This window comes from Cherax quadricarinatus, chromosome 39 (assembly GCF_038502225.1).
Source record: "Cherax quadricarinatus isolate ZL_2023a chromosome 39, ASM3850222v1, whole genome shotgun sequence".
NCBI classification, from domain to species: Eukaryota; Metazoa; Arthropoda; class Malacostraca; order Decapoda; family Parastacidae; genus Cherax; species Cherax quadricarinatus.
In genome coordinates, this window is record NC_091330.1 from 7,211,148 (window position 1) to 7,274,854 (window position 63,707).

Genomic DNA, 63,707 nt, shown 5'->3' on the forward strand with positions numbered 1-63,707 from the left:
AGTTTAATATAGACAAATGCAAAGTTCTAAATGTTGGACAGGACAATAACCATGCCACATATAAACTAAATAATGTAGATCTTAATATTACGGATTGCGAAAAAGATTTAGGAGTTCTGGTTAGCAGTAATCTGAAACCAAGACAACAGTGCATAAGTGTTCGCAATAAAGCTAATAGAATCCTTGGCTTCATATCAAGAAGCATAAATAATAGGAGTCCTCAGGTTGTTCTTCAACTCTATACATCCTTGGTTAGGCCTCATTTAGATTATGCTGCACAGTTTTGGTCACCGTATTACAGAATGGATATAAATTCTCTGGAAAATGTACAAAGGAGGATGACAAAGATGATCCCATGTATCAGAAACCTTCCCTATGAGGATAGACTAAGGGCCCTGAATCTGCACTCTCTAGAAAGACGTAGAATTAGGGGGGATATGATTGAGGTTTATAAGTGGAAGACAGGAATAAATAAAGGGGATGTAAATAGTGTGCTGAAAATATCTAGCCTAGACAGGACTCGCAGCAATGGTTTTAAGTTGGAAAAATTCAGATTCAGGAGGGATATAGGAAAGTACTGGTTTGGTAATAGAGTTGTGGATGAGTGGAACAAACTCCCAAGTACCGTTATAGAGGCCAGAACGTTGTGTAGCTTTAAAAATAGGTTGGATAAATACATGAGTAGATGTGGGTGGGTGTGAGTTGGACCTGATAGCTTGTGCTAACAGGTCGGTTGCCGTGTTCCTCCCTTAAGTCAATGTGACCTGACCTGACTAGGTTGGGTGCATTGGCTTAAGCCGGTAGGGACTTGGACCTGCCTCGCATGGGCCAGTAGGTCTTCTGCAGTGTTCCTTCGTTCTTATGTTCTTATGTTCTTAATTGGGACACCAGGTGTCTTAATGAATACGCCCCCCCCCTCCCCTCCCCATGTTTTCACCCTTACTGGGGATCGAACCACAGATCTCAGTGTAAGTGTAGTAATAAAATTATTATACTTACTCTTATTGAAATGACCACTGATTGATCTTAGTCATATTTGTATATATGTTATACAGTAGTGTTATTACGTAATCTGATCTTTAATGGGTTCGGCACACTCCTTAAACAACAATGCTTATTTTTGCTAAAGCTAAATTGTATTTATTTATACTTGCAAACATATTTTAAACTGCAGTTTACAAAACAAATAATCTTTTAAACGGCGAGAACATGGGTTTACATCAATATGAATGATGATCAAAGTCACTCTGTCTGATTTTTTGGGGGTTATCCTAGGTTCTCTACACATATGCTGCTATGTATGATAATTCTATGTAACTGTATTTGTGTATACCTGAATAAACTTACTTATATTCTCACTCTCAGGATGGGCAATCATTTTCATGAAACAGATGGCCAGTTTCGCTTCGCTTCTTATGACCAGATTATTATTATTATTATAATCAAGGGGGAAGCGCTAAACCCGTAGGATTATACAGCGCCCAGGGGGGGATGTGGAAGGCATTCAGGCTTAATTTGGGGAACTGGAGCACAGATTCAATTCCCTAAATCAAGAGCCCCTCACCAACATCAAGGAACCTTCCATGAGGGGCTTATGACCAGAGCTTTGGTAAGATGGGTAAGGATAGAAATATTGGAAAAGGGTGGGAGGGGGTGAGAGGTAGGATATAAAGGTAAGTGGCCCAACCACTTTGGTGTAAGTTAAAAGTGTACGTGAAATGATAAGATATTATTTAAGGGGTATAAGACTAACCCATCAGAGTCACATAGATATAACAGATATATAAGTACATGACTCTGAATTGGTAGTAATTATACAAGTTGCAATTGCCTTTTTTTTTTTTTTTTTTTTGCGATTGCACAACGGATATTTATGCGACAATGAAGGCAATAATTTTCTGGCCAGTTTATAGAAGTTCGAAACAATGGCTTCTTACAGGTGGTGTCCAGCCATAGTAAAGAGCATAATTTTTACATTAGAAAGTTATATAAGATGTCTCCCTAATTGGGGGCGATAATGTTCTCAGTATACATAGAAGGGTTCTGGTGCTACCCAATCTTCTTCATCAGGGAGGTTGCTCAATATCATGGGTCGAGGGTAATCATCTTTATGAATAAAACGACGGACCCTCTGTGGGAGAGTCATTCTTTGAGTCCTGTGAGGAAGAGTATTGATGGTATAATCCGTGGTATTTACCACTTGTATAGGATGTTCTCTATCTGGCATGTATAGTTCTTGCATTGTATAAAGTTGTTTCTTTTTTAGGGTGTCAAGGCGTACATTTATGGCAGTAATATCTTGTTGTATGTGTAAATCTGTCATTTTAACTCTGTCTCTCCTCCTGGTATCGGTAATAAAGCGAAGAGCTCTATTCTGGACCCTTTGTAGCCGTAGCATGTTGGTCTTTGTTGTTAATGACAATGGGACACAAGGGTATTCGAGTACAGGTCTTATTAACATTTTGTACAGATGTTTTTTGACATGTTGAGGGGCTTGATTGAATCGAAAGAGACTGCTAAGACCGGCTTTGGCTATGTTGATCTTTTTAGTTACATGAGCTGTTGAGTGGAGCAGCCTGTCTATTTCGTAACCCAAAATCTTGTTAGGGTTTCTAATGGCTACAGGTGTACCTCTGCTGGAGATACCTCCTTTATCTTCAATTGTTGATGCAAAACATCCTATCGTGCTAACAAGGACCTTGTCAGGATTAGTCGTAATTCTCCACTTCTTTTCCCAATTAGATGTTCGACGAAGTTCAATATTCATTTTTTCTGACTCTCTCATACTTGTATTTTCCTGTTACCGGAGTTGATGAGACGACATGAATAACATCATCTGCAAACTGTGTCACAATCGTATCTCTAAACTCTGGTTGAGGAAGGTCATTCACATAAATGTTGAACAGAAGTGGACTGAGACAAGAACCTTGTGGGACACCAGCCGTCGGTATAAAAGGCTCTGTCGACCTGAGCTGGCCAGTAGGAATTTGGCAGCAAGTATATTAAGTTACTACAGCGTTCTTTCCTACCACCATAATGTTATAATTAGAGAAACAACACAAGTTGAATTATACAAGGTAAACAAAAACTTGTTCAGCCGAGGTAGCCTTCAGCAGGGCTGATAGAGAGTTGTCAGCCTGAAGGTGAACTCGGGGGAGGGGAAAAAAAGAAACAAAGTGAGAATGAAACCAGTAAGTTATCATTCCTCTATAATTTCTTCTCCTTAGGAAAAGCTTGTTGAAGTTGGTGAAGGACTACTGATCCAAAGCATTGGGCCCGCCATCTCCCAGGCGATGTATGACCCCTAAGGGTTTAGCGCTTCCACCAGGCCACCGGGGCCACCAAGCCCCGGTGGCCTGGTGGCTAAAGCTTCCGCTTCACACACGGAGGGCCCGGGTTCGATTCCCACCGGGTGGAAACATTTCGACACATTTCCTTACACCTGTTGTCCTGTTCACCTAGCAGCAAATAGGTACCTGGGTGTTAGTCGACTGGTGTGGGTCGCATCCTGGGGGACAAGATTAAGGACCCCAATGGAAATAAGTTAGACAGTCCTCGATGACGCACTGACTTTCTTGGGTTATCCTGGGTGGCTAACCCTCCGGGGTTAAAAATCCGAACGAAATCTTATCTTATCTTATCTCTCTTGGCTTCTAGGTTTATTTACTACGAGTAGTAAACCTAAATAAAAGTTAAAATAAAAACCAAAAACTATTCGGCGATATCTATGCATCCAGAACCCCCTCCAGGAAGGTGCCTTGATGCCGGTGAGGGGCTCTTGATAAAGGAAGTGGAAGTATCTTCTTGAATTTAACCCGCTTGTTTTTCATTCCCCATACAACATATAACCCCTATTGGTTTAGCGCTTCTCATTGTCCCAAAACTGAGGCAAGAAGTGGGCAGCGCTGTATGACCCTTATGGGTTTAGCGCTTAGTTTTGATAATAATAATTAGGAGGAAGTGTTACACCCGCAGGGGTCACGCAGCGCTCAGGGAATAGGAGGCAATCATGTTCGATCCACGGAAGGGGAGGTCAAATCCAATTTCTTGGATCAAATGGCCTTCACCAGCATCAAGGAGCCACCCTTGAAAGATCTCCCTCGACAAGCTGTGCTTAAAATCCCATACATAATGTACCTGGAATGAGAGGAAGTTGTAGCACTTATTAAGGAGTTGATGTTTTCATAACGGACAACAGACGGGTGGGATGCTGCTCTCCCAGCACCTGGATGCGCGAGAGAAGTTGATTTACTGTCTGGAAGTATGCTAAACTGGTTAATATTGTAAAACATACGTTTCCCTTTGTTTTCATATAATGTATATTATATATATATTATATATATATATATATATATATATATATATATATATATATATATATATATATATATATATATATATATATATATATATGTATGTGTGTGTGTGTGTGTGTGTGTGTGTGTGTGTGTGTACTCACCTATTTGTGGTTGCAGGGGTCGAGTCACAGCTCCTGGCCCCGCCTCTTCGCTGATTGCTACTAGGTCCTCTCTCTCCATGCCCCATGAGCTCTATCATACCTCGCCTTAAAACTATGTATGGTTCCCGCCTCCACTACGTCACTTTCTAGGCTATTCCACGGCCTGACTACTCTATGACTGAAGAAATACTTCCTAACATCCCTTTGATTCATCTGAGTCTTCAACTTCCAATTGTGACCTCTTGTGTCCGTGTCCCTTCTCTGGAACATCCCGTCTTTGTCCACCTTGTCCATTCCGCGCAGTGTTTTATATGTCGTTATCATGTCTCCCCTGACCCTCCTGTCCTCCAGTGTCGTCAGGCCGATTTCATAAGAACATAAGAACATAAGAACGATGGAACACTGCAGAAGGCCTACTGGCCCATGCGAGGCAGGTCCAAGTCTCCTACCGGCTTAAGCCAATGCACCCAACCTAGTCAGGTCAGGTCACATTGACTTAAGGGAGGAACACGGCAACCGACCTGGTAGCACAAGCTATCAGGTCTAACTCACACCCACCCACATCCACTCATGTATTTATCCAACCTATTTTTAAAGCTACACAACGTTCTGGCCTCTATAACTGTACTTGGGAGTTTGTTCCACTCATCCACAACTCTATTACCAAACCAGTACTTTCCTATATCCTTCCTGAATCTGAATTTTTCCAACTTAAAACCATTGCTGCGAGTCCTGTCTAGGCTAGATATTTTCAGCACACTATTTACATCCCCTTTATTTATTCCTGTCTTCCATTTATACACCTCAATCATATCCCCCCTAATTCTACGTCTTTCTAGAGAGTGCAGATTCAGGGCCCTTAGTCTATCCTCATAGGGAAGGTTACTGATACATGGGATCAACTTTGTCATCCTCCTTTGTACATTTTCCAGAGAATTTATATCCATTCTGTAATAAGGTGACCAAAACTGTGCAGCATAATCTAAATGAGGCCTAACCAAGGATGTATAGAGTTGAAGAACAACCTGAGGACTCCTATTATTTATGCTTCTTGATATGAAGCCAAGGATTCTATTAGCTTTATTGCGAACACTTATGCACTGTTGTCTTGGTTTCAGATTACTGCTAACCAGAACTCCTAAATCTTTTTCGCAATCCGTAATATTAAGATCTACATTATTTAGTTTATATGTGGCATGGTTATTGTCCTGTCCAACATTTAGAACTTTGCATTTGTCTATATTAAACTGCATCTGCCACTTCTCCGACCACTGCATCAGTCTATTCAAATCTTCCTGGAGTGCTCGAATGTCCTCGTCAGAATGAATTCGACGGCCTATTTTGGTGTCATCGGCAAACTTGCCGATGTCGCTCTTTATGCCCTCATCTATGTCGTTTATGTAGATTGTGAACAGCAGGGGGCCCAACACTGACCCCTGTGGAACACCGCTCGTGACACTTCCCCACTCTGATTTCTCCCCATTTATGCAAACTCTCTGCTGCCTATTTGTCAACCATGCCTCTATCCAGGAAAAAATTTCTCCTCCTATTCCATGTGCTTTAATTTTCCTCAATAGTCTCTGATGTGGGACCCTGTCAAAAGCCTTACTGAAGTCCATATACACAATATCATATTCATTACCATGATCTACCTCCTCAAATACCTTAGTGAAAAAAGTTAATAAATTCGTAAGGCAGGAACGCCCCTTTGTAAAACCATGCTGAGATTCGTTGATTAATTTATGCTTTTCAAGGTGGCTACGAACTGCCTCGGCAATTATTGATTCCATAAATTTTCCCACTATGGAGGTTAGGCTTATTGGTCTATAGTTCGAAGCTAAGGACCTGTCACCTGTTTTGAAAATAGGTATCACATTTGCCATTTTCCACTTATCTGGCACCATGCCAGTTTGTAGTGATATGTTGAAAAGATTAGCCCAAGGTGTGCTAAGCTCCTCTTTACATTCCTTTAGAACCCTTGCATACAGTTCATCAGGGCCTGGGGATTTGTTAGGTTTTAATTTATCTATTTGCCTAAGGACCATGTCACTTGTGACCCTAATAGTGCACAGTTTATTATCGTCCTGTTCTACATAATTTATCATTACTGGAATATCGCTGGTATCCTCCTGTGTAAAAACTGAGAGGAAGTATGTGTTAAAAATCCTACACATTTCCTTATCACTGTCAGTGAGCTAACCCGAGGAACTTTTGAGTGGGCCTATCTTGTCCCTGATCTTACTTCTGTATACCTGAAAGAATCCTTTTGGGTTAGTCTTCGATTCTCTTGCAACTTTAACCTCATAATCTCTTTTTGCTTTTCTAATTCCCTTTTTTATTTCTCTCTTTAACTGAATATATCGATTTCTCAATTGCCCCTCTCCTCTTTTGATTTGCCTATATATGCCTCTCTTTTGACCAATCAGATATTTTAATCTATTGTTCATCCATTTAGGATCATTTTTGTTTGATCTGATTTCCCTATTTGGAACATAATTTGACTGAGCAGCTAGAACTATGCCCTGGAAAGCATCATATCGGCAACCATCACCACCTACCTGACCCTTAGTCAGGTCATTCCAGTTCAGCCCACCTAAGTAATTTTTCAGTCCTATGAAATCAGCCAAGCGAAAGTCAGGGACGGAGACTTGATTGCCATTATTAGGGGAATTCCATGATATATTAAAACTGAGTGATTTGTGATCACTTTCCCCAAGCTCATCATTGACCTCAAGATTATTAATTAGTGTTTCCCTACTGGCAAGAACCAAGTCAAGGAGGTTATTTCCCCTAGTTGGCTCTGCCACAAACTGTTTTAAAAAACAATCCTGGATCGTATCAAGAAAGTCACCTGACTCTAAATTTCCTGTCAAATTGCTCCAGTCAATCTGTCTATAGTTGAAATCTCCCATTAGCACAACATTTTCGTATGTAGATGCCTTACGAATTTCGACCCATAGAAGTTTACTGCACTCCCTATCAAGATTTGGGGCCCTGTAAATCACACCCAAAATTAGTTTTTCTCGGCCCTCGAGAAGCTGTAACCAAACAGATTCAGTGGCTGACGCTTCTAATTTAATATCTTGTCTAACACAACAATTTAAATTGTCTCTGACATACATCATTACTCCACCACCTTTCCTGTTGACCCTGTCAGTGTGGAATAATTTATAGCCTTGTATGTGACATTCAGAGGGCATCTCTCTATCTTTCAGATTGAGCCAGGTCTCTGTTATAGCAATAATATCTATGTTTCCTGCACTTGCAATTAATCTTAGCTCATCTATCTTATTTCTTACACTCCTGCTATTAGTATAGTAAACCTTAAGGGAGCTAGTCCCTTGCTGCCCTCTGCTGTCCCCCTTTGTTTGCTGACCTGATCTATTGTCTTTATTTATAACTTCATGCTGAATGCCTTTTATATATTTACTGTTTCCAACCCAAGTGTTGCAACCTGCTTGTTTCCCACACACACCCATACCTCTATCTTCCATCAGTTTAAAATTATAGGCATTTCACCAATGGCCTTCTCAATCGAGTCTGCAAGTGCTACCACCCCAGCCCCAGAGAGATGTACCCCATCCCTTGCATACATATCATGTTTGCCATAAAAGTTGTTCCAGTTGTCAATGAATGGGATTGCAAGTTCCTTGCAGTATCTGTCTAGCCAGCAATTTACACCAATTGCCCTAGACAACCATTCATTTCCTACTCCCCTTCTAGGCAAGATGCTACATATGATTGGGATCCCTCCCTTAGACTTAATGAAATCTATAGCTGACCTGTACTTATCTAGCAGCTCTTCTCTCCTACCCTTCCCAATATCATTTCCACCAGCACTGAGACAGATAATGGGCTTGCTCCCATTACCTGACATGATATTATCCAGCCTGTTGACAATGTCCCCAACACCAGCTCCAGGGAAGCACACTCTATCTCTCATCTTCTTATTCCTATTACAAAAAGCACGGTCAATGTATCTTACCTGAGAGTCACCAACCACAAGAATGCGCTTACCTCCATTAGCAGGGGCAGTAGTACTCTTACCTTCACTGGCCACTGAAGTACATTCATCCTGAAGAACAGAGAAGCGATTTCCTACCTTCAGATCTTCATTCTTAACTTTCCTTACTCTGATGCGCCTTCCATTACTGTGAACTACTCGCCACTTGTAGCAGGTGCTGGGCTGCACCTCACTGCTGGTAGCCGTTGCTGCCTCCCCAACTACAGCCTCCTCACAGCGAGAGACAGACTGCACCTCGCTGATTTCCCTAAACCTTTCTTCGTAGGATAATCCCCGTAGCTCTGGGACTAGTCTTGTTGCAAACCTTTGCACTTTCTCTAATTTCTTGACGTGCTTGACTAGGTGTGGATTCCAAACTGGTGCTGCATACTCCAGTATGGGCCTGACGTAAATGGTATACAGAGTCTTAAACGAATCCTTACTGAGGTATGGGAACGCTATCCGTAGGTTTGCCAGGCGCCCGTATGCTGCAGCAGTTATCTGATTGATGTGCGCCTCAGGAGATATGCTCGGTGTTATACTCACCCCTAGATCTTTTTCCTTGAGTGAGGTTTGCAGTCTTTGGCCATCTAAACTATATTGTGTCTGCGGTCTTCTTTGCCCTTCCCCAATCTTCATGACTTTGCATTTGGCAGGGTTAAATTCAAGGAGCCAGTTGCTGGACCAGGCTTGTAGCCTGTCCAGGTCTCTTTGTAGTCCTGCCTGATCCCCATCCGATTTGATTCTTCTCATTAACTTCGCATCATCTGCAAACAAGGACACTTGTGAGTCTATCCCTTCCGTGTGTGTGTATTTTGTCTTTAAATAAAGCATACTTGAAATATAGGGGGTGGTAAGAGAAAATTCTCAAACAGCTTCAGGGAGAACCTTGAGTTTTCCCTGAAGCAAGTTTATTCTTTACTCTGAGGATGAGGGTCCCTAGGACAGTTCTAGAGGTGGTACCTCCCTATATTATATATATATTATTTTTATTTTTTTATTATCACACTGGCCGATTCCCACCAAGGCAGGGTGGCCCGAAAAAGAAAAACTTTCACCATCATTCACTCCATCACAGTCTTGCCAGAAGGGTGCTTTACACTACAGTTTAAACTGCAACATTAACACCCCTCCTTCAGAGTGCAGGCACTGTACTTCCCATCTCCAGGACTCAAGTCCGGCCTGCCGGTTTCCCTGAACCCCTTCATAAATGTTACTTTGCTCACACTCCAACAGCACGTCAAGTATTAAAAACCATTTGTCTCCATTCACTCCTATCAAACACGCTCACGCATGCCTGCTGGAAGTCCAAGCCCCTCGCACACAAAACCTCCTTTACCCCCTCCCTCCAACCTTTCCTAGGCCGACCAATACCCCGCCTTCCTTCCACTACAGACTGATACACTCTTGAAGTCACTCTGTTTCGCTCCATTCTCTCTACATGTCCGAACCATCTCAACAACCCTTCCTCAGCCCTCTGGACAACAGTTTTGGTAATCCCGCACCTCCTCCTAACTTCCAAACTACGAATTCTCTGCATTATATTCACACCACACATTGCCCTCAGACATGACATCTCCACTGCCTCCAGCCTTCTCCTCGCTGCAACATTCATCACCCATGCTTCACACCCATATAAGAGCGTTGGTAAAACTATACTCTCATACATTCCCCTCTTTGCCTCCAAGGACAAAGTTCTTTGTCTCCACAGACTCCTAAGTGCACCACTCACCATTTTCCCCTCATCAATTCTATGATTCACCTCATCTTTCATAGACCCATCCGCTGACACATCCACTCCCAAATATCTGAATACATTCACCTCCTCCATACTCTCTCCCTCCAATCTGATATCCAATCTTTCATCACCTAATCTTTTTGTTATCCTCATAACCTTACTCTTTCCTGTATTCACTTTTAATTTTCTTCTTTTGCACACCCTACCAAATTCATCCACCAATCTCTGCAACTTCTCTTTAGAATATATATATATATATATATATATATACATATACATATATATATATATATATACATATATATATATATATATATATATATATATACATATACATATATATATATACATATGTATATATATATATATGTATATGTATATATATAAATATATATATATACATATACATATATATATATATACATATGTATATATATATATATATATATATATATATCAGTGTCAGTGTCAGTGTTTTTGGTTAAGAAAAATGAAGTGGTTCATTGTAGGATATTTTATATTAGTTCAAATAGCCACCTTACAACTGAGTTGTATCTAAGTCAAGAACAGTGGCAGTGAGAGGGAGGTAAGATGTCATGAATGAGTCAACAAGGTCAAATGAGGCTCAGAGGTCTCTCCGCCTCTCACTCCATCACTATCCACAACTCTCGCCACACCATCACATTACCTGTCGAGACGCTTGTTGCTGCAGAGGTGCCCAGATCAACACCTACCTTTCTCACCTGTCAAGTTTTACTTTTGGCGTAGAGAAACTAACTTTCATTGTTAAATAGTAAATTTGGAATTAAACTTTTGGTACATAATTAATTGGCGTGTATAACATCAAAAGGCCTAAGTGATTCGAATCAGGTGTCAAAGAGGAGGAATTCGAACCAGACGTCAAGCAAGATTCGGATCAAGTGTCAAGCAAGTGGAATTCAAATCAAGTATCAACTTTTAAGATTAATTGTAAGCCTTCTGGTGTACGATATCTGAAAATATCTCGCTGAGTAGCGCAGTTACGCAGTGGAACACTCATGACAAGAGAGGCGTTGAGGTTTATGATGGTGACTGTGATGTTAGTGATCGCAACTATAACTGGGGTAGTCCCACTGCCCCTTTCCAACATGGAACACATCACACTTCATCTCCAGCCCGAGATGCTGAAAGGTCACCGACTCGTTCTGTCTCTCGAGGCTCTTACTGACTCCAGTACCCGATCAACTGCCTCAAAATCCATCGGCAGCGTCCAGGAACCTTCAAGCATAACAAGTGAACAAAACGAGGAGACGACGTTGTCTCCAACTACCACAGAAAGTACTGAACTCCCGCCCACTACTACTCTACCACCAACCACAACAGAAACACAAACAGAAATTATCACCACATCCCCTATGGATCCTCATATTTCTAATTCTCCGTCATTTCACGATGCTGATATCCGTACTCTTCTCATAACGTTCCCAGACATAAATTGCCCACAGGGGTTTCGACCCGACCCTAACGGCAAGTGTCGCCAAGCCTTCAGACGGCCATTGAGTCTAGGACTGGGCAATAGTTTCGGTGATGAGCAATCCCATTCTCATCGGGTAATTTTTGGTGCATCGAGGACCCAGTCGAATTCACTCTAACAGATATCATAAGTTAACACTGAAAGTGGAAACAAAAAAAGAAAAATTAAGAAAACATTTTCGTCCATTATCTGTAAGGATTGTAACAATGTTATTCTTCGTGCATGAAAGTTGAAGTCTGAAAAAAAGCTGAACTTTACTGGTGAAGTTGAAAGCGTTTATCACCTTTCGCACTGAACACGACTTACACATTCACATAGACTGTATTCAAACCTAATGTATTTCTGAAATCTTTCTCAAGTTTCTGAAGGTTTGGATATTGCACCAGACTCGACGCTATCACCTGTACAGCGGCGAAAATCTATTAATGCAAAACATCAGTTGGGCTCACAAAGAATGTCCTAGAATATTCAGCCCCGTGACCAGCTTATGCGTAACATCCTGAAACCTTTACTGATATCACAACCTTGGCAGTGATTTTCTGAAACCCTCGTAGTAACGAGAATCTTCTACGATTTTCACTGTATCACGTAGTTCGAGATTTAGTTCACCATAAAGGGGGGAAAGGGATAGAAATTCTGACCTTCTGACGAAGGCTGTTGTGCAGTCGTGTCGTGGGACCTACAATAATAATCCGGCAAGACGCAGGGGATGTGTCTAAATGTAGGGATGCGTTATTGGTAACTTGCAGGCAGATGTGATTTAATGGTGAAACTCCTACGCACATCCCCCCCCCCCAAAAAAAAATAAGTTCCGGTGAGGCCATCTTGATTTTAGAACGGCCCAAGAGTCAGAGCAGCTCCTGGTTAGACCACACCTCGGGCTCACGCGGCAGACGAAGGCGGAGTGCTTCCACACCCCTCACCCTGAAAAAAAGCCTATATTGGCACACAGGAGCTCTTGATGAAATCTGAAGCTAAATTTCTCAAAATATTTTACTCATCTCGAGTTTTCTTTCTGCATATTAATGTAATTCTAGTTAATGGAAGCTTTTTATTATCAAGGCGAAGAATTAATACTACTGGTTACCTAATTTTAGGATTGGATACCTGGAGAGGGTTTCGGGGGTCAACGCCCCCGCGGCCCGGTCTGTGACCAGGCCTCATGGGCAGTATAGCTAGATAATACATAGAAATACAGAGTAACACTTTCAAGGCACTGCTTCAGTGCTTTTTTCCTGGAATATTTCAAATTAATTTCCAGCGGATGTTGGAGACTATAATTAGTGCGTTTAATTTCAGACATATAATGTGAGTTTTAAGTCGAACTTGCCGACTTGTCTTATTCCGCAAACAAATCGCTTTACAATATACACACACACAAATATATATATATATATATATATATATATATATATATATATATATATATATATATATATATATATATATATATATATATATATATATATGGTCCACTTCTGGTGTAAATTGTGGGACCCATAGCCTCGGAGAAGTGGATAAAAAGGCTTCAAGGAAGAATATTTGGATTTCTTCCTGAAGCCGTTTGAATATTCCACTTCCCCTACCACTCCATCTTTTCATTCTTTTTTACCAATAGGTATATTTTATTGCATAATATATATATATATATATATATATATATATATATATATATATATATATATATATATATATATATACATATATATATATATATATATATATATATATATATATATATATATATATATATATATATATATATATATATATATATATATATATATATATATATATATATATGTCGTGCCGAATATGTAAAATTGGTCAATTAGCAAGAACTCATTTAAAACTAAGTCCTTTCTAAAATTTTCTCTTATACGTTTAAAGATATATTTTTTTCATTAATGTTAGTGTAAAAATTTTTAATTTTGCTCCAAAAGAATCTTTGAACACTTACCTAACCTTATTATAACAAGAACAATTTATTTTAGCCTAACCCAACTAAATATATTTTAGATTTGTTTACAATAATTTAATACTAAACAAACACAGTGAAATACATTTTTTCCGTTAGGTTCAGAATGATTTTGGCGAAATTGCATACACAAATTTACGCTTGTCCTATAAGGCAAGATGAGCGTTGCTATTTAAGCTAAGATCGCAAGTTCTGCCTATTAGGCACGACATATATATATATATATATATATATATATATATATATATATATATATATATATTATATATATATATATATATATATATATATATATATATATATATATATATATATATGGTTGCAGGGGTCGATTCACTGCTCCTGGCTCCTGTGTGTACACTTATTTGTACTCACCTCTTTGAGGGTGCAGGGGTCGATCCACAGCTCCTAGCCTCGCCTCTTCGCTGGTCGTGTGTATGTACGAGTAACCTTCATAATGTTGACATAGAGTGTTAATGTTGATATTTTTAAGCACACGTGTAATATTAATATTTTAAAGAGTATCAGCTGGTATCGGCCCTTTTTTTTCACCGATACCATAAAAATGGCCGATACCCGTCGATACCGATATTTTGGTGTTATATATATATATATATATATATATATATATATATATATATATATATATATATATATATCTTCATGAATGTGAGTTTGTAAGTAAGCCAGGCTATTATACTTATGCTGGCCATAATATGACTGTGCTTTTGAGAGTATGATACATCATTCATTGATATTACACAATACATATTTAACACGTCACTGTTATTTCATTAACACCGTTTCCTAACTTGATTCCAAGAACAATTAAATCCATGCTAATCAGGCGATATGTTGCTTGGACGTGGGAGGAAAGGCGTTGCAGACAACATGCAAACAGGAAAAAACTGGGAGTCAACACTGTACCAAGCATATCACCAAAAGTTACATATATATTACATAGCCTCAGTGGTATATGCAACAGGATTGGCCGATTTAAAACAAAGGTTTAAACCTGATGGATTAAACTATGGTTTAAACCGAACTAAAACTTTTTTTAAGCTATACCTTTTTCTTGGTTATTAAATATTTAATTTAAATATTAATTTAAATTTGAAATCTTGACTATCCATTTACATGGATAAAAACCTATTTCAATATATGGTTAATTTCGTAAAATTACATCTTGAGACCATGTACTCAGATGTAAAATTAATTCTCCTGTATTTTAAATTTATATACTCCATCCCTGTAAGTATGGTCTGCCACCGTTCTTTTAACTTAAAGTAACTGTTACTTATTGTTTATGAACAAAAAAGCAATCTCGCATTATCACTAGTGACAATAAAAAGGAATGCAGTTAGAAGCCTGAGTAGATCTATAACCCACTATAACATGAACATTGATAAGTATGTTAATGGAGCAACTTGCAATGTGAACAGACTGACTGATGTTGTAGTGGCCAGGTTTAGGCTTGGTTACAAGTACTTTTGGCAGTTTGGGAGACACACACATGATGATCAAACTAAATGTAAATTATGTGATCAGGCATATGGTCACTGTCTTGAACACTATGTGGAAAATACTGTATATATTTTCCAGAAATACAGTAGTTATATGTAAATAGATGGCCATACTGTATTTAATAAAAATTATGTTATCGACAATGGGAAGCTGCGCCTGCGCAGAAGACACTCGCCATTTTGTTTGAATTGGACACTAACGGTAGTGTATAATGGGAAGAATTTTTCGTGCTCTAAAGGTTAAAATTGGGTTGACATCTCTCAAATAGGAGGCGAAATTGTTGGATGTGCATTCCTGCATAACTTGAGATATCAGGCGACTGGACAAGACAGCTCCAGGAACCTCAGATAAGTCTGTTATGTTTAACTCTGGTCAGTGTTATTTCATGTATAGACAGTGAGGTTTTCTGAGTATGATACACATTAATCTCCAGTCAAATTGGTGAGTGATATTAAGATATATTCTTCTGTTATGTATATGTGTATATATATAATCATTTATTATTTTTAATATACAGTCCACAAATTTATATATTTACCAGCATTCCTGGTGTATGTACATTTCATTTGTAATTAATAGGTCTAGAGCAACTTGTGGATATGACAGTGGTAGGTATCGAAGGGGGACATTTTTTGTGACCTAGGTGTCCCAAATTCCTACTTGTCTATGTAACTTTGATAAATAATAATTATCTTTGTTATCATTTACTGTTATGTACATGAGTTACATTCAGATAAATGCAATTTTCCACACACTATGTGCTTAATTGTCAACTTATTGAGGAATACAGAGATAGACAGTATAATAACCTATGTGACATGTCAAGATATTTTATTAATGAAAATAAGATACCAGATATACTAAGCAAATTTCTTAAATTTGCTTGTAACAGATAAGTGAACTATAGATATGTAGATATAAATCCATATGTACTCATGTTAACCCTTTTGGGGCCTAGTTCCTGGGCCTTTTGTGTATCCATATGCTCTTGCGCTACCGTCCACAGGATGGATATGGGGTGCACAGTAAACTAGCCACTTCGGTGGCAAAATCTAAATCTAGTGACAATAAGAATTGTCATCTAATAGAAATAACTAAATCTTCATAAATGCAATGTTTATGCTTACTAGCGTATTAAAAAGTTATAAAAAAGGGGACTATTGTAACTTATTCAAATTAACATATATTAGCATTAAAACAGGATTTTTTAAACCCATGTTTTTAAACAATGGTTTTTGCAAACCCTGTTATACAAAACTAGCTAACCTAAGAACCGTTTTCAGAAACCTGAACAAAGATTCATTTACGACTAACTTATATTAGTCCCATCTTGGAGCATGTAACCAACAACTAATGAAATACATAAAGAAAAGACTTAAAGTTTGCAACAAGACTGACATTAGATTTGAGGGAAATGAACTACGAGGAAAGACTTAAGGAACTCAAACTAGCAGAGGATTGATATAATCATGAGATACAAACTAACTGGAGAATCGATTAGATGTGGTAGACAGGGACAGGCTGTTTGCAATACGATGGGGAGCCTTGGGACATAAATGGACACTACAGGACAGGTATTTGAAATACGAGAGAGAGCCATGAGATATCAGGACTATATTTTTCAGTATTAGGGTGAGAGGTAAGACGAACGCAAGAGGTGGTTCTAATGCGTTATCACAAACATGATAGTACGTCTCTCAACGAGTGGCTTCTTCAGCCCAAATACAGAGTAGCCAGAATAAGCAGTATATATGGTACAAGACGTCAAGTAAACAGGTTAAAAGTGGGGTAATAGCGACATCACCATTAGATAATACAAAGTTACAACAAGAGTCATGAAACCATACTAACACGATTACAAACAAATCACAGAATGGCTGCCATGGGGTTGAGTCCCTCCCGGTCTGTGACATACATCAAGGAAGAACTGCACGAGGCCTACCGACCCAACCCGGACAGATGGTAGCAACTCCGCTTTTAATATGTTATCTTACTTTAAGCCTATATTCACATGACGCCTTGTATTATATATATGTCGTGCTGAATAGGTAAAACTGGTCACTTAGCAAGAACTCGTTTAAAATTAAGTCCTTTCTAAAATTTTCTCTTATACGTTTATACATACTTTTTTCATTTATGTTAATATAAAAATTAATAATTTGGTACCAAAAGAACCTTAGAAAACTTACCTAACCTTATAACAAATGCAATTTAATTTAGCCTTATCCAACTAAATATATTTTAGATAAGTTTACAATATTTTAATAATAAATAAACACAATGAAATGTATTTTTTTTCGTTAGGTTCAGAATTATTTTTTTGTGAAATTATTGCATACGCTAATTTTCGCTGTCTTATTCAGCAAACAGAGCTTTGTTATTTAAACCAAAATAGCAAGTTTTACCTATTCGACACGACACACATACACACATATTTATATACTTATATTGCTTATTTTAACTACTTCGTATAAAGACTGGAGAAGCTACTCGTGGCGAAACGTTCCCTAATATGACTGACTCCACTGGCCTGGAGTTTTAGGGCTTTGTTTCCTTAATATCTTAATCACTGCATGCGTGTATTTTACCAAAAACTTAGTCGGTATTACCATATTAGTTTTCCAATAATAATAATAATAATAATAATAATATCCGCTCACATCTTTTATTGGTTGCTGATAATTGAAAGTAACATTGAAAAAAATTAAAGTTGAAAAGTGTTTTAATATTTATTCCAAAATATCCAATGGACTTAGATTTAAAATACTACTAAAATTATTATAATTATGATCATAATTTTTAAAGGGGTTGACCGGTAAGCCAGTGGAAGGCCTCGGTCAGATGACCAAAAGCTCCAACGGAAGGTCATCATATGACTAAGACCCGCGACAGGAAACACTTGTCCTGTTTCCTAACGAACCTTACCTAACAACCTTAGATTTAAAGGAATTCTTTTGAAAGTGCACCCATAGTTTCCTGTCGCGTGACGGGACTACGGGTGCTTCCGGAAATGCGTCATCTTTTTTTTACACCTCCATTGTTCACGTAAAGACTGTGTTGTAACTCTGTGCCGTCACACAGCTGACATCCTCTACACTACGGTCGTTTATTCTTTCTAAGATTATCTTCCCGATTGTCTTCATTACAGCGGCAAGACGTGAGGAGGCGTTTCCTCTTCCTCGTCTTCAAAGTGTTGTGAAATGTTTTCTGGCGCTATATACGTAACTCTTATGGTTTAGCTTTCATCCATAATGCGAGTAGTGTATAATAATAATAATAATAATAATAATAATAATAATAATAATAATTTAATTTTAAAAAACACGATGGGTGACCTCATAACAATAACAAAGATAAAGAATAAATCAAGATTACATAGGAGAAAAAATATAATGTTAAAGCAAGGTTTTGTTATTATTTATTATTATATTCACCGGAAGCGCTAAACCCATAGAGGTTATACAGCACCGAGGAAATGGGAGCCAATCAGGTGAGATCCGAGGAAGAAGGAAGCTCTGATTTCTCGGATAAAGTCCATTTCAGTGGCATCAATGATTCTCCCTTGAATGCCAGCATATTAAGTCAGAACAAGTACACGCCATCTGGTACTAGTGTCACCAAGTATCACTAGACTCAGTGCAAGTGCCATCAAGTATCACTACCTACCTGAGTGTCAACATCCCGCAGCCCGGTCCCCGACCAAGCCTCCCGATGAATCATGGCCTGATCAACCAGGCTGTTACTGCTGGCAGCAGGCAATCCAACGTACGAACCACAGCCTGGCTGCTCGGGCACTGACTGTCAAGGATACTTAAAGAATGCAAGTGGGAATTTAGCCGCTAATTAGCCTGTCTCAGCACTAATGTCATCAAGTGCTCCTAGACTTAGTGCCAGTATCAAGTACAACTAGAATCAACACTAGTATAATCAAGAACCACTAGATTCAATACTATCATCATGAAGTACCCCAAGATTCAGTAATAGTGTCAACAAGTACCAATTGACTCAGTGATAGTGCCATCACACACCACTTGACTCAATACTGGTTTCAACAACTACTACTAGGCTCAGTATTAGTGTCATCACATATCACTAGACTTACTAGTATCATCAAGTACCACTAGACTCAGTACCAGTGTCACCAATTACTACTAGACTTAATTTTAGTGTCAACAAGTACAACTAGACTCAGTACTAGTGTCATAAATTATCATTAGGCTCATTACTAGTGTCAAATTATCACTAGGCTCATTACTAGTGTCAACAATTACTACTACCCTCGGTACTAGTGTCATCAAGTACCACTTATCTAGATATTAGTGTCACCAAGTACTACTACTACTACTCAGTACTAGTGTCCAGTACCAGTACATTCAGTACCAGTGTCAACAAGCTCCACCACTCAATACTAGAATTAAGCACCTCTAGAATCAATACTAGTAACATCAAGTACTACTAGACAGTACTAGTGTCAAGTTCCACTAGGCAGTACTAGCGTCAAGTACCACTAGACTCACCACTAGCATCAAGGACCTCCAGAATCAGCACTAGCATCAAGGACCATTAGACTCAAAGCTAGTCATCAAATACTACTAGACGCAATATTAGTCAAGTACCACTTGATCTAGTAACACACTCATACTACTTGACTTCAGTCAAGCGCCACCGTACTCAATGAAAGTCATGAAGAACCCCTATAAACTCGGCAACATCGTAGGAAATTAGGAAAGTAAATTTACTTACGTGTCAATAAGAAATAACTGGAGAGTGACTGACGTAAGTGTCAAATTTTAATCATTTATTTGCAAATAATTTCTTGAGGATAAATTTTAGAGAATCTCTCTAAAGGAAAGCTTCGTAACATTGATTTTTTTGTAATCACGAATAATTAAAATAGTACGTTAAGTTCACAAGCGTACTTAAATTTAGCTACAGATGTCATAGTGGGAAAATCCAGGAGAACACGTAGGCTTCCTGGAGGAGAACAGTTGTTTAGATCATTTTAAGACTTGACTCTCCCTTAGTAACATCACTCGAATCAAGTGCTTCCAAAATCCTCAGTTACGTATCAAAAGTAGAATACAAAAATTTTAATAGAAAGTTCACTATTATATAACTTTTTATAACTAGTTTCACTAAGAGTAGCACAAGCTTATTGTATCGTAGTCGGGAAAATTATTATTTTTATAATAAAAAAGAAGCGCTAAGCCACAAGGGCTATACAGCGCTGATAGTCGGGAAAAGCTTCGCTAAAACCTTGGCAAAAATGGCGGAAGAATACTTAGATTTCGACGATGTTTTGACCTACGCCGGAGAGTTTGGAAAGTACCAGTGGTTGTTATTCCTGGGCCTGGCTCCATTCTGTCTCAATTTGGTGTTCATCTACTTCGTGCAGTTCTTCATCACCCTCCCACCTGAACACTGGTGTGCCGTGTCGGAGCTCATGCACGCCAACATCAGCCTCGAACTCAGGTAATAGTGTGAATATTCATATTGATCGGAACAAAGGAGTGATGTTATACTTGTACTTTGTATGAAGAGCTAAAATCTGTGTCGTTTAGGGCATGGATTGTTGAAGGCTCGATCCTTAACAAGCTAACTGTGAGACACGCTACCTCTACTAACGTAATTAAGGGGGTAGGTGAAGTATAGATAATAGGTAGTCCATATATTCGATTACATATTCATTCGTTGTGAGTGGGTGGGAGAGGTTTCTACTTATTCGTCAGTGTTTATAATATATAAAAAAAAATTGTAAGCCTATGTTAATTAAATACTTGGATCCATAGTGCCTCTTTATGCGAAATAATCATCATATTTTGATTCCTTTCACTTTTCTGAAACAGGTATTCCCAGATTTTTCAACATAGATGCATTTTCATGGGTGAATTTTCATACGGGTTTAACTTTTTTTTATTGTTTTGGTTAATATAATTCCGAAACGTGACACCCACGGCTATAACAGCATGGTTAGAATAGGAAAAAAAAGAAAGGCTGTACTGAACAAGAGAATGCCAGACAAGTTGCAAGACTTAGTAAATAAAGAGAATAAATGCAAGCCGGGCTATAATTACGCCAGTACTGACGCATTCTTACATGCAACCACTCGATAAAATGCGAAGAAAAATATCTTACAACAGAACTGTAATAATTCTATTTTTAAGTAATTAACATATTGCATTGGCATGCTCTCCAAACAAATGAATTTGAAAATAACGCAGAGTATAGGTGTCAAAATTCGTTTCTTTTACTTTGTAATTTGTTCATGACTGTAACCATGTATAGGAGTGAGGCTGATTCATTACCTTTGTAACTTGCCATGATTGTGACCAGATCTACCTGGGGTTCATTACCTTTGTAACTAGTTCAGCTATCATAACTTTGGGGTCCAGTCCCTGGACCCATTATGTACCTTTGTAATCTTTTGACTACCGCCCACAGGATGGGTATGGGGTGTATAATAAAGATATTAAACTAATAAACAGCATCTCAGATTTTAAACCTAATTTGTGATTAACATTTGAAGACAACAGTAATACACAAATATTAATTCTGTCTCGGATGCGGAACATGGCAGAAGTGAGGAGAATTCCCGTGTTTACGCTTTGATCATTGTTGGCACTTCCCTGATCCTCTCTGTCCGTTTATCACACGCACACAAAGCTAAATACTCGAGACAGGACACCACAATCACAATCTTACTATACATGGATTCGACAGGCAATTGAACAAAGGCGAAGCTCAAGAGCTATGATCATTCCCTTTGGACACAACTAAATGAGTACACTCAAGTACGGGGAAGGACTGCCAACGGAAACACTGGTCTTAGCAACACATTCTAGCCTTTAACGCTGACGTACAACTTTTTTTGTTTATTGCATAAAAATTTTAGTTTTGACTGCAACTTTTGCATGTTAATAATTCTTTTAGCTTGCGTAGCACAGGTTATTTGTACAGTTTGGCATATTTGAATATTTTTTCTCCTTCACTGAAATCAGTTAATACAAATAATTTACAAAATTTGTTTCGCTCGCTGCGCGTTTTGAGATTATCCCTTGTATCACAACCATAGCCTACTGAACGCGAGAGGCCTAATAGTTGTACGTCAAACTCAATAGGCACAGAAGCTGCAGTTCAACTCCCTTAACACACCTAGGAGTTCTAATTCAACCCTTCCAAGTGCTCAGGGAGCTGTAAATCAACAATTTCAAGAGGCCCACGAATACACAAGCGTAGTTCCTGCATTTTAAAACCATCAAAAGGTCCAAGAACTGTAGAGCAACATGCGCGAAAGGCAGAGGAGCTGTAGATGAACACTAGCAAGAGGCGCAGGAGCTAGAATTCAATCCTGTCGAACTGTAAAACTATTATAGGAATCACTCTGAAAAAAGGCAACGAGACCTGGTTTCAGACCGGGCCGAGGGGGCGTTGACCTCCGAAACCCTCTCCAGGTATACTGAAAGTATAGAGACTTTTTTTTAGGGTGAAAGAGGTTGGTCTCCCTGTTATATCATGGAAACCAATCTACTATTTATTTTATGAAACATCATTTAGTCTGCTATACCAGGGAATGGTACGACATACTAGCATTGAAAGTTTGAAGCCGATACGAAGAGATATTATCGAGTATTTTCACGGAAAATGGAATCCAATTTATAAAAATATATTGGAACCTACACATTCCAACATCAATCCAAACATTTTCTGTGTATGGTACACTAGTGTTCAGAGTTATAAACTGATCAGAAGCATCATTCTCCGGTTATTGCATGTTAACCAGTATCTCAATTTATTAAAATTGGCAAACTGAAACTTGCGCAGCCCAAACAATGCGAACCTTCCGAGCAAAAACGCCAGCACTGAAAATTTGAAGCCGATCAAAAAAGAGGCATTCTCCAGTAATCCATTTTTTAATTATTGTTTTATTATGTGAGTAAATTACCTGCCGGCTGGCCCAGTGGCTAGCGCGTCGGGCTGGAGTTTTACGACTCTGTGATCGCGGGTTCTATCCCCACCCGTGGTATGGTTTGTTTGCCTGTATGAGGTTTACAGGGTATTACCTGAATTATTACATGCAAGTAATTTGGGTGAGATAAGTGGGACCTAAGTCATGGCAGGTCACTGAACTATAACTTCATCGATACCCACTTCTTCACTCACAAAAAGCTAGACCTGGCATTAAATTAATAATTACAGTATTAAAACCAACTACTCTGGTAAATTAAAGTCGTGGACTGCATATGATTAGGTTTACTGGGTACACAAAAGATATTCGTATTACCACTTACCATTTAATTACTGCAGATGGATCACACGGGCCTGACACCTAAACCCTACACTGACCAGTTAGAGATCTAAATGCAAGGACTAATGGCACACTTCCCTGTGAGTAATGATCGTATCTTCCGCTATCCACATGTAATTCTTGAGGTTTCCTGTCCCAATTCTTCAGCAGGGAACATTAACACTGGTTCCTAATTACAAATTCAGGCCGAACCCCCCAATTTGGCTCAGAAGACGTCGGATAATTAGCAGAATTTTCCACGACAACCAGTGCCCACAAATTACCAATGGCGTCCCCGTCTGTGTCACTCGGCAGCTGTTTCCCCCCCCCCTCACTCGAAATTTCTCGGAAGGGTCAAATCAGCATCACATTTTATTATACAATTATTGTATTATTCAAATTTACACATACTGAATTTAGGAAAATTCAAAAATTTCCACAATTATGTTAGTAAAGTACCTGAATTCGATATACAAATCTTAAAACTAAAGATAACTGTTTTCTGCCTTAAATACATCATCGTTCAAATCTGCACGTGCAACACTCGTGGTACGAGAGTGGTTTTCAGTTTTCCACTGCTCATACACCTCACCAGCCTACTGAAAACGGGTACCACCTAACTGATTAACATATATTTTGACTTAAGAAAACAGGCTTTCCATGTAATGTGAAAATGCAGTGTTCCAGGATGGACCTGAACAGGTTTGTGGCACTATAGGAAAGTTTTGTGAGAGCTGCTCTCAGGTCTATGATCCAGCTATAAGAAAAGGCCATAAAACATTTTTACAAAAAGTGAAATTCCTAATTGGTAACATTTTGATTTGTTGAGTTACCCTAGATTAAATATTCATAATTTATAATCACTGTATGCTTATCGTAATTATATGCTTAATGCATTCTTTAAAAAAAATACCTGCAGTTAACCTAAACAAAGCTAGTCTTGAAACTTGAACATTTTCTCTTTCTTCCCACCTAGGATTATTATTATTATAATCAAGGGGGAAGCGCTAAACCCGGAGGATTTTACAGCGCCTGGGGGGGGGGGGATGTGGAAGGCATTCAGGCTTAATTCGGGGAACTGGAGCACAGATCCAATTCCCTAAATCAAGAGCCCCTCACCAACATCAAGGAACCTTCCTTGAGGGGTTCCCACCTAGGAAAACAGTTAACAAAATTCTTTGATAGATTAAATGTTTCGAAACTAATCCTGAAACATAACTTATTCTTGTTAAAAATGTTCATAACATAAAATAACTTAATTTATGTTTCAGGATTAGTTTCGAAAGAGAATTATGAAATCGGCTAATCAAAAACATTGGCAGCACGAGAATTTCTGTACTGGAGGGCTTAGGGAAGGGGGGCTAGGAGACTTATTTTGATGCAAGGTTATTATTATTACTATTTAAGTGTTCTCCAGTAGTTGAAGGATTGATTACATCATCTTTATTTCATTACTACTGCTCCCTCTGTATTTAACGGATGTCTTATCTGATCTTATCCCCTGACAGACGTAACTTAAGTATCCCCATTACTGTTGACGCACTCGGCACAGCCACGCGGAGCCGCTGCCAGGCGTACGATGTACCCTACGAGAAGTTGTTGCTGGATGGCGTGACGTCACCGAACACCTCATGGCCGGTGAAGAGCTGCTGGGTGTGGGAGTACGATATCTCCACCACAGGAAACTATCACACCATTGTCTCAGAGGTAAAAGTTCCTCCGGTACTCTTCTTTTGCTTTTTATTTGACCATTGTATGTGACTATTGTAGTAAAATTTTGCAATCACTGTAAACTTTATTTACATGTAGCGAAAGTATACAAAGAATGGCATATCTCAGCAAGTCTACATTGTCTAAAAAGAAAAAGCTTCAGTTAGGTTAAGGTTCATGAGAATGTGAAAGTAAGAGACAAGGCTGTATATATACGGTATAAATAAATACTGTATTAGCCAGTCTTATGCTTGTTATGCGGTATAAGTACTGTATTAGCCAGTGTAAATTTTACATATGTGCTTATCCTGTTTATATATTCTTGCCAGAGTTCAGTTAGTAATGCTCAGATTGCTGATAGCTTTATTACAGAAAACATTTATGCTCAACTTATTCTACGTTAATTTTCTTACTAAGTAAGAATCCTCCCGTAAACTATTACAGAAAACATTTATGTTCAACTTATTCTACGTTAATTTTCTTACTAATTAAGAATCCTCCCGTAAACTATTACAGAAAACATTTATGCTCAACTTATTCTACGTTAATTTTCTTACTAAGTAAGAATCCTCCCGTAAACTTATAGAAACTATTCCTTATATTTATATTATATTGAGTTTGAGTGCATAAGCCTATAAAAACATGTTTATCCCTAGATAAGCAAATTAAAAACAAGCAGGAATTCCTCTGGCAATAAAATGGCCGAGCTTATCCAGAAACGTTCAAAAAAGCACGAGTATCACTCATAAAGCGGGGATTGGTTGTACCACTATATAACGTTTATGTTGCCGCCGCCACCGGGAAAGCTATTCAGGCAGCCATTCTCATAATCAACGTCAGCATATCACTTTGACTAAGAACGTCAAATACGTGACCGTGACACTAATAAAAAAGTGATATTTTGAGTCGGTGTATTAACGTATTTATTGGCGGTAGGATATGTAATAGTTACATTTCTATTATAGATGACAATGTAATTAAACTTAAGGTATACAGATCACTTTAAATCATATATTATTATTATTATTATTATCAAAGCTAAGATCACTTTGTTTAAATCATATATTGTTATTATTATTATTATTATTATTATTATTATCATCATCAAAGCTAAGCGCTAAACTCGCTTAAATCATATGTAAGACAGCAACATTAATCTTATGACGGCCTGCTCCACGGCCCCAATAACCCTAGTACCTTATCGTGGCATATCTCACGTAAGAAGCATCATCCATTGTGAAGAAGAGAACATGAAGAGAGAATGCCGGTGCTTGTGTGCTAGAGAAGTGTGGCCAACTTTTATGAATTAAAATAATACAAATGGGTTAGACGAATACGAGATTAAGAAGGGTGAAAGTAAGGTGCAGGCGAGTTTGAGTTGTAGAAGGGTAGCGAGTTGCAGCAGTGTGAAAATAAGTTGTAAAGGGTATGGGAGCGAGTTTGTGTAGAACTCCAGCCGCGTACAATGAAACTCAGGTCACTGAAAGAGGTTAGTAGGCCTAGCACATGCAGATGCACACTCGAGCAGATACACACACTGCTAGCAGACCACGGCAGTGGTCTGCTAGCAGTGTGTGCATCTGCAAGTACCAAGCAACAGATTCGCACTCCTACCATTACATTTCTTTACACTAAAATTTACAAGCTATGAATTGTTATTCTTCTTTAGCTTATTTTAAAACTAGCTCACTGTAAGGTATATAACCACTCCCAAGGTGCACCCCACTACATACGACAATGCACAGGTGCCTATTTACTACTTAGGTTAGCAGGAGTAAGAAGACTTCCTCATGCGTCTCGATCAGCTTGAAAATCGAACGCTCTACCACAGCTGCTACTGAGACCGAACTTTCGGCTCACAACCGAAAGAACTTAGGTTTGATATTTGGGCCGGATAAGACATGGCAAAGCTCATTCTCTCAATAATAATAATAATAATAATAATAATAATAATAATAAGGCAAAGATCATTAAACCTGCTGTCCCTGTTCACCTAGCAGTAAACTGGGTCTTAATCGACTATTATAAGTAGCATCCTAATGAGAGATTCCAATAGAAATAAATCAGTTTATGTGGCTTTAACAGGTTCAAAATAAAAATAGAAAAACATTAAAAAAATCGTTTACACCGGCAGCTGTCGTGGGTATGTGACAAGAAGTGGTACGCCACGCTGGCCCAGTCAGTATTCTTCCTGGGAGCCGTCATTGGTGGCCCTATCAGCGGGTGGGCGGCCGACAGGTTAGTGATTCACTTTTTCTTATGTATGTCTATGTGGTAATTTAACTATTTAAAATTACAGGCTAAGAACTTGTTCTACCCTATCTAAATTTAAAATCCAACCCTATCCACACACGACAGTTAACAGGTACCTTTTTCCACTAGCATAGGTGACAAAGGGTAGTACAATAAACGTGCTCGTCGTCTTCGGGTAATTCAGTTGTGAGCCAAAGGTGATACCATAGAGTAACGAGCCACCTAGTACACTTATTATATCTTTATAATTAATAATTCTCAGTTGTGTAATAGATTTGTTGCAAGTATTTTATACTTGTATCTAACCATATATCTTACGGTGCAGGTACAGTGTCATGGCCACATATAACTAGCTTAATACATGGTATAGCTCTGTGTTCTTTCACAGAGAATACGGAAGTTCGAGTCCTTCTCTGGTCTAAGATAATGTTTGTAAATGTTGCTTCTTCGCGAATTGTTAGGGGCATTCATATGCAGTGGCGTACCAACATTTTTGGGGCCCTGAAACTTGAACTGATATGGCTTAAGCTTCATTAGTTTCATAGTATATATATATATATATATATATATATATATATATATATATATATATATATATATATATATATATATACATATATATATATATATATATATAAATATATATATATATCCTAGGTAGTAGGTTGGTAGACAGCAACCGCCCAGGGAGGTACTACCGTCTTGCCAAGTGACTGTAAAACGAAAGCCTGTAATTGTTTTACATGATGGTAGGATTGCTGGTGTCCTTTTTTCTGTCTCATAAACATGCAAGATTTCAGGTACGTCTTGATGCTTCTACTTACACTTAGGCCACACTACACATACATGTATAAGCATATATATACACACCCCTCTGGGTTTTCTGCTATTTTCTTTCTAGTTCTTGTTCTTGTTTATTTCCTCTTATCTCCATGGGGAAGTGGAACAGAATTCATCCTTCGTAAGCCATGTGTGTTGTAAAAGGCAACTAATATGCCGGGGGCAAGGGGCTAGTAACCCCTTCTCTTGTATAAATTACTAAATTTAAAAAGAGAAACTTTCATTTTTCTTTTGGGGCCATCCTGTCTTGGTGGGATATGGCTGGTTTGTTGATATATATATATATATATATATATATATATATATATATATATATATATATATATATATATATATATATATATATATATATATATATATTACACTGGCCGATTCCCACCAAGGCAGGGTGGCCCGAAAAAGAAAAACTTTCACCATCATTCACTCCATCACTGTCTTGCCAAAAGGGTGCTTTACACTACAGTTTTTAAACTGCAACATTAACACCCCTCCTTCAGAGTGCAGGCACTGTACTTCCCATCTCCAGGACTCAAGTCCGGCCTGCCGGTTTCCCTGAACCCCTTCATAAATGTTACTTTGCTCACACTCCAACAGCACGTCAAGTATTAAAAACCATTTGTCTCCATTCACTCCTATCAAACACGCTCACGCATGCCTGCTGGAAGTCCAAGCCCCTCGCACACAAAACCTCCTTTACCCCCTCCCTCCAACCTTTCCTAGGCCGACCCCTACCCTGCCTTCCTTCCACTACAGACTGATACACTCTTGAAGTTATTCTGTTTCGCTCCATTCTCTCTACATGTCCAAACCACCTCAACAACCCTTCCTCAGCCCTCTGGACAACAGTTTTGGTAATCCCGCACCTCCTCCTAACTTCCAAACTACGAATTCTCTGCATTATATTCACACCACACATTGCTCTCAGACATGACATCTCCACTGCCTCCAGCCTTCTCCTCGCTGCAACATTCATCACCCATGCTTCACACCCATATAAGAGCGTTGGTAAAACTATACTCTCATACATTCCCCTCTTTCCCTCCAAGGACAAAGTTCTTTGTCTCCACAGACTCCTAAGTGCACCACTCACCCTTTTCCAATCATCAATTCTATGATTCACCTCATCTTTCATAGACCCATCCACTGACACGTCCACTCCCAAATATCTGAATACATTCACCTCCTCCATACTCTCTCCCTCCAATCTGATATCCAATCTTTCATCACCTAATCTTTTTGTTATCCTCATAACCTTACTCTTTCCTGTATTCACTTTCAATTTTCTTCTTTTGCACACCCTACCAAATTCATCCACCAATCTCTGCAACTTCTCTTCAGAATCTCCCAAGAGCACAGTGTCATCAGCAAAGAGCAACTGTGACAACTCCCACTTTATGTGTGATTCTTTATCTTTTAACTCCACGCCTCTTGCCAAGACCCTCGCATTTACTTCTCTTACAACCCCATCTATAAATATATCAAACAACCACGGTGACATCACACATCCTTGTCTAAGGCCTACTTTTACTGGGAAAAAATTTCCCTCTTTCCTACATACTCTAACTTGAGCCTCACTATCCTCGTAAAAACTCTTCACTGCTTTCAGTAACCTACCTCCTACACCATACACCTGCAACATCTGCCACATTGCCCCCCTATCCACCCTGTCATACGCCTTTTCCAAATCCATAAATGCCACAAAGACCTCTTTAGCCTTATCTAAATACTGTTCACTTATATGTTTCACTGCAAACACCTGGTCCACACACCCCCTACCTTTCCTAAAGCCTCCTTGTTCATCTGCTATCCTATTCTCCGTCTTACTCTTAATTCTTTCAATAATAACTCTACCATACACTTTGCCAGGTATACTCAACAGACTTATCCCCCTATAATTTTTGCACTCTCTTTTATCCCCTTTGCCTTTATACAAAGGAACTATGCATGCTCTCTGCCAATCCCTAGGTACCTTACCCTCTTCCATACATTTATTAAATAATTGCACCAACCACTCCAAAACTATATCCCCACCTGCTTTTAACATTTCTATCTTTATCCCATCAATCCCGGCTGCCTTACCCCCTTTCATTTTACCTACTGCCTCACGAACTTCCCCCACACTCACAACTGGCTCTTCCTCACTCCTACAAGATGTTGTTCCTCCTTGCCCTATACACGAAATCACAGCTTCCCTATCTTCATCAACATTTAACAATTCCTCAAAATATTCCCTCCATCTTCCCAATACCTCTAACTCTCCATTTAATAACTCTCCTCTCCTATTTTTAACTGACAAATCCATTTGTTCTCTAGGCTTTCTTAACTTGTTAATCTCACTCTAAAACTTTTTCTTATTTTCAACAAAATTTGTTGATAACATTTCACCCACTCTCTCATTTGCTCTCTTTTTACATTGCTTCACCACTCTCTTAACCTCTCTCTTTTTCTCCATATACTCTTCCCTCCTTGCATCACTTCTACTTTGTAAAAACTTCTCATATGCTAACTTTTTCTCCCTTACTACTCTCTTCACATCATCGCTCCTCTTCCCTCCCGCACCCACTTTCCTGTAACCACAAACTTCTGCTGAACACTCTAACACTACATTTTTAAACCTACCCCATACCTCTTCGATCCCATTGCCTATGCTCTCATTAGCCCATCTATCCTCCAATAGCTGTTTATATCTTACCCTAACTGCCTCCTCTTTTAGTTTATAAACCTTCACCTCTCTCTTCCCTGATGCTTCTATTCTCCTTGTATCCCATCTACCTTTTACTCTCAGTTTAGCTACAACTAGAAAGTGATCTGATATATCTGTGGCCCCTCTATAAACATGTACATCCTGAAGTCTACTCAACAGTCTTTTATCTACCAATACATAATCCAACAAACTACTGTCATTTCGCCCTACATCATATCTTGTATACTTATTTATCCTCTTTTTCTTAAAATATGTATTACCTATAACTAAACCCCTTTCTATACAAAGTTCAATCAAAGGGCTCCCATTATCATTTACACCTGGCACCCCAAATTTACCTACCACACCCTCTCTAAAAGTTTCTCCTACTTTAGCATTCAGGTCCCCTACCACAATTACTCTCTCACTTGGTTCAAAGGCTCCTATACATTCACTTAACATCTCCCAAAATCTCTCTCTCTCTCCTCTGCATTCCTCTCTTCTCCAGGTGCATACACGCTTATTATGACCCACTTCTCGCATCCAACCTTTACTTTAATCCACATAATTCTTGAATTTACATATTCTCTTTTCTCCTTCCATAACTGATCATTCAACATTACTGCTATCCCTTCCTTTGCTCTAACTCTCTCAGATACTCCAGATTTAATCCCATTTATTTCCCCCCACCGAAACTCCCCTACCCCCTTCAGCTTTGTTTCGCTTAGGGCCAGGACATCCAACTTCTTTTCATTCATAACATCAGCAATCATCTGTTTCTTGTCATCCGCACTACATCCACGCACATTTAAGCATTCCAGTTTTATAAAGTTTTTCTTCTTCTCTCTTTTAGTAAATGTCTACAGGAGAAGGGGTTACCAGCCCATTGCTCCCGGCATTTTAGTCGCCTCATACGACACGCATGGCTTACGGAGGAAAGATTCTTTTCCACTTCCCCATGGACAATAGAAGAAATAAAGAGGAACAAGAACTATTTAGAAAAAGGAAAAAAACCTAGATGTATGTATATATATATGCATGTGCGTGTCTGTGAAGTGTGACCAAAGTGTAAGTAGGAGTAGCAAGATATCCCTGTTATCTAGCGTGTTTATGAGACAGAAAAAGAAACCAGCAATCCTACCATCATGCAAAACAGTTACAGGTTTCTGTTTCACAGTCATCTGGCAGGACGGTAGTACTTCCCTGGGTGGTTGCTGTCTACCAACATATATATATATATATATATATATATATATATATATATATATATATATACATACATATATATACATATATATAGTAGGTTGGTAGACAGCAACCACCCAGGGAGGTACTACCGTCCTGCCAAGTGAGTGTAAAACGAAGCCTGTGATTGTTTTACATGATGGTAGGATTGCTGATGTCTTTTGTCTGTCTCATAAATATGCAAGATTACAGGCATGTCTTGCTACTTCTACTTACACTTAGGTCACACTACACATACATGTACACATTTATTTATACACACTCATCTGAGTTTTCTTTGATTTTATCTTAATAGTTCTTGGTCTTATTAATTTTCCTTTTATATCCATGGGGAAGTGGAATAAGAATCTTTCCTCCGTAAGCCATGCGTGTTGTAAAAGTCAACTAAAATGCCGGGAACAATGGGCTAGTAACCCCTTTTCCTGTAAAGATTACTAAAAAGAATAAGAAGAAGAAAATTGTCAAAGTGGGAAGTCTGAATGTGCGTGGATGTTGTGCAGATGATAAGAAAGAGATGATTGTGGATGTTATGAATGAGAAGAAGCTGGATGTCCTGGCTTTAAGTGAAACAAAGCTGAAGGGGGTGGGAGAGTTTCAGTGGAGAGGAATAAATGGGATTAGGTCAGGGGTTTCAAATAGAGTTAGAGCTAAAGAAGGAGTAGCAATAATGTTGAAGGATAAGCTATGGCAGGAAAAGAGGGACTATAAATGTATTAATTCAAGGATTATGTGGAGTAAAATAAAGATTGGATGTGAAAAGTGGGTTATAATAAGCGTGTATGCACCTGGAGAAGAGAGAAGTGTAGAGGAGAGAGAGAGATTTTGGGAAATGTTGAGTGAATGCGTGGGGAGTTTTGAATCAAGTGTGAGAGTATTGGTGGTTGGGGATTTTAATGCTAAAGTGGGTAAAAATGTTATGGAGGGAGTAGTAGGTAAATTTGGGGTGCCAGGGGTAAATGTAAATGGGGAGCCTTTAATTGAGCTATGTGTAGAAAGAAATTTGGTAATAAGTAATACATATTTTATGAAAAAGAGGATAAATAAATATACAAGGTATGATGTAGCACGTAATGAAAGTAGTTTATTAGATTATGTATTGGTGGATAAAAGGTTGATGGGTAGGCTCCAGGATGTACATGTTTATAGAGGGGCAACTGATATATCGGATCATTATTTAGTTGTAGCTACAGTTAGAGTAAGAGGTAGATGGGAAAAGAGGAAGGTGGCAACAACAAGTAAGAGGGAGGTGAAAGTGTATAAACTAAGGGAGGAGGAAGTTCGGGTGAGATATAAGCGACTATTGGCAGAAAGGTGGGCTAGTGCAAAGATGAGTAGTGGGGGGGTTGAAGAGGGTTGGAATAGTTTTAAAAATGCAGTATTAGAATGTGGGGCAGAAGTTTGTGGTTATAGGAGGGTGGGGGCAGGAGGAAAGAGGAGTGATTGGTGGAATGATGAAGTAAAGGGTGTGATAAAAGAGAAAAAGGTAGCTTATGAGAGGTTTTTACAAAGCAGAAGTGTTATAAGAAGAGCAGAGTATATGGAGAGTAAAAGAAAGGTAAAGAGAGTGGTGAGAGAGTGCAAAAGGAGAGCAGATGATAGAGTGGGAGAGGCACTGTCAAGAAATTTTAATGAAAATAAGAAAAAATTTTGGAGTGAGTTAAACAAGTTAAGAAAGCCTAGGGAAAATATGGATTTGTCAGTTAAAAACAGAGTAGGGGAGTTAGTAGATGGGGAGATGGAGGTATTGGGAAGATGGCGAGAATATTTTGAGGAACTTTTAAATGTTAAGGAAGAAACAGAGGCAGTAATTTCATGCACTGGTCAGGGAGGTATACCATCTTTTAGGAGTGAAGAAGAGCAGAATGTAAGTGTGGGGGAGGTACGTGAGGCATTACGTAAAATGAAAGGGGGTAAAGCAGCTGGAACTGATGGGATCATGACAGAAATGTTAAAAGCAGGGGGGGATATAGTGTTGGAGTGGTTGGTACTTTTGTTTAATAAATGTATGAAAGAGGGGAAGGTACCTAGGGATTGGCAGAGAGCATGTATAGTCCCTTTATATAAAGGGAAAGGGGACAAAAGAGACTGTAAAAATTATAGAGGAATAAGCTTACTGAGTATACCAGGAAAAGTGTACGGTAGGGTTATAATTGAAAGAATTAGAGGTAAGACAGAATGTAGGATTGCGGATGAGCAAGGAGGTTTTAGAGTGGGTAGGGGATGTGTAGATCAGGTGTTTACATTGAAGCATATATGTGAACAGTATTTAGATAAAGATAGGGAAGTTTTTATTGCATTTATGGATTTAGAAAAGGCATATGATAGAGTGGATAGAGGAGCAATGTGGCAGATGTTGCAAGTATATGGAATAGGTGGTAAGTTATTAAATGCTGTAAAGAGTTTTTATGAGGATAGTGAGGCTCAGGTTAGGGTGTGTAGAAGAGAGGGAGACTACTTCCCGGTAAAAGTAGGTCTTAGACAGGGATGTGTAATGTCACCATGGTTGTTTAATATATTTATAGATGGGGTTGTAAAGGAAGTAAATGCTAGGGTGTTTGGGAGAGGGGTGGGATTAAATTATGGGGAATCAAATTCAAAATGGGAATTGACACAGTTACTTTTTGCTGATGATACTGTGCTTATGGGAGATTCTAAAGAAAAATTGCAAAGGTTAGTGGATGAGTTTGGGAATGTGTGTAAAGGTAGAAAGTTGAAAGTGAACATAGAAAAGAGTAAGGTGATGAGGGTGTCAAATGATTTAGATAAAGAAAAATTGGATATCAAATTGGGGAGGAGGAGTATGGAAGAAGTGAATGTTTTCAGATACTTGGGAGTTGACGTGTCGGCGGATGGATTTATGAAGGATGAGGTTAATCATAGAATTGATGAGGGAAAAAAGGTGAGTGGTGCGTTGAGGTATATGTGGAGTCAAAAAACGTTATCTATGGAGGCAAAGAAGGGAATGTATGAAAGTATAGTAGTACCAACACTCTTATATGGGTGTGAAGCTTGGGTGGTAAATGCAGCAGCGAGGAGACGGTTGGAGGCAGCGGAGATGTCCTGTTTAAGGGCAATGTGTGGTGTAAATATTATGCAGAAAATTCGGAGTGTGGAAATTAGGAGAAGGTGTGGAGTTAATAAAAGTATTAGTCAGAGGGCAGAAGAGGGGTTGTTGAGGTGGTTTGGTCATTTAGAGAGAATGGATCACAGTAGAATGACATGGAAAGCATATAAATCTATAGGGGAAGGAAGGCGGGGTAGGGGTCGTCCTCGAAAGGGTTGGAGAGAGGGGGTAAAGGAGGTTTTGTGGGTAAGGGGCTTGGACTTCCAGCAAGCGTGCGTGAGCGTGTAGATAGGAGTGAATGGAGACGAATGGTACTTGGGACCTGACGATCTGTTGGAGTGTGAGCAGGGTAATATTTAGTGAAGGGATTCAGGGAAACCGGTTATTTTCATATAGTCGGACTTGAGTCCTGGAAATGGGAACTACAATGCCTGCACTTTAAAGGAGGGGTTTGGGATATTGGCAGTTTGGAGGGATATATTGTGTATCTTTATATGTTTATGCTTCTAGACTGTTGTATTCTGAGCACCTCTGCAAAAACAGTGATAATGTGCGAGTGTGGTGAAAGTGTTGAATGATGATGAAAGTATTTTCTTTTTGGGGATTTTCTTTCTTTTTTGGGTCACCCTGCCTCGGTGGGAGACGGCCGACTTGTTGAAAAAAAAAAAAAAAAAAAAAAATATATATATATATATATATATATATATATATATATATATTTTATTATCACACCGGCCGATTCCCACCAAGGCAGGGTGGCCCGAAAAAGAAAAACTTTCACCATCATTCACTCCATCACTGTCTTGCCAGAAGGGTGCTTTACACTACAGTTTTTAAACTGCAACATTAACACCCCTCCTTCAGAGTGCAGGCACTGTACTTCCCATCTCCAGGACTCAAGTCCGGCCTGCCGGTTTCCCTGAATCCCTTCATAAATGTTACTTTGCTCACACTCCAACAGCACGTCAAGTATTAAAAACCATTTGTCTCCATTCACTCCTATCAAACACGCTCACGCATGCCTGCTGGAAGTCCAAGCCCCTCGCACACAAAACCTCCTTTACCCCCTCCCTCCAACCTTTCCTAGGCCGACCCCTACCCCGCCTTCCTTCCACTACAGACTGATACACTCTTGAAGTCATTCTGTTTCGCTCCATTCTCTCTACATGTCCGAACCACCTCAACAACCCTTCCTCAGCCCTCTGGACAACAGTTTTGGTAATCCCGCACCTCCTCCTAACTTCCAAACTACGAATTCTCTGCATTTTATTCACACCACACATTGCCCTCAGACATGACATCTCCACTGCCTCCAGCCTTCTCCTCGCTGCAACATTCATCACCCACGCTTCACACCCATATAAGAGCGTTGGTAAAACTATACTCTCATACATTCCCCTCTTTGCCTCCAAGGACAAAGTTCTTTGTCTCCACAGACTCCTAAGTGCACCACTCACTCTTTTTCCCTCATCAATTCTATGATTCACCTCATCTTTCATAGACCCATCCGCTGACACGTTCACTCCCAAATATCTGAATACGTTCACCTCCTCCATACTCTCTCCCTCCAATCTGATATTCAATCTTTCATCACCTAATCTTTTTGTTATCCTCATAACCTTACTCTTTCCTGTATTCACCTTTAATTTTCTTCTTTTGCACACCCTACCAAATTCATCCACCAATCTCTGCAACTTCTCTTCAGAATCTCCCAAGAGCACAGTGTCATCAGCAAAGAGCAGCTGTGACAACTCCCACTTTGTGTGTGATTCTTTATCTTTTAACTCCACGCCTCTTGCCAAGACCCTAATATATAATATATAATATTTATATATATATTTATATATATATATATAATATATATATATATATATAATATATATATATATTATATAATATTTATATATATATATATTTATATATATATATATATATATATATATATATATATATATATATATATATATACATATATACACGCCAAGGTATTGGTCCAGTGTGGGTAGATTGGTAAAGCACTGCGTACCTTGTCCTAAGGTTCGTAGGTTCGAGTCTCCTTCAGCCAGAGATCAGTGTTTGTGTATATTTCGCATGCTCTCGCGAATTCCTTGCATATATATATATATATATATATATATATATATATATATATATATATATATATATATATATATATATATATATATATATATATATATATATATTTTTCGTGCCGAATAGGCAGAACTTGCGATCTTGGCTTAAATAGCAACGCTTACCTTGCCATATAGGACAAGTGAAAATTTGTGTATGCAATAATTTTGCCAAAATCATTTTGAACCTAACGGAAAAAATATATTTCACTGTGCTTGTTTAGTATTAAATTATTGTAAACAAATCTAAAATGTATTTAGTTGGGTTAGGCTAAAATAAATTACGCTTGTTATAATAAGGTTAGGTAAGTTTTCTAAGATTCTTTTGGTGCAAAATTATAAATTTTTACATTAACATTAATGAAAAAAATATGTCTTTAAACGTATACGAGAAAATTTCTTAAAGGAATGAATTTTAAATGAGTTCTTGCTAATTGACCAGTTTTACATATTCGGCACGACACACATATATATATATATATATTTATATATATATATATATATATATATATATATATATATATATATATATATATATATATATATATATATTGTAATCACGAACGAGTGTTATTTAATCAATAACATCGCTGCGACTAGCCGAGGACTCGAACCCATGTGTCGTTTTGGCCTGCCTCATGGTGAGCGAAAATCACATGACGCTCAAACCCACAGGGCCACTCAATCCTACAAGAATCAAGCACTCAGGAGAGCTAGGTGTTTTACCATAACGTAATACACAATTCTTGGCATGAGTTTAGAACTTGAGAAAATGATTCATACTAGGTAGCAGAAATCCGGTCAAAGAACAGGATCCCCAAGAGACTGCACCCTATTAATCCTAACACCCTATTTTCTAACAGACTAAATATAATCGCAATGTGCGACTATCCTATGCAGTATGATAGTTATATTGTTCCTACTGCAGATATGGCCGTGTGCCCGTACTGGTGGCAACTAACTTCGTGGGGGCAATTACCTCCATCCTGACCGCCTTCTCCACCTCTCTGCCAGACTTCCTAGTCTATAGGTTTTTCGCTGGTTTTGCCTTCGACAACATCTTTGTCATGATGTATGTCTTAGGTAGGTAAACGGTTAATACTTTTGGAGTGACTTAGCATTTATTTGTTGGTGCAACTGTTAGTGGGGCTGAGTGGCTGTTGGTGAAGTTATGTGGTTATTTATTTATAACAATAAATTGTATATGAATATAGCTGAGTGCATGTAAAAATGGCACAAAGTGCAAGTTTATTGAAAAATGCTTCACCTGTACAACGGGCATTTTCGGGTCATTATTCATACCTGAGAAGAGCATAACAGAAGAAAGAACCAGTTGTACTCACCAATATGTACCTACAGTACCTGTGTATGGTTGCAGTGATGATTTGCAAGAGTAGATATAGCAAATTTCTTGTGGTGGTTGTGATCAAATGTCGGAAAAAAAACGGCCAAAAAATTGTCAGTATTCATAAACGAACACAAATATACTTTCAGAACAGCCAGTTTGAATGATGCTTGTGTTGCACACTCAAACTCACATAACAATGAAATAGGTAGGCCAAACTAGCCATGAAAGAGGGTGGTAAATTAGAGAAAGTATTAAGAAACCGCCTTCATCACAGCCTGCAACTTTGGTCAAAAACAAAATAGGTTTTCAAGCAGCCAAGAATCTGGCAATAACAGTTGTTGAGCAAAGCATATTGTTGTGGCCAATCATCAGATTGAATAATACTCCTTCTAATATATTGCACCTCATCCCCATAGGTGAAACGTTGTCTTTAATAAGGCTAACTAAAACAGCAATCTGGGGTCTTTTTACATGAATGGCTGTTGCTGTAGCTGTATTTATTTACTTCATGGGGAGCTCTGTACCCTGGGGATTGGGAAGCAATCTGATTCGATCCTAAGGAGTACTGCTCTAATTCTTTGGATCAAGAGCCCTTCACCGGCTTCAAGGCACCTCACTTGAAGGGTTACGCAGATGAATGGCTGCTGGTGTGGTTCATGGTGTGGTTGTGGTGCGGCTAAATAGTGTTTGTGTGGATAGCGTAGTACTAGCATCACTAAGAAGCTTTTGGCGTTGTTGCGATTATTATTATTATAATCAAAAAGAAGCGCTAAGCCACAAGGACTATACAGCGCTGCGTTGTTGCGAGTGGCTACCGAATTTCAGATATTCCTCTGCTTCCCTCCTCTGTCAGTGCTGGAATACGTTGGTCCCTGCAAACGTACTTTGGTGGCTAATCTCTCCATCGCTCTTTTCTACACTGCGGGGACGGTGGCACTACCTTGGCTTGCGGTGTGGGCAGGAAACTGGCGTCTTCTTACTGCTGCCTCGGCCACTCCCATGGTCCTCTCCTGCCTGGCCATCTGGATCCTTCCAGAGAGTCCCCGCTGGCTCCTGTCCCAGGGTATTTATTTATTATTATATTCACGAGGACCCTTTAATTATAAAGTTTATTAGTTTTTTATAATATAAAAATTATAGGAAGGCTTCTCCTAGGCGGAACTCTGGTATTTTTTTTTTTTTTTTTTTTTTTTGCAATACATTGATAAGCTATTACACCACGAAATAAATAGCTATTTCTTGTGCAATTTGTTATTTTGCGAGATATTAGCAAAATAATAGTCTTATTTGGATCGAATGCCGCATCAGGGCTAATCAAAGGTTAATATTAAGTCATGACAGAACCCACTTAATTTTGAATATTTTAAATATAATTTATCGCTAGAATACGCCAGATGCATTATTCAATTATGACATATTATTATTATTATAGTATTCGTGAAGAAGCTCTAAACTCTTAAGGGTTATACAGCTCCAGGGTAATGGGAGGTGATCAGGTTCGATCAGAAGTGAAGGTAACTCCAGTTCATTGGCTCAAGAACCCTTCACCGGCATCAAAGCAACTTGCCCCCACCCCATTCCCTTTAAGGGTTTCGCATGATAAGCTAAAAGATTTTTGATGTGATTCTAACTATTCATAAACTAGGGATAAATGTCACACTATTCTTCTTTAACAGTTTTATGTATCTTCTTTAACGGTTTTATGTATCTACCTCATCTGCTAGGAAAATGATAGGATGGATAATGAGAACCTTCAAAACTAGGGACGCCAAGCCCATGATGATTCTCTTCATATCGTTTGTGTTCTCTAGGCTGGAATACAGCTGCACACTAACTGCCCCCTTCAGGGCTGGCGACATTGCAGACCTGGAAAGTATACAAAGAACTTTCACGGCACATATAAGCACGATAAGGCACCTAAATTACTGGGAACAGTTGAAGGTCCTTGATCTGTATTTCCTGGAACGCAGGCGAGAGATACATGATAATATACACTTGGAAGGTCCTGGAGGGATTGGTACCAAACCTGCACACGAAAATCACTCCCTATGAAAGCAAAAGACTCGGCAGGAGATGCAACATTCCCCCTAGTGAAAAGCAGGGGTGCAACGAGAACATTGAGAGACTAACACAATAAGTGTCCTGGGTCCAAGACCGTTCAACTGCCTCCCAGCCTACAGAAGGGGGATTACCAATAGACCCCTGGCTGTCTTTAAGAAGGCACTGGACAGGCACCTAAAGTCAGTACCTGACCAACCGGGCTGTGGTACGTACGTCAACTTGCGTGCGGCCAGTAGTAACAGCCTGGTTGATCAGACCCTGATCCACCGTGAGGCCTGGTCTCAGACCGAGCCGCGGGGGCGTTGACCCCCGATACCCTCTCCAGGTAAACTCCAGGATGTGTCCTTGACAACCAGACTGGGTGTGGTCTTGACTAAACCAGGTTTGGTTTGTGTTCATAATGCAAACCACTTATATGGCTTCTAATTACCTTTCCTGTTGCCTGTCCTGCTTGATTAATAATAATAACAATTAGTATCATTATTTCTACATGATGCAATTTATTCAGACCTCGCTGATATCATTGACATACTATATAAGAAATCCTGGTTATACAGAGCATTTCGGGCAACTTAGATTAATCTTGTCCCCAGGATGCAATCCCAAAGCAGTCAACTGACACCCAGGTACCTACTTACTGCTAGGTGAACAGGGGCAGTAGGTGTAAGGAAACGTGTCTAACGTTTCACCCGTACCGGGGATCTATCCCGGATCCTCCATGTGTGAGTTAAGGACGCAGCCAACCAAATCACGAGTCCTAATGGTAGTGACGGGTTTTTGAGCCAAGGAATTAGACCTGCCTTTCTCTTCCTTGAATCGAAGCTGAATACTTCTCATTCCCCCAGTCGCTGTATGACCCCTACGGGTTTAGGTTTCCCCTATTAATTTAATAATAGTATTGTCTGTGCTCTGACCAGGACGTGTGGAGGAAACAGTGAAGATCCTGGAGAAGATAGCTCAAGTGAACGGGCACACCATTCCCCCTAACGTGTTGCACGACCTGCAGGTGCAGGTGAGTCCCTTATGATCTTTAGTTATATTGTTCGACACGACTTTGACAATGTTTGTAATTGTCAAATGTGTACAAAAATATTGAAAATTCTTTTCATACCCGGGAAATATTTCACATCTGTTGCTGCAGTTGTATAAGTTTCACTCACTCAAATTTGCTGACCTCTGTCGAGTCAGGTTGTTCGATCAACGCTTGTGCAACTGCTGTCACATCTGAGGAGTGAGCATGCTCCCTTCCCCTCATTTCTTTATGTAATTCATGGGAAATTACATCTTTATCATTATCCTTCAACTATACAACTGCACGGCTCCACTAAGAAGCCTGTGTTGCGTCCCTTCACGTATTAACACGTAATATTCATAAATATGTATCTTCCTGCACACAATAAGACTAGTGTTAATTCAAAATAGTTTTTTTTGTCCATGCCACAGCCATACTGAGCAACAAATTATAACTTTCCTGGAACATTTGATCTGCAATGGTATGTTTGTGTAGATGTCTCATGAATAGTATTCTGTTTCCTGCTAAGCATCGCTAGTGAATGGGCAGCTCAGCCATCGTTGTCCCTTATTCTACAAACGACATATTATTATTTTGAGGCTCTACACCCGTTGGGGTTATACAAGGCCTGGGAAGGGAAGGCGTTCGGGTTCGATTCAAGGAAGAGGAGAATCGGTCACATTCCTTTGATCAAGAATCCCTCGCCTGCATCAAGGCGGGGCTACAAAAAAAATATCTAACTTCCAGTTTCGAAAATCTGCTTGGGAGTTGACGCAGGAAGGAGCGTCTGAATTGTATCTAAAGAACTTTTCACAGGAGATTATATTACTAATTTTTTGAAGTCATTAATTTTGGTCTAGAGATCTAATTCACGATATGTTTGTTAAACAATCCTGAAGTTCAAATATATTTTTACATTAACTCTACTACGGAGAATGTTATGCGCACAAATTGTGTGTGCGGGGGAGGGGAAGACACTTAATGTAATCACTTTAGTACATGTTTAATGGAAAAGTTTATTTCCTGGGTCTTTGGTCACATTCGGGGTGAGCAAGGTCCCAGGACCAAAACGCTTTTATCAGATGATTGCATTTTGTCTTTTTCCATTACCTGTCTCTGTCATATGTAGTATTTTTGTATCCAGATGCCCACAAATTTAATTATGACGACTTTTACCAAGTACTGCCACTCGAAACATTGTTTAAAAGTAATTCGGGTCATATTCTAGTATACATTTCCATACCCCGGCCGGGATTGAACCCGCGGTCAGAGAGTCTCAAAACTCCAGCCCGTCGCGTTAGCTGGCTAGCTGATCTAGTGGCTAACACGACGGGCTGGAGTTTTGAGACTCTGACCGCGGGTTCAATCCCGGCCGGGGTATGGTTTGTTTGCAATCGTCATTACGATTTCGTGAGTCTAGTATACATTTGTTATATCACCCCAAGGAAGGTTATTAAAGGGGACCCCTTCAAGTGATTGGGAGGCCGTTGATGATGGTAGAATACTCTTGATCCAAAGAATGGCTATATTGTCAGTATTGGAAATGTTTATTGTAAATATAATTTCCCGATATACACCAAGTTTTACTTTGCTAACAAAATTTCTTTACAATGTACACAAGTCACCCATGGATGTAAACACCGAGTGGTGTGTATCTCTCAGTATATATCAGATGAGAGTTTATTTTAATCCATGTTTACGGACGTAATCTTGATTGGTGGTGAACAGGTTATATGCATCCTCGTGTAGGTGAAGGGTTTTGAGCCCTATTAACCAACTAATCAACCAAAAGTAGTTATATTTATGCTGTGATCCTAATTATAATATTATCGTTATTTCCTCTCTTGCTTTCGTGGTCTCTTTTCTCGGCTTCTACCTTATGCCTCATGCGGCCTTTCCCTCTCTTTTTTTTCGGACTCTCCTTCCCCTTTTGCGGCCTTTACCTACCCTTTCCTTAGGATAGCAGCAATTACGACCAAATTCAAAATGAAGGAGAAAAGGTCATTATGGATCAAGTGACTTCTGCCTCGCTGCTGGACCTCTTCAGGACGCCCAGACTTCGTAGAACCACCATCTCCATCTGCGTTCTTTGGTGAGTTTTCCCCCATGGTCCCTTCCCATCAACCCAGGTTCCTCTCCTCTTTACATCTATCCTTTTTTTAATTATGCGTTTCTTTAATTGATTTCTTTTGTTTTGAATAAACTTTTAATGTGTTATATTCAGTGGTTCACACGTTATTTTCTTATCATAAGATAGTAAATAATTCACAAATTCTCTGCGTACATATTTTATAATAGAAACAATTTTGGCTTCCCAAATATTGTACTGTTTTGTATTGTATTTCGTACTGTATATTTTGCAACATTGATTTGCGACTCTTGGTACCAGTGAAAATAAATGTGATCAAGATCTAAATTATTTAAACGTATCTGTATGTACGTATGTCCATAGCAGTAAATAGCTACCTGGGATTTAGTTTACTGTTTTGTGTCACAACCTAGTTGAGGAAGGGGAGGAACCCCAGTGGAAGTAACTAACATTTATTGCCTTTTTGGAATTTCGTAGGTTAAATAAACCTACAATAAGTCTAGAATATATTCTTGGTGCCCGTTGCAGGATGCTGCTGAGCTTGGTGTATGATGGGCACGCCCGCAACGTGTCCAACCTGCCGCTGGATGTATTCGTCACCTTCAGCATAGCTTCAGCTACAGAGCTGCCAGCCGACATTTTCCTCATCCTCACCCTAGACCGCTGGGGCAGGCGCTGGCTCGCTTTCGGTACCTTGGTCCTCTCTGGTGCCCTTAGCATCCTCACCATCGCTGTTGCAGGTAGGGAATGCACGTCGGGTGGCAGAGCAATCTCATGGGTTAGGGTTTCGTCCGGGGAAGTCAAGGGCGTCTCCAAAGATAGACTTCCCTAGAGGTTTGTTAGTTTCCACTGTTAGTGGAGACATATATAAATAAAAAAAAAAGATGTTTGCACAAGACTACCCCTGGGACCGAAGGGCAGTAGTAATGAGGAGAGGCTGAATTAATTGAACCTGATGACTTAAAGAGAAGGTGTAGAGAAGACATGATCATGACATACAAGGTATTTAGAGGATTTGATAGACCAGATAGTGACATAGTTTTTTTTTAAATACGAGGCATTTTGGCAATGGGTCATAGATGGATTCTGAAGTAGATGAGCTACGGGGATGTTAAAAAAAATACTTTTTATCAGTGTCAGGACAGAAGGTAAGTGGAATGATCTAGATGATAAAGTGCTAAGGGCAAACTCCATTTCCAGAGTAGGTATGATAGGCCCATGAGACCAAGAGTCAGTAATGCCGGTGACTGTAGTTTATGAGCCGGGGCCAGGTGAGACTCCACCTCTCCCAACACAATTTGGTAAGTACACATAAGCAAAAAAACTCAAGGTGAGACACCATAAACAGATATTCTTTATAGTATATATATATATATATATATATATATATATATATATATATATATATATATATATATATATATATATATATATATATATATATATATATATATATATATATATATATATATATATATATATATATATATATATATATATATATATACAAAAAACAACCACTTTAAAAGAATAGAGGAATTCCAAGCGCTTTCGTGACTACTCACATTATCAAGGAACTATCATAGTTCCTTGATAATGTGAGTAGTCACGAAAGCGCTTGGAATTTCTCCATTCTTTCAGAGTGGTTGTTTTGCATATTCTGAAATCACCTGTTTACTGTGATCTTATTGCATATATATATATATATATATATATATATATATATATATATATATATATATATATATATATATATATATATATATATATATATATATCGTGCCGAATAGGCAGAATTTGCGATCTTGGCTTAAATTGCAACGCTCATCTTGCCATATTGGACAAGCGAAAATTTGTGTATGCAATAATTTCGCAAAAATCATTCTAAACCTAACGAAAAAAATATATTTCATTGTGTTTGTTTAGTATTAAATTACTGTAAAAGTATTTAAAATATATTTAGTAGGATTAGGCTAAAATAAATTGCGTTTGTTATAATAAGGTTAGGTAAGTTTTCTAAGATTCTTTTGGTGCAAAATTAGAATTTTTTACATTAACGTTAATTAAAAAAATATATCTTTAAACGTATAAGAGAAATTTTTAGAAAGGACTTAATTTTAAATGAGTTCTTGCTAATTGACCAGTTTTACCCATTAGGCACGGCGTATATATATATATATATATATATATATATATATATATATATATATATATATATATATATATATATATATATATATATATAAAGGCAAAGGGGATAAAAGAGAGTGCAAAAATTATAGGGGGATAAGTCTGTTGAGTGTACCTGGTAAAGTGTATGGTAGAGTTATAATTGAAAGAATTAAGAGTAAGACGGAGAATAGGATAGCAGATGAACAAGGAGGCTTTAGGAAAGGTAGGGGGTGTGTGGACCAGGTGTTTACAGTGAAACATATAAGTGAACAGTATTTAGATAAGGCTAAAGAGGTCTTTGTGGCATTTATGGATTTGGAAAAGGCGTATGACAGGGTGGATAGGGGGGCAATGTGGCAGATGTTGCAAGTGTATGGTGTAGGAGGTAGGTTACTGAAAGCAGTGAAGAGTTTTTACGAGGATAGTGAGGCTCAAGTTAGAGTATGTAGGAAAGAGGGAAATTTTTTCCCAGTAAAAGTAGGCCTTAGACAAGGATGTGTGATGTCACCGTGGTTGTTTAATATATTTATAGATGGGGTTGTAAGAGAAGTAAATGCGAGGGTCTTGGCAAGAGGCGTGGAGTTAAAAGATAAAGAATCACACACAAAGTGGGAGTTGTCACAGCTGCTCTTTGCTGATGACACTGTGCTCTTGGGAGATTCTGAAGAGAAGTTGCAGAGATTGGTGGATGAATTTGGTAGGGTGTGCAAAAGAAGAAAATTAAAGGTGAATACAGGAAAGAGTAAGGTTATGAGGATAACAAAAAGATTAGGTGATGAAAGATTGAATATCAGATTGGAGGGAGAGAGTATGGAGGAGGTGAACATATTCAGATATTTGGGAGTGGACGTGTCAGCGGATGGGTCTATGAAAGATGAGGTGAATCATAGAATTGATGAGGGAAAAAGAGTGAGTGGTGCACTTAGGAGACTGTGGAGACAAAGAACTTTGTCCTTGGAGTGAACATAAAAATGGTATAAAATACCGACAGGTTGTTAGGTAAGACACATATGCAACAGTTAGGTATCTTTATTTTGAAACGTTTCGCCTACACAGTAGGCTTCTTCAGTCGAGTACAGAAAAGTTGATAGAAGCAGAAGATACTTGAAGACGATGTAATCAGTCCATCACCCTTAAAGTTTTGAGGTGGTCAGTCCCTCAGTCTGAGGGACTGACCACCTCAAAACTTTAAGGGTGATGGACTGATTACATCGTCTTCAAGTATCTTCTGCTTCTATCAACTTTTCTGTACTCGACTGAAGAAGCCTACTGTGTAGGCGAAACGTTTCAAAATAAAGATACCTAACTGTTGCATATGTGTCTTACCTAACAATTTGTCCTTGGAGGCAAAGAGGGGAATGTATGAGAGTATAGTTTTACCAACGCTCTTATATGGGTGTGAAGCGTGGGTGATGAATGTTGCAGCGAGGAGAAGGCTGGAGGCAGTGGAGATGTCATGTCTGAGGGCAATGTGTGGTGTGAATATAATGCAGAGAATTCGTAGTTTGGAAGTTAGGAGGAGGTGCGGGATTACCAAAACTGTTGTCCAGAGGGCTGAGGAAGGGTTGTTGAGGTGGTTCGGACATGTAGAGAGAATGGAGCGAAACAGAATGACTTCAAGAGTGTATCAGTCTGTAGTGGAAGGAAGGCGGGGTAGGGGTCGGCCTAGGAAGGGTTGGAGGGAGGGGGTAAAGGAGGTTTTGTGTGCGAGGGGCTTGGACTTCCAGCAGGCATGTGTGAGCGTGTTTGATAGGAGTGAATGGAGACAAATGGTTTTTAATACTTGACGTGCTGTTGGAGTGTGAGCAAAGTAACATTTATGAAGGGATTCAGGGAAACCGGCAGGCCGGACTTGAGTCCTGGAGATGGGAAGTACAGTGCCTGCACTCTGAAGGAGGGGTGTTAATGTTGCAGTTTAAAAACTGTAGTGTAAAGCACCCTTCTGGCAAGACAGTGATGGAGTGAATGATGGTGAAAGTTTTTCTTTTTCGGGCCACCCTGCCTTGGTGGGAATCGGCCGGTGTGATAATAAAAAAAAAAATAAAAAAAAAATATATATATATATATATATATACACACACTTACAGAAAAAGGTGTGATGGTGGCAGTGCTGGCAATGATGGGGCGTCTGCTGGTCAACATCACTTACAACATTGGACTGCAGTATGTAGCTGAGCTCCTGCCGACGGTGGTGCGCGCACAGGGAGTTGCAGGGGTTCATATAGCCGGATACTTGTCTGCTCTCTTCTCCCCCGTCATAGTTTATCTGGTTGGTGATGACAACACACACACACACACACACAGTGAGGTGCTGGCCGGACCCCTTATATAGCTTCCTTGGATGCTTTACTTTCATAGTTCCTTGATAATGTGAGTAGTCACGAAAGCGCTTGGAATTTCTCTATTCTTTCAGAGTGGTTGTTTTGCATATTTTGAAATCACCTGTTTACTGTGATCTTATTGCATATATATATATATATATATATATATATATATATATATATATATATATATATATATATATATATATATATATATATATATATATATATATATACAATAAAATCACAGTAAACAGGCAATATCACAATATGAAGAACAGCCACTGTGAAAGAAATGCGAAATTCCAAGCGCTTTCGTGACTTCTCACATTATCATGGAACTAGAAAAAAAACATCAACAGGAAGGCATATAAGAGCAAGACTGCACCTCTCAGTCGCGCCACAACACCCGACTCTGAAACTCAACTGATACTCTACCCAACCATTAAGTTTTTTTACTTCTCTAATGTATCATTAAATTCTTCCCAAATTTTATTAATTATAAATGAATCCAATTTATATAAACCAAAAGAAATATTCATATTACTTTCAAAGTTGCTTTTTTATGAAACATGATTCTATTATATTCCTGTCGACCATGGACTTGCTTGATACAACTTTCTCAGCATTTTGAAAATAAATTGGATGGTTAAAATCTCTCATGAATAAACGGCATTAGAATCTTGTCCAGTTCTAATGTTATATTTATGTTGTTTTAATCTTAGTTCAAGACTTTTACCCATTTGAACGTGATAAACTTCATCGCAAATTTTACAAGGAATCATATATACACCGGTCAGCATTTTGGGGGATTCTTTTATTAATTTTTTTTACTGTATCAAGATTTTTAAATACAACTTTGATATTAAAAGTGTTAAGAAAAGAAGGTATATCTACTAAGTTTTCATGATAAGGGAGAACCAACATATTTTTAGTTGAATAAGGTGATTGTCCCTTTTTGAATTGTAAAAAAGTATTTCTGGTAATTTTAAAGGACTTATCAATTAAGTTTCATAAGTATTTTAGATCATTAGCTATTTCATAAATTTTGAGGCAGAGTGACCAAGAAAAGAAACACTCACCACCATTCACACACAATCACTGCCCTTGTAGAGGTGCCCAGATATGACAGTTTAGCTGTCACTCCAAACAGCAAGTATCTCAAACCTCTCCTTGAAAGTGCAGGCATCGTACTTCCCACCTCCAGGACTCAAGTCCGGCTATAGATATATATATATATATGTATATATATATGTATATATATATATGTCTATATATATATATATATATATATATATATATATATATATATATATATATATATATATATATATATAGGTATATATATATATATATATATATGTATATATATATAATATATGTATTTTTTTTTTCAACAAGTCGGCCGTCTCCCACCGAGGCAGGGTGACCCAAAAAAAAGAAAGAAAATCCCCAAAAAGAAAATACTTTCATCATCATTCAACACTTTCACCACACTCGCACATTATCACTGTTTTTGCAGAGGTGCCCAGAATACAACAGTTTAGAAGCATACACATATAAAGATACACAACATATCCCTCCAAACTGCCAATATCCCAAACCCCTCCTTTAAAGTGCAGGCATTGTACTTCCCATTTCCAGGACTCAAGTCCGACTATATGAAAATAACCGGTTTCCCTGAATCCCTTCACTAAATATTACCCTGCTCACACTCCAACAGATCGTCAGGTCCCAAGTACCATTCGTCTCCATTCACTCCTATCTAACACGCTCACGCACGCTTGCTGGAAGTCCAAGCCCATTGCCCACAAAACCTCCTTTACCCCCTCTCTTCAACCCTTTCGAGGACGACCCCTACCCCGCCTTCCTTCCCCTATAGATTTATATGCTTTCCATGTCATTCTACTTTGATCCATTCTCTCTAAATGACCAAACCACCTCAACAACCCCTCTTCTGCCCTCTGACTAATACTTTTATTAACTCCACACCTTTTCCTAATTTCCACACTCCGAATTTTCTGCATAATATTTACATCACACATTGCCCTTAAACAGGACATCTCCACTGCCTCCAACCGTCTCCTCGCTGCTGCATTTACCACCCAAGCTTCACACCCATATAAGAGTGTTGGTACTACTATACTTTCATACTTTCCCTTCTTTGCCTCCATAGATAACGTTTTTTGACTCCACATATACCTCAACGCACCACTCACCATTTTTCCCTCATCAGTTCTATGATTAACCTCATCCTTCATAAATCCATCCGCCGACACGTCAACTCCCAAGTATCTGAAAACATTGACTTCTTCCATACTCCTCCTCCCCAATTTGATATCCAATTTTTCTTTATCTAAATCATTTGACACCCTCATCACCTTACTCTTTTCTATGTTCACTTTCAGCTATCTACCTTTACACACATTCCCAAACTCATCCACTAACCTTTGCAATTTTTCTTTAGAATCTCCCATAAGCACAGTATCATCAGCAAAAAGTAACTGTGTCAATTCCCATTTTGAATTTGATTCCCCAAAATTTAATCCCACCCCTCTCCCGAACACCCTAGCATTTACTTCCTTTACAACCCCATCTATAAATATATTAAACAACCATGGTGACATTACACATCCCTGTCTAAGACCTACTTTTACCGGGAAGTAGTCTCCCTCTCTTCTACACACCCTAACCTGAGCCTCACTATCCTCATAAAAACTCTTTACAGCATTTAATAACTTACCACCTATTCCATATACTTGCAACATCTGCCACATTGCTCCTCTATCCACTCTATCATATGCCTTTTCTAAATCCATAAATGCAATAAAAACTTCCCTACCTTTATCTAAATATAGTTCACATATATGCTTCAATGTAAACACTTGATCTACACATCCCCTACCCACTCTGAAACCTCCTTGCTCATCCGCAATCCTACATTCTGTCTTACCTCTAATTCTTTCAATTATAACCCTACCGTACACTTTTCCTGGTATACTCAGTAAACTTATTCCTCTATAATTTTTACAGTCTCTTTTGTACACTTTCCCTTTATATATATATATATATATATATATATATATATATATATATATATATATATATATATATATACATATATATATTATATTATATTATATATTATATATTATATATATATATATATATATATATATATATATATATATATATATATATATACATATATATATATATATACATATATATATATATATATATATATATATATATATATATATATATGTATATATATATATATATATATATATATATATATATATATATATATATATATATATATATATATATATATATATATATATATATATAAATCTTCTGTACCATATTATGTAATAAAATATTCCTAATAGTAAAAAAAAAAATATATTTCAAAAGATGGGGTGGTAGGGGAAGTGGAATATTCAAACGGCTTCAGGAAGAAATCCAAATATTTTTCCTTGAAGCCTTTTTTAATCCACTTCTCCGAGGCTATGGGTCCCACAATTTACACCAGAGGTGGACCCCATTATATATATATATATATATATATATATATATATATATATATATATATATATATATATATATATATATATATATATATATATATATATATATATATGGTGGAATGATGAAGTAAAGAGTGTGATAAAAGAGAAAAAGGTAGCATATGAGAGGTTTTTACAAAGCAGAAGTGTTATAAGAAGAGCAGAGTATATGGCGAGTAAAAGAAAGGTAAAGAGAGTGGTGAGAGAGTGCAAAAGGAGAGCAGATGATAGAGTGGGAGAGGCACTGTCAAGAAATTTTAATGAAAATAAGAAAAAATTTTGGAGTGAGTTAAACAAGTTAAGAAAGCCTAGGGAAAGTATGGATTTGTCAGTTAAAAACAGAGTAGGGGAGTAGTAGATGGGGAGATGGAGGTTTTAGGTAGATGGCGAGAATATTTTGAGGAACTTTTAAATGTTAAGGAAGAAAGAGAGGCAGCAATTTCATGCACTGGTCAGGGAGGTATACCATCTTTTAGGAGTGAAGAAGAGCAGAATGTAAGTGTGGGGGAGGTACGTGAGGCAATACGTAGAATGAATGGGGGTAAAGCAGCTGGAACTGATGGGATCATGACAGAAATGTTAAAAGCAGGGGGGGATATAGTGTTGGAGTGGTTGGTACTTTTGTTTAATAAATGTATGAAAGAGGGGAAGGTACCTAGGGATTGGCGGAGAGCATGTATAGTCCCTTTATATAAAGGGAAAGGGGACAAAAGAGACTAAAAATTATAGAGGAATAAGTTTACTGAGTATACCAGGAAAAGTGTACGGTAGGGTTATAATTGAAAGAATTAGAGGTAAGACAGAATGTAGGATTGCGGATGAGCAAGGAGGTTTCAAAGTGGGTAGGGGATGTGTAGATCAAGTGTTTACATTGAAGCATATATGTGAACAGTATTTAGATAAAGGTAGGGAAGTTTTCAGTGCATTTATGGATTTAGAAAAGGCATATGATAGAGTGGATAGAGGAGCAATGTGGCAGATGTTGCAAGAATATGGAATAGGTGGTAAGTTATTAAATGCTGTAAAGAGTTTTTATGAGGATAGTGAGGCTCAGGTTAGGGTGTGTAGAAGAGAGGGAGACTACTTCCCGGTAAAAGTAGGTCTTAGACAGGGATGTGTAATGTCACCATGGTTGTTTAATATATTTATAGATGGGGTTGTAAAGGAAGTAAATGCTAGGGTGTTCAGGAGAGGGGTGGGATTAAATTTTGGGGAATCAAATTCAAAATGGGAATTGACACAGTTACTTTTTGCTGATGATACTGTGCTTATGGGAGATTCTAAAGAAAAATTGCAAAGGTTAGTGGATGAGTTTGGGAATGTGTGTAAAGGTAGAAAGTTGAAAGTGAACATAGAAAAGAGTAAGGTGATGAGGGTATCAAATGATTTAGATAAAGAAAAATTGGATATCAAATTGGGGAGGAGGAGTATGGAAGAAGTGAATGTTTTCAGATACCTGGGAGTTGATGTGTCGGCGGATGGATTTATGAAGGATGAGGTTAATCATAGAATTGATGAAGGAAAAAAGGTGAGTGGTGCGTTGAGGTACATGTGGAGTGAAAAAACGTTATCTATGGAGGCAAAGAAGGGAATGTATGAAAGTATAGTAGTACCAACACTCTTATATGGGTGTGAAGCTTGGGTGGTAAATGCAGCAGCGAGGAGACGGTTGGAGGCAGTGGAGATGTCCTGTTTAAGGGCAATGTGTGGTGTAAATATTATGCAGAAAATTCGGAGTGTGGAAATTAGGAAAAGGTGTGGAGTTAATAAAAGTATTAGTCAGAGGGCAGAAGAGGGGTTGTTGAGGTGGTTTGGTCATTTAGAGAGAATGGATCAAAGTAGAATGACATGGAAAGCATATAAATCTATAGGGGAAGGAAGGCGGAGTAGGGGTCGTCCTCGAAAGGGTTGGAGAGAGGGGGTAAAGGAGGTTTTGTGGGCAAGGGGCTTGGACTTCCAGCAAGCATGCGTGAGCGTGTTAGATAGGAGTGAATGGAGACGAATGGTACTTGGGACCTGACGATCTGTTGGAGTGTGAGCAGGGTAATATTTAGTGAAGGGATTCAGGGAAACCGGTTATTTTCATATAGTCGGACTTGAGTCCTGGAAATGGGAAGTACAATGCCTGCACTTTAAAGGAGGGGTTTGGGATATTGGCAGTTTGGAGGGATATGTTGTGTATCTTTATATGTGTATGCTTCTAAACTGTTGTATTCTGAGCACATCTGCAAAAAACAGTGATAATGTGTGAGTGTGGTGAAAGTGTTGAATGATGATGAAAGTATTTTCTTTTTGGGGATTTTCTTTCTTTTTTGGGTCACCCTGCCTCGGTGGGAGACGGCCGACTTGTGGGAAGAAAAAAAAATGTATATATATATATATATATATATATACATATATATATATATATATATACATATATATATTTTTTTTTTTTTTTTTTCAACAAACCGGCCGTATCCCACCAAGGCAGGGTGGCCCAAAAAGAAAAACGAAAGTTTCTCTTTTTAAATTTAGTAATTTATACGGGAGAAGGGGTTACTAGCCCCTTGCTCCTGGCATTTTAGTCGCCTCTTACAACACGCATGGCTTACGGAGGAAGAATTCTGTTCCACTTCCCCATGGAGATAAGAGGAAATAAACAACAACAAGAACTAGAAAGAAAATAGAAGAAAACCCAGAGGGATGTGTATATATACATACATATATATGCTTGTACATGTATGTGTAGTGTTACCTAAGTTTAAGTAGAAGTAGCAAGACATACCTGAAATCTTGCATGTTTATGAGACAGAAAAAAAGGACACCAGCAATCCTACCATCATGTAAAACAATTACATGATGTGTGTGTGTGTATACCTGGAGAGGTACACACACACACACACATTCAACTATAGTGTGGAATTAATGTTTTTCTGACAGTTAAAATATCTAGAAATGGTATAGAGTTATTTTGTTCAACCTCAATAAGTATTATAGATGGGTGTGGGAGGGTTTATCTCATAAAGTTCTCTGTCCGTGATCTTCCTCAGGGAACACTGAGCCCATTGGTGCCACTAGTAGTGCTTGGGGTGGCATCAGTGATCGGGGGGTTCGTAGCACTCATATTGCCAGAGACTTTACACAGGGACCTGCCCCAAACGCTGGCTGACGGGGAGAACTTCGGCAAGGAGCAAGCCTTCTTCTACTTCCCCTGTATAACTAAAGAGTAAGTGTATAGGAGGGGAAGACAGAGGAGTAGAAATCTATGGTTTCTGCTATATTAATTTTGGGCGTTGCCAGCAATTACAGTTTTATATTAACCCCTTGATTCATTTTCTGTCTAATTAGATTTAATTAGTTGTATCAGTATTACTTTGCACAAAATTCGATACTTTGTTGATCGTGAGAATTATTGCCTTATCCTGACCATTTCTGATGTTTCCATTTTTAGATTAATTATAAAAAGCTAACCATATATATTCTCATTTTATTTTTACTCATAGTTTTCTCCATTATTTCATATTTATTCAGCGCCTTACACTTCATTGGCAAGAGTCACGTTTCGCCATATTGTAACATAACAAAATACAAACCAAATTATATTCTTCATAATGAAATCACTATTATAGATTTAGAATCCTTTATTTAATGGGTTTTGAACTGTCACTGAAAACTTGTGGTTTTTCCACAGTGCCCAGTCGAGCCAGCCTCTGGCACTGGGAGAATTTGGCCAGCAGCCGTCGTTTATCAGACACCGACCACAGCTGAGGGCGTCCCTCCGAGGTGAAACCTATAGATCCTCCCTCATCAGGCACCGCAGGGAAGTCCTCTGCATTCCTGTGGTTGAATAACACCACCACTAGCCATGTGAGGTGACTGTTACCATAAGCCAGGCAGTACGAATCGCTGTGGTTATAGCACCACTGGTAGTCTCAACTCCTTATGTATAAACTGTGGCATGCTTTTATCAGAAGCCAGACACAGGTATGGTAGGACTGTAGACAGTGGAGTCGAAGTGCACATTCTGTGGTTTCCATCTGACATTGGTCTATAGGTTCAAGATAGAACTGATGAACTGGTTAAGTTATATGCCTTCAGAGAAGGCGTTGAGTACAATTTTGGGCTGTCAGTTAGCAGTTTGAGAACAATAATACGAAAAGAACTTCAACTGGACTTTATTGACTTTAGACTGAGGGAGAGTGACACCAGTCAGTCCATCTATCATTATTCTATCATGCAGGAGGAGCCACATGTCTGTGGTGCATCCAAATAAGCAGACTTGGATGTTACTACTGCCTGGTTCCGGCTGGGATACAAGTATTTTTGGGAGGTTAAATCATCATCACCAGATATAGATCAAACGAAATGTAAACTTTGCCTGATGGACGATTGTTACACCTTGCGTCATTACGTACTGGAATGCGATCAAATTAATGAATTCAGAGACAACTCACTCATAAATGTTCAAGAAATTGCAGAGGATTTTATCCACAATGGTATATTACAAACCTTTCTGGAAAAAATGCCCTGACTTTGCTCACTGTAAATAAGAGTATTACCACGTAATTGTACTCGCCTAATTGTGGTTGCAAGGGTCGACCCACAGCTCCTGCGTGTGTGCGTGCGTGTGTGTGTGTGTGTGACCTATTTAATGTTTGCATAAATAACTCGACGAGTGTGACCAGATATAACTATGTGAATAGTTCATTACCTTTGTAACTTGTTCAGCTGTCAACTTGTGCCTCTGTAATCCTTTGACTACTGCCCACACCATGAGTATGGGATGCATAATAAAGATGCTAAACTTACTAATTGGTAGTAGCAAAATCCCTTCCTAATGTCAACATTGAGTGCAATAACGCCGAGCAGATAGATTTGTATCATTCTAACTAGCACCACGGGTATTAAAACCCGTTATATCACCATAGTTGACTACTTCCATTCCCCATGCGCCGTATGACTCATACGAGTTTAACGCTTCTCCGGGTTATTATAATAATGACTACCACCACTGTTCAGAAGGGATGGGGGATTACCTTGATGTGTACTATTAATCCAAGTAATTGGGGCTACTTTCCTTTCCTTGGATCAAACCTGATTACCACCCTTTTTTTCAATTGCTGTAGGACCCCTGTGGGCTTAGCGCTTTGAGTTTGAAACCTTGTGAGTCAATTATGATGTTTTTTTCCCCTACCACTGCTGGTCCTTTGATTAGCTTGACATAATAAGGAGGTTGAATTAGCCTAGACAGGTGTAATGTGTGTCAGGAAACAGGACAAGTGTTTCCGGACTCGGGCCCTAGTCATATGATGAGAGATGGAGCTTTTGGTCATCTAACCGAGGCCTTCCACTGGCTTACTGGTCCACCTCTTTAAAAATTATAGTTAGCTGAGTGTCTTTATTGATAGCTCAAAATATGTACTTAAAAAAATTCATATAGTCTTATTATATGTTATTATTATAGTTTCGCTGCTTGTTTGTAATTAGGGTTAAACCCAATCGATTGAATCCAATCGACTGAACACATCGACTCAAGGTTGAGGGACTGATTACCTCATTCTCCTCCTGTTCTTCAAGTTTCTCCTACGTATGGACTGATGAAGCCACTGTGTGGCGAAACGTTTCCTCAATAAAGATACCCAAGAGTTGCAAATGTGTCTAATTTATCAACATGTCGGTTCTCTGAACCATTTATCTACAAATATATATATGTATATATATACATGTATGTATATACATGTATATATATATATATGTATATATATATATATATATATGCAATAAGATCACAGTAAACAGGTGATTTTAGAATATGCAAAACAACCACTCTGAAAGAATAGAGAAATTCCAAGCGCTTTCGTGACTACTCACATTATCAAGGAACTATGAAAGTAAAGCATCCAAGGAAGCTATATAAGGGGTCTGGCCAGCACCTCACTATCAGATCCCACAACGGTTAAACACCTGACGCGCGCCGACCCAACTTCGATAGGTCCTTTGCACAACTTACCCACAAACTATTCTACCCAAGAAAATTTAAAAATTATTTGTCCAGTGTATTATTAAATTCTTCCCAAATTCTATTAATTATGAATGAATCTAATTTATATAAACCAAAGGAAATATTCATATTATTGTCAAAACTGCTTTTTATGAAACAAGATTCAATTATATTCCTGTCGACCAACCTCTTCAAGGGGGGCTCCTTGGCGTGGTGAAGAGGCTCTTGGTCTGAGGAATTAGCCCTGTCGGTCTTCTTCCTCAGACCGAACCTAATTACCCCCCATTCTCCCCTCCCCTATCCCATCCTCCCCATCCTCCCCTTTTTCCATTCCTCCTCCTCCTCCTCACCCCTCCCTTTTGCCCTTCCTCTTTTTAGCCTTCGTGATTTCTCCCACAGGCGCGCTAGTTCCTAGGTAGGGGAAAGGACACCGGGGTCGATCCCATTCCGTTGAGGTTTCCTGGCGGTGGCGTAGTTTGCCGTGGAATCTGGATTGCCTAGGGATGTCCCGATCCCTCTCCGGTATCCCGGAGTAGCTTTGGGTGTCTTTTGGGCGACGGGTGTATCTCTGGAAGCCACCTTTCGGATTCCGGGGGTGGTGGCTGAAGGAGGTATGCTTTGTGGCGGATATCCGGCCGCCCTCTCTTTTGTCCACCGAGGTAGCTCGGCAGATGTGAGGTTGCTATCCCGGATTGCTGGTTTACTGGCATGAAGGGTAGGGTATGGCACGGGTTCCATGCTGCATCTGCGCTACTAGCGGTGTCGAGTCCTCTTGGGCGCGGAGGGAGATTTCCGGCCCTTTCATTCCTCCTGGGAACTATTCCTCCCCGCTCCCCCCTTTTTTTATTCTTTTTTTTTGTTTTTATTTTCTTTTCTTCTTTCTTTTTTTTTCTTAAAAACAAAAAGCAAAGGAGTAACCTAACCATGGCAGCCCTAGTCCATGAAACCACTACCCCCGGGCCCCTTCTTGATACCGCACCCCATTCTGACCCTGCCTTGTGTTTAGACCACTCTTCGGACACTCCTGATGCCCCTGTACCTCTTGCTGGTGCTGTTTCCTCACCCGCTTCAGGTACCGGGGCTTCGACTGACTCCTTCGATTTGTCTGAACTCCGCTCTCCTTTGACTATGCTTCCGGCTTCTCCCTCTACGGTACGGCAATTTTCGAATCGCCCACCCATTTCATGCCGGACCAACTCCGGTCCTACTCCTAAACGCCAACGTCAATCTCCTGATGATGCTCCGTCGTTACCTTCCCATTCTACTCGGAAACGACCGACACGTCAAGCACTCCCTCTCCACGCTCAGTTTCGGACCACACAATGGACTAAATTCTTTACTTTAAGACCAACTTCTTCTTCTGCCTACCTTTCTGACCATAGTATTGCCAAAGCGCTCCTGCGTCATGTTGGCAGAGATATTTCATTTCACGCTCTCAAGAGCGGTACGCGCATCGTCACTGTCCAGAATGCTACCCAAGCTCATGATCTTTCTCTCCTTTCGAATATCGATACTACTCCTATCACTATTGAAAAACATCTTTCTCTCAATTCTTGTAGTGGTACTGTCATTCTGCCCCATACGATAGTCCAACAGAATTTCCAGTCATGTGGCAATGACATTTTTGAACAGCTGGAACTCCAGGATCTCCCAATCCTCAAAGTAGACACTTATGTCCTTCCTGCCCGGGGGCGGAGACGTTACCCTTGCAATGTGGCTCGTTTAACTTTTGACAGCCGAGAACTCCCGTCCTCTGTATATGTCGCGGGACATCGGTTACAAGTTCGAAAGGTGATACCTACACCGCAACAATGTAGAAATTGCTGGCGTTTTGGTCACCCAGCGAAATATTGCAGATCTATGGCCGAATGCCCAGTCTGTGGTGCCGACAACCATTCTAATACATCTTGCAGTCAACCTCCATCTTGCCTTAATTGTAATGAAGCTCACCCTTCGTACTCCCGCCGTTGCCAGGTCTACTTAAATGAACGTGAAATCCGTTGCCTCAAAGAGGCAGAAGGTCTCCCTTATGCTATGGCAGTTACTCATCTCCGCCTCCAAGGGAGACTACCCCGTGTTTCTTATTCTCGTGTTTCCAAACGTCCCCCCACTTCTGGGGTCCCATCTTCTGCAGCCTCCTCTGTTGTTACCCCTCCCATAGCCACTACGGCATCTAATCCTTTTGCTGTCCTTGGCTCTGACGTCCCGACTACAACTCAGTCTGTTCTCACATCTTCGCGTCCTTCCTCACAAGCCCCAGTATCGACAAGACCTCGTACGACACCTAATACCAATCGCCCCTCTACTCAGAAGTCCAAAAAATCCACATTGCTCAAATCTTCTTTGCCCCTTCCTTCCCTTCTTCCGCCTCCACACTTTACCTTTCCAGTCTCTGTACCTAGTTCTTCCCCTCTCTCTGGCTCTATTACAAGTGTGGAGATTCACCCTCCTCCTCGTACTATGCCTTCCACCCCCGTCCCCTCCCAAGTTTCTCCCTCTTCTGTCACCTCCCAGGTTTCTGCCTCTTCTGTCCCCCCCCACACTTCATCTCCAGTCCCTTACACTTTTCCCTCCCCCTCTACTTTGGTACAGTCCATTACTGTCCCAATCTTTACTCACCCTCCTCCTCCTATCTCCAATATGGTCTCCCATACATCTTTGAATTCAGAAACACTTGAAGCCATTTCAGAATATATTGCAGAGACTAAACCTTCAATGGACACTGATTCACTTCCTGTTCCTTCTCTTCCCTCTCCTCCATCTTCACAACCCCATTCTTCGCAACGCTCCGTTCCTTCGCTACTTGAACATCTTCCAATGCCACCACACGTTGACTTTTCTAACCCCTCTAGTCCGTAGGTGCCTTTACCTACAGATTCCTGATATTTTCTTCATCGCCAATCATGGCCTATTTACAGTGGAATATCCGCGGCCTCAGGGGTAATCGGGGTGAGCTTCAGATGTTGCTTTCCAGGTTTTCCCCTGTTGGTGCTTGCTTACAAGAACCAAAATTAAACTCGGCTGTTTTCCAACCTATCTCAGGCTATAATTTATTGTATTCTTCGGATCCTTTCTCAGATGGGACCTTTAATGAAAGTGCCCTTCTTCTACGCAATGATATTCCGTACTGTCAACTATTTGTCCATACATCGCTGCATTACACTGCAGCCCGTATCCACTTGAATAAGTGGTTTACAATATGTTCTTTATATCTCTCTCCTTCTCGAGCATTTTCTATCCCAGACTTTGCCTTTCTTGTTTCATCCTTACCACCACCACTTCTGTTACTTGGTGATTTTAATGCCCACCATTTCCTCTGGGGGGGGTCTCATTGTGACTCACGTGGCATTCAGTTGGAGGCTTTTCTTGCCTCTCACCCCCTCCATGTTTTAAATACGGGTACTCCCACCCATTTTGATCCTCGTACTCATACTCTCTCTTGCATCGATCTATCAGTCTGCTCTTCCTCCACTGCACTAGACTTCACCTGGTCTGTTCTACCAGACTTACATGACAGCGATCATTTTCCGATCATTCTTACTTCTCCTTCCTATTCACCACCTTTCCGTAGCCCTCGCTGGCAGTTTGATCGGGCAAATTGGGATCTTTACTCACACCTCACTGCTTTTAGTGAGGTTCCTTCTTCATCCTCCATTGATGAGCTCCTACACATCTTCTCGACGTCAGTTTATACCGCAGCTTCTCATTCTATACCCCAAACCTCAGGCAGGCATTCTCAGAAGTGCGCGCCTTGGTGGTCTCCCGCTTGTGCTCGTGCAGTACGTTTGAAGCGTGCTGCATGGGGCAGGTACCGGTACAATAGAACCGCTGAGAGACTTCTTGATTTTAAGCAGAAGCGTGCGATCGCTCGCCGTGTCATCCGTGAAGCTAAACGCACTTGTTGGCGAGACTATGTTTCCACCATCACCTCTGCTTCTTCTATGAGTGCAGTCTGGAAAAAAGTGAGGAAATTGAGTGGTAAATACTCTCCTGACCCAGCTCCTGTTCTACGGGTCGCTGGTGTTGATGTAGCAAACCCTCTCGACGTTGCCATTGAACTTGGCACACATCTGGTCCGTATTTCCCGAGGGCTCCATCTATGCCCCTCGTTTCTTTCCTCAAAGTCTGCCAGAGAGTTAGTGCCCTTGGACTTTTCTTCTCTCAGAGAAGAACAGTATAATGTGCCTTTTACACTTCAAGAACTGGAGGCAACGCTCTCAGCTTGCCGATCATCGGCAGCTGGGCCTGACGACATTCATATTCGTATGTTACAACATTTACATCGGTCAGCCCTTGTAGTCCTCTTACACCTCTTCAATCTTATTTGGGCACAAGGAGTTCTTCCCCAGCTGTGGAAATCTGCCATTGTTCTTCCTTTCCGCAAACCGGGTACTACTGGACATGATGCCTCCCACTATCGCCCCATCGCTCTTACTAGTGCAGTTTGCAAAGTGATGGAACGTCTCGTAAATCGACGTTTAATGTGGTATTTAGAGACACACAACAGTCTCTCCGCTAGTCAATATGGCTTTCGTAAGGGTCGTTCTACCATAGACCCCTTACTTCGCTTGGATACGTATGTTCGTAATGCCTTTGCGAATAATCACTCAGTTATTGCCATATTTTTTGACCTTGAGAAGGCATATGACACAACTTGGAGGTATAATATTTTGGCCCAGGCCCATTCCTTAGGCCTCCGAGGCAATCTACCATCCTTCCTTAAGAACTTTTTAACTGACAGACATTTCCGTGTTCGAGTCAATAATGTTCTTTCCCCGGACTTCGTCCAAGCTGAAGGTGTCCCTCAGGGATGTGTTCTAAGTACAACACTTTTTCTCCTTGCTATAAATGATTTGGCCTCTGTTCTTCCACCCAATGTTTGGTCATCACTCTATGTTGATGACTTCGCTATTGCTTGTGCAGGCGCTGACTGTCATCTTATTGCAGTTTCTCTCCAGCATGCGGTCGACCGTGTTTCCACTTGGGCCACCACGCATGGGTTTAAATTTTCAAGTACCAAAACTCACCAAATTACTTTCACTAGACGCTCTGTTATCTCCGATCATCCTTTGTACCTCTATGGCTCCCGTATCCCCGAACGTGATACAGTCAGGTTTCTAGGCCTTCTCTTTGACCGTCGGTTATCCTGGAAACCTCACATAACCTCTCTGAAGGCAATTTGTCACAGCCGGCTAAACCTTCTTAAAACCCTTGCTCATCTTTCCTGGGGAGCTGATCGTCGAACTCTGCTTCGCCTACATTCAGCCCTCGTTTTATCGAAACTCGATTATGGTGACCAGATTTATTCCGCGGCCTCTCCTGCTACTACTCTCTCTAGCCTTAACTCTATCCATCACCAAGGTTTACGTTTGTGCCTTGGTGCTTTTCGCTCTTCCCCTGTTGAGAGCCTCTATGCAGAAGCGAATGTTCCATCCTTGTCTGATCGCCGTGATGCCCATTGCCTTCGCTACTATGTACGCTCTCACGATCTACACAATCCTTCCATTTATAGAATCGTCACCGATATTAATAGACATTCTTTATTCGTTCGCCGCCCCTGTTTGCTCCGTCCCTTTTCTCTTCGCCTACATTCACTCTTGTCTTCCCTTCAGTTACCACCTTTATATGTTCATGTAGCATCTCACTTTTCCCTACCCCCCTGGGAAGTTCCAGCTGTTCGGGTCTGTTCTTTCTCACTCCCTTGCTCGAAAGCTCAACTGCCT

The 63,707-nt window shown here is 39.4% G+C and overlaps 1 protein-coding gene across 1 annotated transcript; it reads left to right on the top strand.

Annotated features, from left to right (window-relative positions):
• The first annotated feature begins 18,897 nt into the window (after positions 1-18,897).
• Positions 18,898-57,636, top strand: LOC128696418 (organic cation transporter-like protein). The gene is made up of 11 exons (XM_070092321.1): positions 18,898-20,687; positions 25,008-25,206; positions 27,344-27,447; positions 38,355-38,509; positions 39,628-39,837; positions 41,753-41,847; positions 43,806-43,939; positions 44,465-44,676; positions 48,196-48,377; positions 55,034-55,209; positions 55,675-57,636. The coding sequence occupies exons 1-11, from the start codon at positions 20,482-20,484 to the stop codon at positions 55,832-55,834; spliced, it is 1,833 nt and encodes a 610-aa protein (XP_069948422.1). The 5' UTR covers positions 18,898-20,481; the 3' UTR covers positions 55,835-57,636.
• The last annotated feature ends 6,071 nt before the right edge of the window (positions 57,637-63,707 follow it).

Coding starts and splice junctions, on each gene's coding strand:
- LOC128696418 (XM_070092321.1), top strand. CDS start 20,482: ATGGCGGAAGAATACTTAGATTTCGACGATGTTTTGACCTACGCCGGA. Junction 39,838..41,752: donor CCGCTGGCTCCTGTCCCAGG/GTATTTATTTAT, acceptor TGCTCTGACCAG/GACGTGTGGAGGAAACAGTG. Junction 41,848..43,805: donor TGCACGACCTGCAGGTGCAG/GTGAGTCCCTTA, acceptor CCCTTTCCTTAG/GATAGCAGCAATTACGACCA.